General features: G+C 45.9%; 9 non-coding genes across 9 annotated transcripts; 6 read left to right on the top strand and 3 right to left on the bottom strand.

Moving 5' to 3' along the window:
- Nucleotides 1-1,049: 1,049 nt before the first annotated feature.
- TRNAR-ACG (transfer RNA arginine (anticodon ACG)) lies at nt 1,050-1,122 on the top strand. The gene has a single exon. It is a non-coding gene; the product is annotated as a tRNA-Arg (tRNA).
- Nucleotides 1,123-10,681: 9,559 nt separating this feature from the next.
- Nucleotides 10,682-10,754, bottom strand: TRNAR-CCU (transfer RNA arginine (anticodon CCU)). Its single transcript has one exon. It is a non-coding gene; the product is annotated as a tRNA-Arg (tRNA).
- A 3,139-nt stretch (nt 10,755-13,893) lies between these two features.
- Nucleotides 13,894-13,966, top strand: TRNAR-UCG (transfer RNA arginine (anticodon UCG)). Its single transcript has one exon. It is a non-coding gene; the product is annotated as a tRNA-Arg (tRNA).
- Nucleotides 13,967-27,755: 13,789 nt separating this feature from the next.
- TRNAR-UCG (transfer RNA arginine (anticodon UCG)) lies at nt 27,756-27,828 on the top strand. The gene has a single exon. It is a non-coding gene; the product is annotated as a tRNA-Arg (tRNA).
- Nucleotides 27,829-35,199: 7,371 nt separating this feature from the next.
- TRNAR-CCU (transfer RNA arginine (anticodon CCU)) lies at nt 35,200-35,272 on the bottom strand. The gene has a single exon. It is a non-coding gene; the product is annotated as a tRNA-Arg (tRNA).
- A 9,185-nt stretch (nt 35,273-44,457) lies between these two features.
- TRNAR-ACG (transfer RNA arginine (anticodon ACG)) lies at nt 44,458-44,530 on the bottom strand. Its single transcript has one exon. It is a non-coding gene; the product is annotated as a tRNA-Arg (tRNA).
- A 9,597-nt stretch (nt 44,531-54,127) lies between these two features.
- TRNAR-CCU (transfer RNA arginine (anticodon CCU)) lies at nt 54,128-54,200 on the top strand. Its single transcript has one exon. It is a non-coding gene; the product is annotated as a tRNA-Arg (tRNA).
- Nucleotides 54,201-57,692: 3,492 nt separating this feature from the next.
- TRNAR-CCU (transfer RNA arginine (anticodon CCU)) lies at nt 57,693-57,765 on the top strand. The gene has a single exon. It is a non-coding gene; the product is annotated as a tRNA-Arg (tRNA).
- A 10,554-nt stretch (nt 57,766-68,319) lies between these two features.
- TRNAR-CCU (transfer RNA arginine (anticodon CCU)) lies at nt 68,320-68,392 on the top strand. Its single transcript has one exon. It is a non-coding gene; the product is annotated as a tRNA-Arg (tRNA).
- The last annotated feature ends 3,697 nt before the right edge of the window (nt 68,393-72,089 follow it).

Below are 72,089 nucleotides of genomic sequence, written 5' to 3'. Positions count from 1 at the left end.
TCCATTTACCCTCCAGGGTTGGTTTTTCCGTCGGACACAGTGAGGGATCCCACCTCTACCACCTCAAGGACGGTGTCTTGGAGCATGATACAACTAGGGAGGACCAGTACCTCGTGCAGGCGGTCTCACCTGCTATGCTGAACAGGAGCCATGTGAGGAGGATGGGAAAGACAAGGAAGAGGGAAAGAAGCGGCCGTGGCCTTAAGTTAGGTACCATTCCAGCATGTGATGACTGAAGAAGTGGGAAACCATGGAAAACCACTTCCAAGATAGATGAGGAGGGAATCGAACCTCCCTCTACTCAGTCGACCTCCCGAGGCTGAGTGGATCCCGTTCCTGCCCTCGTACCACTTTTCAAATTTTGTGGCAGAGCCGGGAATCGAACCCAGGCCTCCGGGGGTGGCAGCTAATCCCACTAACCACTACACCACAGAGGCGGACATCATTACTCAGTACTATACCTAATTTTGGAGCTTCCATACCGTTACAGCCATAAATAAGATTGAGACTTCAGTGGAACTTATATTTTGATTAGACCTCTTCTGAGAGACAGAATCAAAAATACTGCGCTGGTCTTCTGAACCCAATTTGGCGAGGTCGGTCGTGGCTCAGTTCAATAGTATTTAAAGGTGCTCAAATACGCCAGCCTTGTGTCGATGGTGTAGTGTGCCCTTTTACGACTGGAAAATTCCGAAGTGCATTATAATTGCGGGCGAGGGTTTTAGGAGGAGGGAAAGGATTGCGACGTGAAGGGCAAGGGGAAGGTTAAGAAAGACTGGAACTTCGCGAAGTATAAAAGTGCACTGGTACGCTATCTGAACATCTTGCTACTTAACTACTTGACCGCCCTCTTGGCCGGTGTAGAGAAATACTCCCTCTAATGAGTTGCAACTCTGTGCTCTTTCCTTTCTTTTGTGATCTGGACTGCAAGGCTCGGCATATGATAAACCTAACGTCTTATCCTTCACATTACAATTAATTCTAACCTTACTTATCTACAGATATATGTCGCATCAGTAACTCTTTACCAAACCACACCAATACACCGCGGCCCTGTGGCGCAACGGATAACGCGTCTGACTACGGATCAGAAGATTCCAGGTTCGAATCCTGGCAGGGTCGAGTAATTTTTAAGCCAAGATTAGCTTAATGCATTGTTGTGCTCTGTTGGAGAGGGTATGTTGTCGAATAAATTCCGCAATTCTACCAACCTTCATGTACGAACAAAATAGTTCTCTGGAAGCATGATAAGTTGGGCATAGTTCCCACAAACGAGTGATACTGAACGCAAGTCGCACGAGCGGCATGGGATCTTCCGTTAATTTTTATTTCTCAGGAAGTGATCTACATACAGACCATGACGGCCTTCGGACGGGTGGAAGATAAAACCATCCAATATCCGGAACTTCGGCATTTGATAGGGTAAAGTGACTAGCCCTACGCCTGGCCGCCTTTGCCCCCAGGAAATTTTCAGGAAGCATTTCTGAAAATTGCCTTACTGTAATACGTTTGACATAGCAGGTGAGGCAGCCTGGCCACCTTCCCAGTTGTATCCCCCGACCCAAACTGTCACGGTCCAGGACACTGCCCTTGAGGTGGTAGAGTTGAGATCCCTCGCTCTGTCCGAGGGAATAACCAATCCTGGACATTGAAGAGGTTAAGAAAGAAAGAAAGAATATGAGTTCCGACGCAGTCATATCCAAATATCTTCCTTTTTTTTTTGCAAGTGACTAGACCATTTGCGTTGGAGTATTGTGTTTCACTTTTCTTTTCTCTTTATTTTCCTTTCTTACGCCTTATCCGTTTACCGCCCAAGGTTCGTTTTTCCCTCCGACTCAGCGAGGGATCTCACCTCTACCGCCTCAAGGGCAGTGTCCTGGAGCGTGAGACTTTCGGTCGGTGGATAAAACTGGGAAGGAAGACCAGTACCCTGCCCATGCGGCCTCACCTGCTATGCCGAACAGGGGCCTTGCGGGAGGACGGGAAGATTGGAAGGAATAGACAAGGAAGAGGGAAGGAAGCGGCCGTGGGCTTAAGTTAGGTACCATCCCTGCATTTGCCTGGAGGAGAAGTGGGAAACCACGGAAAACCACTTCGAGGATGGCTGAGGTTAAGAATCGAAACTCCCTCTACTCATTTGACCTCCAGAGGCTGAGTGGACCCCGTTAAAGTCCTCGTACCACTTTCCAACTGTGGTGGCCGAGCCGGGAATCCGACCCGAGCCTCCAGGAGTCACAGATAATCACACTAACCACTACACCAGAGGGACGGACTTGACATTTTTCTCTTGCGCTTATTTAGAAAACCTAGGCGGGACTCAAGGGTACTATCGGTTTTTTCATTATCTTGTTAACGCCCCTAAACTGAGAAGAAGATGACCATAAGTAAGTGTGATTAGCTGCCATCCCTGGAGGCCCGGATTCGATTCCTGGCTCTGGCACCAAATTTGAAATATGGTGCGAGGGCTGGAACGGGGTCCCCTCAGCCTCGGGAGGTCAGCTGGCTAGATAGTTTCGATTCAAACCTCAGCAATCCTTGGCGTGGTTTTCCCCACTTCTCCTCTAGGCAAATGCTAGGATGGTACCTAACTTAAGGCCATGGCTGCTTCCTTCCCTCTTTCTTATCTATCCCTTCCAATCTTCCCATCCCCCAGAAGGAATATCATGTGAGGGCGCCCGAGCGTGGTACTTGTCCTCATCCCCAGTTTCATCCCCGACCAAATGACTCGCGCTCCAATACACTGCCCATGAGGTGGGGTCCCTTGTTGAGTCCGAGGGAAAAACAGCATAGAGGATGGCTGAGGTGGGAATCGAACTCTCCATTACTCAATTGCCCTCCAGAGGCTGAGTGGACCTCGTTTGAGTTTTCGTACAATTTTTCAATTTTCGTGACAGAGCCGGGAATGGAAGCTGGATCCCCGGGGTTGGGAGTTAATCACACTATGCCAGAGAGGCGGACTGATCGGATTCCTAACAGATTTTCTGAATTCGAAGTCGGTTAAGATATAGTCTCTTATGGATCTGGTACCCCTACCCTCCCATGTGTAGAGGTGAATAGCCTTATGGTTAAAGAATGTATTCGTAACTGCTAAACCCATAGTAGCACAGAAGTCCAACAAACGCTTCCTATTCCTATTAGCTTCCATATCTTCCCCACACTTACCAATCACCCTTTCGTATCCTTCAGCTCTATTTCCAACTCTCGCATTGAAATCGCCCATTAACACTATTCTATCCTTGCTGTTGACACTGACTACGATTTCATTCAATGCTTCATAACACTTGTCAACTTCATCCTCACCTGCACTCTCAGATGGTGAATACACTGAGACAATTCTCGTCCTAATTCCTCCAACTGTCAAATCTACCCGCATCATTCGCTCATTTACGTTCCTAACTATTGCGTGCAATAGTATTCCTGATGAACAGCCCTACCTCAGACTCTGTCCTTCCTTTTTTTAACACCCGTCAAGTAAACTGTATAATCTCTTATCTCGTCCTCGTCACCTCCCCTTAAAGAATATAATTTTCTCCTAGCACATCCAGATGCGTCCTCCTTGCTGACTCAGCCGGTTCTACTTTATTTCGTCCATAAGCCCCATTAATACTTATAGCGTCCCATTGAATTCCATTTCGTTCACCACGTTGTTTCCAAGCAGTCACTCTCCTTTCAAATGGGAGTGGGACTCCGTTACACCCATAGGTGCCGGGCTGAGTGGCTCAGACGGTTAAGGCGCTGCCCTTCTGACCCCAGCTTGGCAGGTTCGATCCTGACTCAGTCTGGTGGTATTTGACGGTGCTCAAATACGTCAGCCTCGTGTCGGTAGATTTACTGGCACGTAAAAGAACTCACGAGGGACTAAATTCCGGCACCTCGGCGTCTCCGAAAACCGTAAAAGAGTAGTTAATGGGACGTAAAACAAATAACATTATTATTATTTACTCCCATAGGTCCGATGCTTGTTTAAACTGTTCTGAGCTCGATAAATTCGTGAATCTGGATGCTGCCCTACTTACACGTAGTCCAAGTAAGGATCTATCCTCTAACGGGTTAGGGACCATGATGGATTGTATAGTCCTAGCCGCCTGAGTACAAGGAGGGCCAATCTTCAGAATATGTCCGAGATGCCCACTCCCATTCCGTAGCAGCTGGTATTCCGACTCCCAGGACCACTTACTAGGCCACTCAGCCGTTGTCCATGGTTCACGAACTAGGCCGCGTCTGCAGTAACCAACACCATAAACAATCTAATAATAATGTCTGTCTGTTAGGTCATCAGCCCAGAGGCTGGTTGGATCCTCAAATAGCACCTCCAAAGGTTATGCGGTTATAAGGAAACCCCAAAAACCAATGGCAGCACCAAAATGAGGCGTACTAGACAAGATGAGGAGTGAGGTAGTTTGCCATTGCTTTCCTCACTGGGTCAGAAAGTACTATTGCAGCACAACTGACCCTATGAGTAGCACCTTTCATAACACTCAGATGCACTAGTCATGCTCTGAATGTCATTACTCAGCACTACTCATACACCAGCAACTTCCATATTGTCACAGCCATGGATGTTGACTCTGTTGACTGGGACTTCCGTGGAAGCTACACTTTACTCTGGCCTGTGCCAAGAGAAAGTACTGTATCCATCAAGAAATGACAGCAGGCAGTTAATAATAATAATAATAATAATAATAATAATAATAATAATAATAATAATAATAATAATAATAATAATAATAATAGTCAGCATACTACAATTTGGTTCAGAGAGCACCGGGTTCGATTCCCTGCCGGATCGTGGATTTTAACTGGGTATGGTTAATTCTTCTCGTTCGACTACTGGGCATGTATGTTCTTCTTAGCAGAATTCTCCTCATCTAGGTACAACAGATTACACTACCAACCACCATAGAAATACGCAATAGTTTATATAGCCCTCCATATAGAATAAACTGGGGAAAGGACAGGAAGAAATAATAACAGCAATAACACAATCACTAAACACACGATACGGCAGAATCAGTAGAGCGAATAAATTCAAGTCCCTAGGGGAAACGAAACAGCCAAACCGTCTAGATAAAGAGGCGAACGAAAACAGAGCTCTGACATTGGAATTGACTTACCAGTTAACGAAAGACATTTATTTACAACAACAAAAAAATCACTTACTGTAAAAACAAAAATATAACACCGTCATAAAACCGGAAGTCTTTAGGCAACGTAATATTTAGTTTTAAACAAAAGAAAAACAAACAAACGAGAAACTGAAGAATTAGAGTAAAATCATCCAACCATTTTTCTGTGATGCTGTAAAAGACACAGAGAATTATTAACATGAACTCGACATGACGTCAATATTCTTGTCAGAGTGCAATATTAAGAAAGGTAGGATCAAAATAAGTTGGGGTAGATGGATGAGAAGGAGTAATAGAGAAATACATAGCCAAGGTAAAAATGCATCAGATGACCTCAGGAACAGAGGAACTTCTTTTTATGAATCCGTAAAGACTAACAAAAACAATATGTAACCATGTTAACAAAAAATCCAGAACACAAATAAGTTGGTTCATCGTGGTAAAGAAAGTATTTAGCACAAATGTTAGATATCCATACATTTCACAATAGGATTAGAAAGTTCGTTTTTTTTCTGGATAAAGGAAGAAAGCGTGACACTTTCTGGGCCGAAGAAAGAAGAAGAGAACACAGTGAAAAGATGATGAAATACTGGAGAGACAGAAAATCAAGAAAGGGCAAACTGTTATTTTACGTGGCGGAAATCAAGAAATAAGAAAATGTGGGTTTTACTTGCCACGCAGTACTTATACGGTTCGTGGCTTTACCTCCACCACTACTATTACTATTAATTACATTCACACAATTTCTCTTTAAATTAGTTGAGCGCCAGCCACTGTAATAAGTATACCTCGGATTTTTAGGTGGTAATAGGTTAGAATGCAAAGTAATTTGGTTTGTAGGACGTGTGATGCAACCCGCTGTACCACAATGTAGGAAGAGTAGCATAAATTCAAAGAGTTTTATAGGCTGTACCCCTAATATCTATGCAAATCTCATAGCATAACGGTTGTACAGTGTAGGGTATACTTGTTACTGGCTTAAGTAAGTTTGCATTCTAACCTATCAGTATCTAATAATCCGGACTCTAGTTATAAGCGACAAGTTTGAAGAGCACACCTCTGATATTTATTTTTCTCAAGGCGTGGGGTGATAAACTCACACATCTGGCAATATACAGGAATATGGATCAGGACGGATGTAGATTGTGGTCACATATCCACAATTGAGAATTATACTTGGAAATTGAATAAATTACTACAAGAAAACTGAACTCATGACTATAATTTGCACCACAATTAACGTGTATTACTTTAACTGAATAATATAAAAAATGTTGCATACAAAGAAACCTGATCTAAATTTAAGAAGCTACTGACATTTTACGTGAATTAAATTTGATATCGCCGCTGATTCATTTATTCGTCATGTTATTTATGCATAACATATCTGATGCTGTAATTACCACCGCTGTTGAACTTCGTACTCCTGGAAACACCGTCCGGCTTGTAGTTGGAAGCTTTAGTCGGTTATCTAATCTTCTTGCGTACCTGGAGTTGAACTACTTTCCCTGTCCGAGTGTAATGACCTCCATGTGGTCACGTCCACTCACAGTCATTGTCAGAAATTGGAATACTTTACTGAAGAACTTGCAATATTCAGGCATGCTATCTATTCTAGTTTCATACGTCCTGACAGCTAACATAGAGACTCTTGATATAAATATAACAGTTCTAGGTGATGTTAGATGTATCTACGTATGACTGAATACTCGAACAAAGTTCACCAATTACATAATTGAGTTCAATAAAGAATTCGAGGTACACCGACGACTGTTACCTGCATATATCTATTAAGCTCGATATGTGTTGCCTATACATCTACAGACAACGGCATCAAGCCGCTGGAAAATATACTGAAAAAACATGCATTCAGACTTTCTAACTCCCAATTAGATGTTGCTGCTTCTCAATACGATCAGTAAAAATTACCACTCATATAGGACGACTCTACAATTCATACATCGACTTATATAAACTCGTCATGTCTACCCGTCCCCCTTCCACACCGATACACGGTAGCTAGCGAATACGGAAGCAAGCTCGAAGCCACGTGGCCACGCAAGATACATTTGTCATGTGGTTTACCAGCTTCCCCACGCGCAAGAACGGTTGCAGACTGACCATGTCTTCGGAAATGTTCTTGCCTAAGGCAACATCAGTTAAACATAGCCTTGGTAACACAATGCCAGTTACAATGCCTTCATTTCTTCTTCTTCTTTATTTGTTTACCCTCCAGGGTCGGTTCTTCCCTCAGACTCAGTGAGGGATCCCACCTCTACAGCCTCAAGGGTAGTGGGTAGTGTCCTGGAGCTCCAGACTCTGGGTAAGGGATACAACCGGGGAGGATGACCAGTACCTCGCCCAGGCAGCCTCACCTGCTATGCTGAACAGGGGCCTTGCGTGGGGACGGGAAGATTGGAAGGGATAGACAAGGAAGAGGGAAGAAACCGGTCGTGGCCTTAAGTTAGGAACCATCCCGGCATTTGCCTGGAGGAGAAGTGGGAAACCACGGAAAATCACTTCCAGGATGGCTGAGGTGGGGATTGAACCCACCTCTACTCAATTGACCTCCCGAGGCTAAGTAGACCCCGGTCCAGCTCTCGTACTACTTTTCAAATTTCGTGACAGAACCCCCTCCGGTGGTGGCAGCTATACTGAGAGTCAACTCAAGACCTTAGCGGTCCCTTTGATGTTAGTCAGACTTCTGGTCCGTGAAAAGGCTTCCGCAGCGCCAAATAGTTCTAGGTTTGTTACTTGTTCCTGAAGTCAGGAGCTTTCTTCAATTTGGTTAGATACTCTGGTGAACTGACTTCATCATCATCATCATCATCATCATCTGTTTACCCTCCAGGTTCGGTTTTTCCCTCGGACTCAGCGAGGGATCCCACCTCTACCGCCTCAAGGGCAGTGTCCTGGAGCTTCAGACTCTTGGTCGTGGGATACAACTGGGGAGAATGACCAGTACCTCACCCAGGCGTCCTCACCTGCTATGCTGAACAGGGGCCTTGTGGAGGGATGGGAAGATTGGATGGACAAGGAAGAGGGAAGGAGACGGCCGTGGCCTTAAGTTAGGTACCACCCCGGCATTCGCCTGGAGGAGAAGTGGGAAACCACGGAAAACCACTTCAAGGATGGCTGAGGTGGGAATCGAACCCACCTCTACTCAGTTGACCTCCCGAGGCTGAGTGGACCCCGTTCCAGCCCTCGTACCACTTTTCAAATTTCGTGGCAGAGCCGGGAATCGAACCCGGACCGCCGGGGGTGGCAGCTAATCACGCTAACCACTACACCACAGAGGCGGACTGTGAACTGACTTAACGAATTAATTTTTTTCCCCCCGTATAAATATGGAAAATATATCACAGGTTGTATGTTATTCGGGTTCGTTACCAACTCTTATATTTCATACGTATATGGCTATGAATAGTTATTGTTTTCAGTGGTGTATGTAGCAAAATAATAATTATTTCATAATGATATTGCTATCTTATTACACTGTGTGTACTTAGTAAGCTTTGTTCGAGTTCATTCCACTGCTGATAAGTTCCCATAATATGTGCGACGTTGAAGATGGATCTAAGAAAACTGTTGGCAATACTGGCCGCAATGCAACAGCATGTTCAGTATTCACAATGGCTGCCAGCTGTGAGCAACACGCGTGTGATACTGTTGCGCTCGAGACCCTGTGAAATACTTTAAAGCTAACAAAAGTGGAGAAAAATAAAGTAGGAAATCTAAACCAAATTGTTTTAAACGTTTACAGTAGCCTACGAGATTAGAATCCGCTGTGGAATGTGGAAGGCGTAAAAAAGACCGCGCAGCTGACCGGCGTTTCTGTGTACAGTGTTTACGCCGCTCGCTTGGAATTTAAACTCCACGGAAAATCCAAGTCTCCAGCGAAAGATCGATGTGTCAGCTCAGTTCAAACTATGCACCCGCCGTAAATAAAACAGAAAGGGCCTTAAGACGGTATGGGAATAGGATCATTGGCGTATATAATAATAATAATAATAATAATAATAATAATAATAATAATAATAATAATAATAATTTGTACTTTATATTCGCAACCGCCCTCTACCTGCAGAAATGTTGTCACGAGGGGATCATGAGTTCGTTTTTACCTTCCGAATGACGAGACTACAATATTTACAACATTCCTGGAAACATTGTATTTTGCAATCCCACTCACGGGTGTGGTTTTCAGCTTTTTGAACTGTGAGAAACTGCCACTGACAGTCGTTGCACTAGAGCGGAATCGTATACTTATGTTGTAAGTCCCCATGTGCCTCAAACAAATTGCATTATGAAATAAAAATAAACCTTGCTTCTCTTGCCTCGGTATTTGTCAGTAATCTGTAGGTTTTACATGGTCAATAAAGGAATAAATAGGTATGGTACGTAATCAAAGTACAGCTATGTGAAAGGAAGTGATTTCGTTTGATGCTTCACTATTTCAGTTCAGAATGAAGTACTTGTCAGATAGACTCACGGCGTTAATGATATGCTGGTTGTGGAGGAGATGGAAAACGGAGACGGGAAGGGGGAACAGGGGACTTGCTCACATCCGGAAGGATACTTTTCCTAAGCTCTTGACTTGAATTTCAGTATAACACTAACCGCTACACCACAGAGGTGGCAACAATGCCTCCAGTTACAAGTGAATATATGACTTAGTTTTCAAATCAACAAAACTCACTTATTTACATTCATAATAAATACAAACAGAATTCCCTTATCGAATGATTAGATGACATAAGATGAGTGATACCTAATTAATAATACAATCTAAATGATGAAAATCACAATATAAAATCTAATGAACCGGGCCAATAATGATAATACATATATATATGATGAATTCTGAATGTGTTTGCCTCTGTGGTGTAGTGGTTAGTGTGATTAGCTGCCATCCCCGAAGGCCCGGGTTCGATTCCCGGCTCTGCCACGAAATTTGAAAAGTGGTACGAGGGCTCGGGAGGTCAGCTGAGTAGAGGTGGGTTCGATTCTCACCTCAGCAATCCTGGAAGTGGTTTTCCATGGTTTCCCACTTCTCCTCCAGGCAAATGCCGGAATGGTACTAACTTGAGGCCACGGCCGCTTCCTTCCCTCTTCCTTGTCTATCCTTTCCAATCTTCCCATCTCCTCATCCAACCCTGGAGGGTAAGCAGATTAAGAAAGAAAGAAAGAAAGAAAGAATTCTGAATGTAGTCCCTAACTCCGTTGTACGGTTACAGGTTCTCAGAGACGCTGAAGTGCCTTAATGTTGCCATACAGGAGTGTAGCTATATATACACACCGGCGAACCCAGCTTGGTGAATTTAAGAAACGACTTAGCCTCAAAAGGTGAGTGCGGTACCGTCTGAGCTATTCATCCCTGTGTAAAAGTTGATGAGAAAGACTCGAACTGCGACGCTAATTTCTGTTACCAAAATGTTTCATGCTTGATTGTTATTCAGCGCTATAAAGTACCGTATATATTTCTCAGGTGATGAAAAACGACCTTGAAGAGTGTAATGTAAGAATTTCCAGTATAGCACGAGAGACAAAAGGTGTACCCCTGGTGGGACTCGAACCCACAATCCCCGGTTTAGGAGACCGATGCCTTATCCTTTAGGCCACAGAGGCTCATGCGTGGTAGGTGATGATCTTTCCCCCAACACAACTTCGGTGACGTGTAGTGTTCAAATTGCGCTACGTCCTGTGATATAGGCTACTATATCATGATCTAGACTCCCTGGGATCACCGATTCCTCTCTATGGAGGTCAGGGAAATAATATTCTGGATGGGAAAATTTCTGTCAGCTTCTGTGTTTAGTGTGGTTAGCTGCCACCCTCGGGGGCCCGGGTTCGATTCCCAGGTCTAAAAAGGGACATGAGCGCTGGAAAGGGGGTCCAGTCAGCCACGGTAGGTCTCGATTCCCACACCTTACCAATTCTTGAAGTGGCTTTCCAGTTTCCCACTTCTCCCGCTTCATTGCCTACCCCTTGCAATCTTCTCATCCCCCACAAGGCTGCTATTTAGAATAGCAGGTGAGGCTGCCTGGGCGAGGTACTAGTTCCCTTATCCAGTTGTATCCCCCGAACGCAAACTCTCACGCTCCATGGCACTGCCCTTCTGCGGTAATTGTGGGATCCCTTGCTGAGTCAGAGGGAAAAACCAACCCCGGAGGGTAAACAGATTAAGAAGAAGAAGAAGAGGAATAAGAAGAATAAGAAAAAAACGTATTTGGGAGAATAAACAAGATTGTTGAAATTCCAACTCTAACATCACTAATGCGTCATATAGTCCTCATGATGCATACATTTCTTTAGAACTTTGTTTCCAACCGTTGTACCATTTCTCTACGAGATGGAGATTGACCGCCTCGGCGAGATTTTGACAACCGACTTCCCTTCCTGACATCAAACTCATCAGACGATTTCGCGAGATCAAATGAATGCTGGACAAAGGCTACTGCTGTCAAATAACAGGAGAATATCAGCCGGCGGGATAGGAGAGGTGGTGGTGAACATTTCTTATCACTTGATTGCCAGCTAGTAGCCCTTACTAGTTTTTTATTTGCAAGCGAGAGTGTTGGCCATGTGGCCTAACGAGTAAGGCGTCAGCTTCGGAGATAGCAAGTTCGAATCCTGTCACGGTCGACTGTTTTCATTTCTCTGTTCCATTCCGACCGACGAATCGCCATGAATAGTGTCCTATGTCCACACTCGATAATAACTCTGCGTAGGGTTTTGGAACTGAACCCAGGCTGGTGATGTATACCACCACCACGCCTACCCTGCCGGTAACCGTTCCCATGGTGTTCATTTTTTCGACCAAAGGTGCTCGAACTGGCTAACCACCGTGTCTGACAGTCAGATATCTTCTTCTTCCTCTTAATCTGTTTACCCTCCAGGGTAGGTTCCTCCTTCGGACCCACCTCTACCGCCTCAAGGGCAGTGTCCTGGAGTTTCAGACTTTGGGTCGGGGGATACAACTGGGGAGTATGACCAGTACCTCGCCCAGGCGGCCTCACCTGCTATGCTGAACAGGGGCCTTGTGGAGGGATGGGGCGATTGGTTGGGACAGGCAAGGAAGAGGGAAGGAAGCGGCCGTGGCCTTAAGTTAGGTACCATCCCGACATTTGCCTGGAGGAGAAGTGGGAAACCACGGAAAACCACTTCCAGGATGGCTGAGGCGGGAATCGAACCCACCTCTACTCAGTTGACCTCCCGAGGCTGAATGGACCACGTTCCAGCCCTCGTACCACTTTTCAAATTTCGTGGCAGAGCCGGGAGTGGCAGCTAATCACGCTAACCACTACACCACGGAGGCGGACAGACAGTCAGATTTACTGGCCATTATTCTTCCTTCTTAATCTGTTTACCTTCCAGGGTCGGTTTTCCCCTCGGACCCACCTCTACCGCCTCAAGGGCAGTGTCCTGAAGTTTCAGACTCTGGGTCGGGTATACAACTGGGGAGGATGACCAGTACCTCGCCCAGGCGGCCTCACCTGCTATGTTGAACAGGGGCCTTGGTGGGGGATGGGAAGATTGGAAGGGATAGACAAGAAAGAGGGAAGGAAGCGGCCGTGGCTTTAAGTTAGGTACCATCCCGGCATTTGCCTGGAGAAAAGTGGGACACCACGGAAAACCACTTCCGGGATGGCTGAGGTGGGAATCGAACCCACCTCTACTCAGTTGACCTCCCGAGGCTGAGTGGACCCCGTTCCAGCCCTCGTACCACTTTTCAAATTTTGTGGCAGAGCCGGGAATCGAACCCGGGCCTCCGTGGGTGGCAGCACTATGAAATAATATTTCTGCAGTAAAATTTAAAGACCATATTGACAGTACGTATCAGGTGGTATGTACTTTACAGCAAACCTTGTAGCTAGGATCCCTGCACAGTCCCGTTGCAATTTTTAAAACTATTGTTGCCGTGTAACCAGTGAGTGATAAGCGCTAACTGTTAGTATCACTTACAAAAATTGGATTTTGAAGAAATGAATAGTTTCATATCTGTAACAAGCAGTATCCCGAATACATGAACATGTTTACGATATCAAAAGCACCTACTGTATATTTTCTGACCGTGAATTAGCAGCACGTGTGGCCCTGTAGCGCAACGGATAACGCGTCTGACGACGGGTGAGAAGATTCCAGGTTCGAATCCCGGCAGGGTCGGTATATTTCGTCCGTCTCTCTGGTGTAGTGATCAGCGTGATTATCTGCCACATTCCGGAGGCCCGGGTTTGATTCCCGGTTCTGCAAAAAAAAATGTGAAAATTGGTTCAAGTGCTGGAACGGGATCCACTCAGCCCCGGAACGTCAACTGAGTAGAAGGGTGTTCGATTCCCGCCTCAACCATCCTCGAAGTGGTTTTCCGTCGGTTCCCACTTCTCCAAGAAAATGCCGAGATGTACCTAACTTAAAGCTACGGCTGTTACCTTCCCTCTTCCTTGTCTATCACTTCCATCCCTCTACAAGACCCCTGTTCAGTATAACAGGTAAGCCCATCCGGGCTAGGTACTAGTCTCCTTACCAGTTGTATTCCCCGACTCAAAATCACACGCTGGAGGGCAGACACATTGAGGCGGTATTGATGGGAATCCTCGCTGAATCTGAGGGAAAAATCAGCCCTGGAGGGTAAACGGATTAGGAAAAATGAAGAATGTGAAAATGTCCATATGTATTCACAAGTGAAGTCGTGGTTGCTGGTGGATGTCGCTACTCGTTATGCCCATTCGGTACTAATGTAGCGGGATATAGAGCAAATAGTAGAAGAGACCGTGTGGCCTAACGGATAAGGCGTCGGACTTCGGATCCGAAGATTGCAGGTTCGAGTCCTGTCACGGTCGAATATCTTTAATTTTTCCGTCAGTACATATTTCAGTCCTCTGTTGATAGATGTTTTGTATAAAAGATAGTTGCTCCAGCACGCTAAAAAAGCAGAAAGAGATATATATGTTCGCGGCGTCAACATCTGTGAATCTTCTGCCACTACTTGCACCATATGATATGAATCTGCATGTAATTGTAATTGCGGAAGTGTAGGGTGTTAAATGTGGGGAAAGGAACCTAAAGGACGACGTAAAAACCCAGTCCCCAGGCCAGGGATATTAAACATTTAAAATTAAAACCCCCTAATCCGACCGCGAATCGAACCCGGAACTGCCGGCTGGCAGGCGAATGCGTTGCGGCGCGGTCTGCACCATACTTAAATTAATGTGACCCAACTGTACACAGGGCTTTACATATTATTATTATTATTATTATTATTATTATTATTATTATTATTATTATTATTATTATTATTATTATTATTATTATTATTATTATTATTATTATTAATGTACCGGGCGGTACACCTCCACGCCGCTAGTTCAAATATTGCGCCAATTGAAACTCGTCTGTCCGCCTCTGTGGTGTAGTGGTTAGCGTGATTAGCTGCCACCTCCGGAGGTCCGGGTTCGATTCCCGGCTCTGCCACGACATTTTTGAAACGTGGTACGAGGGCTGGAACTGGGTCCACTCAGCCTCGGCAGGTCAACTGAGTAGAGGTGGGTTCGATTCCCACCTCAGCCATCCTGGAAGTGGTTTTCCGTGGTATCCCACTTCTCCTCCAGGCAAATGCCGAGATGATACCTAACTTAAGGCCACGGCCACTTCCTTCCCACTTCCTTGTCTATCCCTTCCAATCTTCCCCGTCCCCCGCAAGGCCCCTGTTCAGCATAGCAGGTGAGGCCGCCTGGGCGAGGTACTAGTCATTCTCCCCAGTTGTATCCCCGACCAAGAGTCTGAAGCTCCAGGACACTGCCCTTGAGGCGGTAGAGGTGGTATCCCTCGCTGAGTCCGAGGGAAAAACCGAACCTGGAGGGTAAACAGATGATGATGATGATGATGATGAAACTCCTTTACAGGAGAAAGCCTGAACTTTAAAAAACTGTATTAACTCAACAGTTTCTCAGAAGATGGCTCTGTGTGAATTTTGATGTGTTTTTGTTTGTCATTGATAAAGAAGTGTGGACGTTCTCTACCAGATGTCTCTACAAAAAAACTATGATCATGCACTCTGGTGCAAAGGAATGAACCTTCTTGAAGAAATTTTGTATTCAAAAGTTGTTGTCTTTATTAATTTTGTTCTTTTATTTTCGGTTTGGCAATATTAATCCTTCCTTCCACTAGGTTTGAACTTAGCCAATCCCGAATTTCTTTAATTAATTCTCAGCCAATCATGTATGTCTTCTTCGATATGGATATGTAGCTCTAAGCTATCCAATAAAGTTGAGGGGGTGCGTCTACTCATTCTTGAAAGGTCTCGAATTTTCCACGAGGGTATAAAACCTGCTGATTTTCTTGTCTCGGGGCCACTAGTATAACATCTAACTCAGTGTGTGAATATGTAGCAGGGGGCGGGAAGCGCCTCGTTCTTCAGACAGCAGTTCTTCTCCAAGGTAATGGCCTCTTAACATCTTTATTTCTTGCTAGCTCAGCAGTCTAACTCTCGGGGAGGGTTCGAAACCTTTAATATGTAACCTATTAAACATGTAAACCCTTTTCCTGGTAAACTTCAGTTTTCTTGAACTTTAATGCGGGGATAGAGAGTGCTTCACCCTCTCGAGCTCCCCTTTATTTTGAAATTGAGGTGACTACGTTTTCATAACCGTTTCTTCTCTTCCTTAATGTATTAAAGTTTTTTCATACGAGTCACCTCCCTAGCTTGGGATTAGCCCCAGTGTATCGGCCTAGAGCCACTTAGGTTTTAATATTGTGTATTTAGGAGTGCAAGTTCACGCCTCCAGTCCTTTCTGTACTTTGGGCCATTAACTTAACCTGATGTTTTGATTTCTTCATGCGAAGGCCCTGTAGGTTGGGTATTAAATACCCCTGTTTCTTTGTGTGCCTTGAGGGCAGTTAGTGTAAAGTTAGTTTATGGCCTCTTAAATAGGCTTGAAAGATCGAGAGCGGGTCAGCTCTTTATGGTGTTGTGGTAAAAGTGCCTTAGAGAGGCTTGAAATGTAAAGTTGGGAGCTAATGCTCCATGTAATTAAGGGTTTTCTGCCCTTTGGTGTTTTGTGATTGTGAGCTGAGAGCTCAAAGATTGATGAATTTGGGCCCGTAGCCCGGAATTTGTGAAGACCACTTAACTGGTGCTTTCTTGTAAAGCGGTATTGTACCTGATTTTCTTGTTATTTCTCCCTAGTGGAAACTGTTTAAACTTTTCTCTTGGTTATGTACCTGATTTAACTTCTTCCACGGATAACTCCGTAACAATTATTATTATTATTATTATTATTATTATTATTATTATTATTATTATTATTATTATTATTATTATTATTATCATCATCATCATTATCTGTTTACCCTCCAGGTTCGGCTTTTCCCTCGGACACAGCGAGGGATCCCACCTCTACCGCCTCAAGGGCAGTGTCCTGGAGCTTCAGACTCTTGGTCGGGGGATACAACTGGGGAGTATGACCAGTACTTCGCCCAGGCGGCCTCACCTGCTATGCTGAACAGGGGCCTTGTGGAGGGATGGGAAGATTGGAAGGGATAGACAAGGAAGAGGGAAGGAAGCGGCCGTGGCCTTAAGTTAGGTACCATCCCGGCATTCGCCTGGAGGAGAAGTGGGAAACCACGGGAAACCACGGAAAACCACTTCCAGGATGGCTGAGGTGGGAATCGAACCCACCTCTACTCAGTTGACCTCCCGAGGCTGAGTGGACCCCGTTCCAGCCCTCGTACCACTTTTCAAATTTTCGTGGCAGAGCCGGGAATCGAACCCGGACCTCCGGGGGTGGCAGCTAATCACGCTAACCACTACACCACAGAGGCGGACTATTATTATTATTATTATTATTATTATTATTGTTACCGGGTTTTTGTGGTAGTTAAGCATGAAAGAAGGTGCTGGGTGGTGAATAGGTCTCAAGCTACTAAAGAGAAATTAAATTTTAAAATTTAATTAGGTTATATTTTCTTTTCAAAATTAGGTAACAACAAATAGAACAGGTACTTAGTAGCCGAAATACAACTTGAAATGTACAATTACAGGGATTAAAGAATTTGGGCTTCGAGCCCTGAAAACACAATTCTTGAGCAACTAGCTCAACTTTACGATATACCAATTTCAACAAAAGGGGCAGAAGACCCCAATCAAACCCTGGAGCCCTTGCTCCAAATTACACAGCAAAGCCTCCTCGAGGCATACAACTCTCAGTCTTAGAAAAGAGCCACTCGCTCTTAAAGTTAAGCCTCTCCCAGGCCACACCAAACTCAACTTTCAAGTTGTCCTCAAAGGACATATACACAGGGGTAAAATACCCAACCTACTGAGGTCTATTAGGTGAGAAAAGATTAATACATGACCTCAAAATACAACTTGAGAGGAGGCGAACTTGCACTCCTAATACACTTTGCTTAAGACCTACTTGGCACTAGGCCGTTAATACAAGGGCTAATCCCATACTACAGAGGTGACTTAATGGCAATTTACATTACATTACGGGAGAATTGGTTGAGAAAAATAAGTTCACCTCAAGACGATGTGAGTGGGAACTCGAGAGGGTTAGCACTCTCTATCCCATAATGTATCTTTACAAGAGAATAGAAGAAAAGAGTAGTTACATTTTAGGAAAAGGTTACATGATGGAAAACGCTTCGAACCCGCCGCGAGAGTTAAACTGCCGACCTAGCAAGAAAAGAAGATATTAATAGGCCATTACCTGGTAGTAGATCGCTGCCGAGGAAAGAGGCGCTTCCCGCCTCCTGCTATGTACTTAATACACTGAAAGATGGAACAGAAGTGGCCCGGAGACCCCAAAATCAGCAGTTTATAACCTCTCGCGGAAGATTCTAGGCGTTAGGGGAAATAAAACACCCTCCCTCAAAGTTTTTATTGGTTCGGGAAAAGAAACCCCTACATAGAGGAAAAGAAACACATTATTGGCGGAAAATTAATTAAAGAAATTCGGGATTGGCTAGATCCAAAATAAGGGGAAAAGGAGGGGTATACAGCCAACTTAAACCATGACAGAAAGAAATTTAACAAAGAACAAACTCTTGAAATAACAATTTCTCCAACAAAATAGTTCTTTGATTTCGCACTAGGTCGCACTATTGTTGATCTTCAGTAGTGTCCTCTAGAAGAGAAAGTTCGCACTTCTTACTTCAAGCGGAACAAAAACACCTCAAAAGTGACACAGTTCAAAAACTCAAAATTTTCCATGTGGTGACATCTTCTGAGTAAGTAGAGAATTAATAGAATAGATAAAGTTCAACCTTCCTCCAGAAGAGGAGTTTCAACTGGCGCAACTTTTAAATAAACGGTGTAGAGGTGTACCGCCCGGTACAGACCTCCCCCCCCAAAAGTTCCTCCAAGGGGTAACACAGAAGAACATAAGCTTTGTTTCCAAAATAAGGTCCAAGTTTTGATGTGTATATTAAGATTAATTGCGGAAGCATTTATAAGATTTTAGTAATTTGGTTGGTTGCAATTTCAAAATTTTGTTGTTGCAGGTGCAGTAAAGTTTTTCTGTTGTAGTAGTTGAATTTCTGAAGATAAACCTTTAATGCTTAAAAGTGAAGAAAAGTTTTGCAATGTCCACCAAATATTGTTGTTAAATTCCCATATGTAGTTATCGCTTAAGGTGACTGTCCATGTAGTTGATGTAGATTGAGTCGAATGGCCGGACCGGCCATTGCAGCTTGCGTCCAACGGGGGCCGCTCGGACCCCTCAAGTACCCTGAGATACCGCTCGCCCGCACTATGAGGGGAGCAGAGGTGTTGAAGTACGCCGCGCCCGCGGTGAACAGATACAGGCTGCGGGCATGTAGCAGGTCGTGCGCCGCACATCAGCCTTGGCCGGGAGGTGAGCTCCGGCTCGCCGTGCACATGTCGTCCTCGCTGGAGAGGAGGGGGCCCATCCCCCTCCCCAGTCGCTGCACGGCGCTGCGCGGCTGCGGGGGCGCTGAAACATTAAAGCTAGGCGGCAGAATTGTGTTGGACAATCATCTTCTTTGAGGGTACAGGCTTGTGGAGAGGTTGAGGGTCCAGCGGCGTGTAGATATCTATGGCATTTACTATTATGAAGCCACAGTGTAAGGTGGAGCAGGAGACGGGAGCGTGGTAATGGCCGTGGCAAGAACAGGATGGCAGTTTAACGGGTCGGGGCAGGTTTTACATAAGGCTTACATCTAAAACCAAAATATTACAGAAGGGGCAGAATGCCTTAAAAGTGAAACTCAAAAAAAAAATATAACCTTCATATCCTTTCAAAATACTATGAAGCAAGTTAACACAGAAATTACACCGGTTTCACCTGGGACAGGTGAACTCTAAATATCCTCTCGGTGGCTGGATTACTTAACAATAAGGTAACCGGCGTAAGAAAATCGAGAATGATACAAGGCCCATGAAATCTGGGGGCAAGCTTGCCCGCGGGAACAAAATTTTTGACCATAACCTGGTCACCTACCTTCAAAGTGGTGGGTCTCCGTCCACGATCATACCTTTCCCTAACCTTTTCATGAGACACTTTAAGATTGGCTTTAGCCTTCTTCCAAAGATCTTTAATGTTATCCGGATCTATTGTCTCGGGTAGAATGTCATTCAAAGACCAGAGGTTAGAGAGCGGCGAGTTGGGAACAAACTTGAACATCAAGGAAGCTGGAGTAAACTTGTGAGATTCATGAACCGCCGAATTCAAAGCAAAAGCTATCCAATGCAGGGACGTGTCCCACCTGGAAGGATCTTCATGATGATAGGCAATGAGTGCGGACCTGAGATTACGGTTAACTCGTTCAGCCAGAGATGGTTGCGGGTAATAAGCAGAAGTAGTTACATGAGATATTGATAAGTCAAAACAGAATTTACGAAATAAATTAGATGTAAAAGCCTTAGCATTATCAGATACGATATATTGACACGGACCAAAAGAAGCAAAAATAGAATTTAAGCAGGTAATGGTGGACTGAGCGGTAGCCAGCTTAGTCGGAAATAACCAGGAAAATCTAGTAAAACCATCTACACATACAAAGATAAACTTGTTGGCATTACCCTTTGACTGGGGGAAGGGTCCCACATAATCGATATACAGGCGTTCCATGGGGCGCGACGCTTGATGAGAAGACAAAAGGCCTACTTTAGTGGACATGGTGGGTTTACTGATCAAACAAGATTTACAAGCTTTTACAAGTTCCCGAATTTCACCGTCCATACCTTTCCAGATGAACATTTCACGAATCTTTTCACGAGTTTTAAAGATACCCAGATGCCCCCCCAATGGGGTCTCATGATAGTATTTGAAGATCATAGGCACGAGAACAGCTGGAACGACAACTTTCATCATCTTGTCATGCCTCGAAGGGCAACATAAAACACCATTCCTCAGAACATAAGGGATGACATGCTCCCCAGAAGAAAGGGTTTCCATTATCGGAGCCAGCGTCGGATCTTCACGTTGGTATTTCTCGATATCCCTAAAGAGCATGGGGGCATCAGTTAAAATGGCATTAACATCAAATAGTGTGGACTCGGGAGGAGATGAACGGTCGACCGGTTCATGGTTCTCAACGTCGTTTGAAAACATACGGCTGAGTCCATCAGCAACCACATTTTCAGTACCTCTGATATGCCGTACATCGAATTGGAAGGCAGAAATACGGATGGCCCAACGGGCTATACGACCTGTACGACGCGGCCTACCTAAGACCCAGCTTAAGGCTTGATTATCTGTCTCCAGATCGAATTTGACGTGTTCCAGATAGAGACGGAACTTTTCTAAGGCGAATAAGACTGCCAAACCTTCAAGCTCATATATGGAGTACTTTGCTTCTTGAACCGATAGAGTCCTAGATGCATAGGCGATGGGACGCCTCCCTAGTTCAGTCTCTTGAAGAAGGACTGCAGCTACAGCTGACGACGACGCGTCCGTTTGGACGATGAATTTCTTCGAGAAATCAGGCATAGCAAGTACAGGGGCATTACAGAGAGCTAATTTAAGATCTTCGAAAGCGGCTTGTTGAGAAGGTCCCCACTCGAATTTGATGCCTTTCCTACGAAGAAGGTTTAAGGGCGCCGCTCTATTAGCAAAATTAGGAATGAACTTCCTGAAGAAATTCACCATGCCAATGAACCTGGCGATACCTTTAATGTCCTTGGGAGGTTTAAAATCACGGATGGCCTGTGTTCTAGAATGATCGACTGCTACACCATCAGGTGACACAATATGCCCTAGGAATGACATAGAGGGCTTAGCAAAGGCAACCTTGGACAACTTAACAGTTAACCCAGCCTTACGAAGGCGATTGAGAACTTCTCGCAAATGATCTAGATGTTCTTCAAAGGTTTCGGAAAATACGACGACATCATCCAAGTAGTGATATAAGTACTCAAATTTGATGTCGGAGAAGACCCTATCTAGTAGCCTAGTGAGCACAGCTGCCCCCGTGGGGAGCCCGAAAGGCACGCGGTTGTATTCATATAAATTCCAGTCCGTGGCAAACGCTGTGAGATGTTTAGACTCTTCGGCAAGGGGAATTTGATTATAGGCCTGATTCAAGTCCAAGATGGTGAAGAACTTGGCCTTACGAAACCATGAAAAGCAAGAATGAAGGTCGGGAAGGGGCACAGATTGCAACACCACCTTCCGATTGAGAGCCCTGTAATCAATGACAGGCCTGAAGCCTCCTTGAGGTTTCGGTACTAGAAAAATAGGCGAAGAATACGCTGACTTAGAGGGCCTAATAATACCATCCTTCAACATCTGATCGATGATTTCTTTCAGAGCCTTCATTTTAGGTGGAGATAGCCTATACGGTGGAAAACGGACAGGAATAGAATCCGTGACCTCAATTTTGTATTCAATAAGGTCAGTAACACCAAGAGTATCAGAGAACACCTCGGGAAACGACTGACACAGTTTGCGAATACTATCAGCCTGCTCCTCAGGTAGATGTCTAAGGTCTAACAACATCTCATCCTGGGTAGGCGAAATAGATGAACATGACACAGAATTACACTTTAATAGTGGGATTTTACAACTAGAAGCAAATTTGAATGTGCACGACCTAGACTGCAGATCGAGCACAAGACCAGTGTGAGAAATAAAGTCAGCTCCCAATATAATGGGGCAAGACAATTGCTTAGCCACAAACAATTTAACTTTCCATGTAAACTTAAAAACACGAATTTTGACCAGTAAGGAACCTAGAATTTCTAATGGAGATGAATTAGCCGAAACGTATTGAACAGGAGAAGAGACATAGTCAGGGAGTTTACAAACAGATTTCAATTTAGAATACCAATCAGCCGAAATAATGGAACAAACACTGCCTGAATCTAAGAGAGCTGTTATAGGCTCGTTATTTAACTCAATCTTAAGAAAAGGAACAGGTGCGGGGGTATCCGCCGCAATCCTAAGACACTCTTTAGGGCATTCAAACGATGAATTTGAAGGCTGGTCGTTCTCTGCATTTACAACCTGTTTACTAGGGGCTGAGTCTCGGGAAGATGGATTAGTCGGCTCAGCCGACGCCACTAGTCACTTTTTATTATTGGCATAGCTGGAATTTGCACCAGAAGTTGAGCAGGAGGGGGTGCTATTTGAGTTTGGGCAATTCTTGGCGATATGTGAGAAGGCCCCACACTTAAAACAGCCTTGTGATGACCCTGCTCCATTCCTTGTCCCACTTGACTTGATCAGAGGACACTTATTCCGCAGATGGTCAGGCGACCCGCAAGCATAACATTTACGGGGATTGACTGGTCGGCGAGGTGGAGGCCGAGTGTTACTAAAGGAAGGCGGGGGTTCTTTCGCGACACGCAAAGAATCGGCGTATCTAACTCCTTCCGCTGAGACTGCCAATGCTTCAAGTTCCGAGAACGTTTGCGGGCACGCCGCGAAACACAAATATGACCTATAGGATGGTGAAATACCTTCCACAATAGCTTGTACAATTTGATCCTCAGGGAAGTGAAGAGCAAACACCCTAGTATAAAACTTAATGTCTTGGATGAAGTCAGCCAAGTTTTCATCCAAGCGCTGTACACGGTAATAGTACTTCTGAATCAGGGAGGACCTGGCCCTAGCCGGGATGAAGTTAGCTAGCAAATGGGCATGGAAATCCTCAATAGATGATTGCTCGGCAATGGCTCTTACGATTTTATCAGAGAGAATACCAATAGCATACGGATAGATAATTTGCAAAATTTGACATGGCGAAAGAGAAAAAACAAGAGCATGATCCTGAAATTCCACTAGAAATCTTAAAAATAAAATTACGTCACTGGTGGTATTAACGGAAAACTTGGATATACCTCTGAGCAACATTGCCAATGGATGAGGTAAGCTGCTAAACCCGGGCGACATAGTAGGTAAAGGTTTCAATGGCAAGGAAGTTAATTCAGCACGTACATTGTTCAACGATGTGCGACGTTCAGACTCGTTGTCCAATGGGGCAGAGATAGTTTGAGCAGCAACGGTTATCCTATTGCCTTCTCCCTTAGCAGGATCTTCCTCACTACTTACATTCACAACGGTGGGCTGATCAGATTTGGGAGGAACTTCCCCAGTTAACAATTGAGTGACTTTACTAGACAATTCAGAGATAGTTTCAAGGAGCGTATTAGCTTGCTTCCTCTGAACGTCATTCACCTTCAGAGACAACAGATCATTAACTCTATTTGAAAAGTGATATAGCCTGCCTTGCACACGCTTAATTTGATTAGGAGACGGATCGTTTTCATCAAAAAAGCTGACTACAGATGCTAGCCCAGTAATATTCTCGACGATCGTGGAAAGAGAATCATCAATTTCTTTCTCTCCCAAATTGGGGATGGAAATGGGCAAATCAAGGGACTCTCTAAGCTTGTTGGTGTCGATTGCAACCGTGCCTCCAGATTGCACGTTTCTGATAGTTAACTCATATATCAACTCCTCTTTGCGCAAGTAGTTAAGGAGGAGAACATCGCGAGGGCCGGGCATGATGACAGAACAATTTTGAAAAACTCAAAAAATTTCCAGCAACTGAGAAAATTATTAGAGTTCGAATCAAAGCAATGTTTAGCCGTCAAAAAGGGGCTAAATTGAGACCCATTCAACCACGCTCTGCTACCACTTGTTACCGGGTTTTTGTGGTAGTTAAGCATGAAAGAAGGTGCTGGGTGGTGAATAGGTCTCAAGCTACTAAAGAGAAATTAAATTTTAAAATTTAATTAGGTTATATTTTCTTTTCAAAATTAGGTAACAACAAATAGAACAGGTACTTAGTAGCCGAAATACAACTTGAAATGTACAATTACAGGGATTAAAGAATTTGGGCTTCGAGCCCTGAAAACACAATTCTTGAGCAACTAGCTCAACTTTACGATATACCAATTTCAACAAAAGGGGCAGAAGACCCCAATCAAACCCTGGAGCCCTTGCTCCAAATTACACAGCAAAGCCTCCTCGAGGCATACAACTCTCAGTCTTAGAAAAGAGCCACTCGCTCTTAAAGTTAAGCCTCTCCCAGGCCACACCAAACTCAACTTTCAAGTTGTCCTCAAAGGACATATACACAGGGGTAAAATACCCAACCTACTGAGGTCTATTAGGTGAGAAAAGATTAATACATGACCTCAAAATACAACTTGAGAGGAGGCGAACTTGCACTCCTAATACACTTTGCTTAAGACCTACTTGGCACTAGGCCGTTAATACAAGGGCTAATCCCATACTACAGAGGTGACTTAATGGCAATTTACATTACATTACGGGAGAATTGGTTGAGAAAAATAAGTTCACCTCAAGACGATGTGAGTGGGAACTCGAGAGGGTTAGCACTCTCTATCCCATAATGTATCTTTACAAGAGAATAGAAGAAAAGAGTAGTTACATTTTAGGAAAAGGTTACATGATGGAAAACGCTTCGAACCCGCCGCGAGAGTTAAACTGCCGACCTAGCAAGAAAAGAAGATATTAATAGGCCATTACCTGGTAGTAGATCGCTGCCGAGGAAAGAGGCGCTTCCCGCCTCCTGCTATGTACTTAATACACTGAAAGATGGAACAGAAGTGGCCCGGAGACCCCAAAATCAGCAGTTTATAACCTCTCGCGGAAGATTCTAGGCGTTAGGGGAAATAAAACACCCTCCCTCAAAGTTTTTATTGGTTCGGGAAAAGAAACCCCTACATAGAGGAAAAGAAACACATTATTGGCGGAAAATTAATTAAAGAAATTCGGGATTGGCTAGATCCAAAATAAGGGGAAAAGGAGGGGTATACAGCCAACTTAAACCATGACAGAAAGAAATTTAACAAAGAACAAACTCTTGAAATAAAAATTTCTCCAACAAAATAGTTCTTTGATTTCGCACTAGGTCGCACTATTGTTGATCTTCAGTAGTGTCCTCTAGAAGAGAAAGTTCGCACTTCTTACTTCAAGCGGAACAAAAACACCTCAAAAGTGACACAGTTCAAAAACTCAAAATTTTCCATGTGGTGACATCTTCTGAGTAAGTAGAGAATTAATAGAATAGATAAAGTTCAACCTTCCTCCAGAAGAGGAGTTTCAACTGGCGCAACTTTTAAATAAACGGTGTAGAGGTGTACCGCCCGGTACAATTATTATTATTATTATTATTATTATTATCATCATCTGTTTACCCTCCAGGTTCGGTTTTTCCCTCGGACTTAGCGAGGTATCCCACCTCTACCGCCTCAAGGGCAGTGTCCTGGAGCTTCAGACTCTTGGTCGGGGGATACAACTGGGGAGTATGACCAGTACCTCGCCCAGGCGGCCTCACCTGCTATGCTGAACAGGGGCCTTGTGGAGGGATGGGAAGATTGGAATGGATAGGCAAGGAAGAGGGAAGGAAGCGGCCGTGGCCTTAAGTTAGGTACCATCCCGGCATTCGCCTGGAGGAGAAGTGGGAAACCACGGAAAACCACTTCCAGGATGGCTGAGGTGGGAATCGAACCCACCTCTACTCAGTTGACCTCCCGTTCCAGACCTCGTACCACTTTTCAAATTTCGTGGCAGAGCCGGGAATCGAACCCGGACCTCCGGGGGTGGCAGCTAATCACGCTAACCACTACACCACAGAGGCGGCTATTATTATTATTATTATTATTATTATTATTATTTTGGAGAACCCTGGAAAACGTTTTGCACGAGTGTTTAAATAATTTGTCAGCCTCTGTCGTGTAGTGGTTAGTGTGATCAGCTGCAACCCCCGTGGGCCGGGATAGATTCCCAGCTCTGCCGCGAAATTTATAAAGTGGTACGAGTGCTGGAACGGGGTCCACTGAGTATAGGTGGGTTCGATTCCCACCTCAGCCATCCGGGAAGTGGTTTTCCGTGGTTTCCCACTTCTCCCCCAGGCAAATGCCGCGATGGTACCTAACTTAAGGCCACGGTCGCTTCCTTCCCTCTTCCTTGCCTGTCCCATCCAATCTTTCCATCCCTCCACAATGCCCCTGTTCAGCATAGCAGGTGAGACCGCTATGAGTAGGGAATGCACCCCCAACCCCCGTCATTATTCAGTTGACCACCAGAGGGCTGAGTGGACCCCGTTCCAGCCTCCGTATATTTTGTGACAGAGACGGAAATCGAACCCGGTGCTCCGGGGTTGGCAATTAATCACGCTAACCGCTGCATCGCAGAGGCGGAATGTTTAGCATTAAGAAATAATATTTCAGCAGAAAAATTCCAAGCCCATATTGACAGTTCGTATCAGGTGGTATGTACTTTACGTCAAAACTAGTAGGCGGGACCCCAGCACAGTCCCGTTGGAACTTTTAAAACTATTGTTGCCCTGTAACCAGTGAGTGATAAGCGCTAACAGTTAGTATCTCTTATAAAAATTTGATTTTGAGGAAATGAATAGTTTCATATTTGTAACAAGCAGTATTCCTAGTACATAAACATGATTACGATATCAAAAGCACCTACTGTATATTATCTGACCGTGAATGAGTAAAGTGCGTGGCCCTGTGGCGCAACGGATAACGCGTCTGACTACGGATCAGAAGATTCCAGGTTCGGATCCTAATCCTTGCAGGGTCGGTACATTTTGTCCGCTTCTGTGGTGTAGCGATCAGCCTGATTAGCTGCCGCATCGATTCCCAATTCCGCCACGAAATTTAAAAATTGGTATGAGTGCTGGAACCGGTTCCACTCAGCCCTGGAACGGCAACTGAATAGAGGAGGGTTCGATTTCCGCCTCAGCCACCTGGAAGTGGATTTTGGTGGTTTCTCACTTCTCTAACAAGAAAATGCCGAGATGTTCCTAACTTAAAACCACGGCCGTTTCCTTCCCTCTTCCTTGTCTATCCCTTCCATCCCCTTACAAAGCCCCGGTTCAATATAACAGGTGAGGCCCTTGGTTTAGGTACTGGTCTCCTTACCAGCTGTATCCCCCAAACCAAAATCTCAAGCTGGAGGACATAGCCATTGAGGCGGTATTGAGGAAAGGTATTGATGGGATACCTTGCTGAATTTGAGGGAAAAATCAACCTGGAGGGTAAACGGATTAAGAAAGGAGAAGAGTGTGTAAACGTCCATGTGCATTTACAAGTAAGGTAGCGGTTGCTAGTGGATATCGGTTCGCGTTTTGTCCAATTGTGCTTATCTAGAGTGTTATAGAGCGACGGCATGACGAGACCGTGTGGCCTAACGGATAAGGCGTCGGACTTCGGATCCGAAGATTGCAGGTTCGAGTCCTGTCACGGTCGAATTTTTTCATTTTTCTGTCAGAACATATTTCCGTCCTTTGTCAGTTTTATATAAAATATACTTGCTTATCAAAGCTCCAGCACACTCATATTTGCTAGTGGCTTTACGTCGCACCGACACAGATAGGTCTTATGGCGATGATGGGATAGGAAAGGGCTAAGAGTAGGAAAGAAGCGGCCGTGGCCTTATTAAGGTACAGCCACAGCATTTGCCTGGTGTGAACATGGGAAACCACGGAAAACCATCTTTAGGGCTGCTGACAGTGGGATTCGAACCCACTATCTCCCGCATGAGAACTCACAGCTGCGCGCCTCTAACCGCATGGCCAACTCACTCGGTCACTCTCATATTAATGTGGCTCAACTGCACACGGGGCTGTAGAAAAAAATACATTTCTTTTTTGTGAGGGGACATTTGCTGATTAGTGTTCAAGGACCTTGGAGGACCTTGGCAAACGTTTTGCAGGAGTGTTTAATAACTAGTCCGCCTCTGTGGTGTAGTAGTTAGTGTGATTAGCTGCCAGCCCGGAGGCCCGGGTTCGATTCCCGGCTCTGCCACGAAATTTGAAAAGTGGTACGAGGGCTTGAATGGGGTTCACTCAGCCTCGGGAGGTGGAATGAGTACAGGGGGGTTCGATTCCCTCCTCAGCCATCCTCGAAGTGGCTTTCCGTGGTTTCCCACATCTCCTAAACTGCATGGCACCTAACTCAATTCCACGGCCGCTTCCTTCCCATTTCCTTGTCTATCCCTTCCAATCTTCCCACCCCCCACAAGCACCCTGTTCAGCAGAGCAGGTGAGGCCGCCTGGGCGAGGTACTGGTCATCCTCCCCAGTTATATCCCCCGACCCAGAGTCTGAAGCTCCAGGAAACTGCCCTTGAGCGGTAGAGGCGTGATCCCTCGCTGAGTCCGAGGGAAAAACCGACCCTGGAGTGTAAACAGATTACGACGGCGACGACGACACCTAATTAATACTACAACCTAAATGATGTAATTAAGAATATACTTTCTAATGTGTCGGGTCAATAATGATAATAATTATAACGAATGCTGAATGAAGTCAGTTACTTAGTTTTACGGTTACAGATTCTCAGAGACACTCATTTGCCGGAATGTTGCCTTACAGGAGTGTATCTATACCTACACGCCGGTGAACATACCTATATTAACTTGGTGAATTTAAGGATCTTGAAGTATTACCGAAGAAAGCTGAGTTCGAAACACCGACTTAGCCTCAGTACTCGAGTGCGGTACCGTCTGAGCTACTCAGCCCCGTGAAAAAGTTGATGTGCATGACTCCAACTGCGACGCTAATTTCTCGTACCAAAATGTTTCGTGCTTTTTTTTCCAGCAAGGATGCGGGTTTTCTACTTAGCTAAGCGCTCTTTTGTGGGGGAGACGTACGATAATTATCTTGAAGAATGTACAGCAAGAATTTCCAGTAAAACTACTTCGGAAAGACGGGAGGTAAGATGTGTACCCCGGGTGGGACTCGAATTCTCAATCTCCGGTTAAGGAGACTGATGCCTTATCTACACTGACTGACAGAGCAAATGCAACACCATGAAGGAGTGGTTCGAAAAGGATGAAAGTTGGGGAAAAAACAGAGACGGCACGGACGAATAATTGATGTTTATTTCAAACCGATATGCAGGTTACACAATGCGCACGGCATCGACTCAGTAGGATGTAGGACCACCGCGAGCGGCGATGCACGCAGAAACACGTCGAGGTACAGAGTCAATAAGAGTGCGGATGGTGTCCTGAGGGATGGTTCTCCATTCTACGTCAACCATTTGCCACAGTTGGTCGTCCGTACGAGGCTGGGGCAGAGTTTGCAAACGGCGTCCAATGAGATCCCACACGTGTTCGATTGGTGAGAGATCCGGAGAGTACGCTGGCCACGGAAGCATCTGTACACCTCGTAGAGCCTGTTGGGAGATGCGAGCAGTGTGTGGGCGGGCATTATCCTGCTGAAACAGAGCATTGGGCAGCCCCTGAAGGTACGGGAGTGCCACCGGCCGCAGCACATGCTGCACGTAGCGGTGGGCATTTAACGTGCCTTGAATACGCACTAGAGGTGACGTGGAATCATACGCAATAGCGCCCCAAACCATGATGCCGCGTTGTCTAGCGGTAGGGCGCTCCACATTTACTGCCGGATTTGACCTTTCTCCACGCCGACGCCACACTCATCTGCGGTGACTATCACTGACAGAACAGAAGCGTGACTCATCGGAGAACACGACGTTCCGCCATTCCCTCATCCAAGTCGCTCTAGCCCGGCACCATAGCGTGCACGTCTATGCTGTGGAGTCAATGGTAGTCTTCTGAGCGGACGCCGGGAGTGCAGGCCTCCTTCAACCAATCGACGGGAAATTGTTCTGGTCGATATTGGAACAGCCAGGGTGTCTTGCACATGCTGAAGAATGGCGGTTGATGTGGCGTGCGGGGCTGCCACCGCTTGGCGGCGGATGCGCCGATCCTCGCGTACTGACGTCACTCGGGCTGCGCCTGGACCCCTCGCACGTGCCACATGTCCCTGCGCCAACCATCTTCGCCACAGGCGCTGCACCGTGGACACATCCCTATGGGTATCGGCTGCGATTTGACGAAGCGACCAACCTGCCCTTCTCAGCCCGATCACCATACCCCTCGTAAAGTCGTCTGTCTGCTGGAAATGCCTCCGTTGACGGCGGCCTGGCATTCTTAGCTATACACGTGTCCTGTGGCACACGACAACACGTTCTACAATGACTGTCGGCTGAGAAATCACGGTACAAAGTGGGCCCTTCGCCAACGCCGTGTCCCATTTATCGTTCGCTACGTGCGCAGCACAGCGGCGCATTTCACATCATGAGCATACCTCAGTGACGTCAGTCTACCCTGCAATTGGCATAAAGTTCTGACCACTCCTTCTTGGTGTTGCATTTGCTCTGTCAGTCAGTGTATTACGCCATAGGAACTGATGTATGTATGGTATATGATGAACTTTTCCTCAACACAACCTCGGTGATGTGTAGTGTCCAAATTGTGCTACGTCCTCTACTGTAATTATGATGTAGATTCCCGGGGGCCACTGATCCTCTCTATGGAGGTCCGGGAAAGAATATTACGGATGGGAAAATTGATTAGGAAAATGTCATAGTCTTTAGGATGTATCATTTCTTCATAACTGTGTTTCCAACCCGTTTCTCTACGAGTTGGAGATTGACCTTAAGAGCAAGATTTCTTTCTCTATTTCTCAATACGTTTACACTCCAAGGTTGGTTTTTCCTTCGGACTCAGCGAGGGATCCCACCTCCACCGCCTCAGGACAGTGTCCTGGAGCGTGAGACATTGGGCCGGGTGATATAACATGGAAGGAGGACCAGTACCTCGCCCAGGCGGCCTTACCTGCTATGCTGAACAGGGGTCTTTTGTAGGGATGGGAAGATTTGAAGGGATAGACAAGGAATTAAGTTAGGTGCCATGCCGTTTAGGAGATGTGGGAAACCACGGAAAGCCACTTCGAGGATGGCCCCCCCTGTACTCATTCCACCTCCCGAGGCTGAGTGAACCCCATTCCAGCCCTCATATCACTTTTTCAAATTTCGTGGCAGAGGCGGGAATCGAACAATGACCTGCGAGGTAGGCAGCTAATCACACAAACAATTACACCAGAGAGGCGGACCAGTCCATGTACCACTTCCATGATTTCGTGTCAGGGGCGAGAATCAAACCCGGACCTCCGACGGTTGCAGCTAATTAGACTAACCACTACACTACAGAGGCGGACCTGTTTATAATTAAGAAATAAAATTTCAGCAGTAAACTTTCAAGCCCATATTGACCGTACGTATCACGTGGTGTGTACTTTGCGTGGTAACTTGTAGGCGGGAACCCAACACACTCAGGTTGGAATTTTAAAAACTATTGTTGCCATGTAACCAGTGAGTGATAAGTCCTAACAGTACCACTCACAAGAAATATGATTGTGAAGAAATGAATAGTTTCATATTTCAAATAACATTATTATGATACCGAAAGCACATGACGTAAATTTTTTGAAGGTTACTGCGTAAACCGCGTGGCCCTGTGGCGCAACGGATAACGCGTCTGACTACGGGTCAGAAGATTACAGGTTTGAATCCTGGCAGGGACGGTGTATTTTGTCCCCTTCTGTGCTGTAGTAGACATCGTGTTTGGCTGCCACTTCCAGACGGCCCAGGTCAGATTCCCGATTCTGCCATGAAATTCGAAATGTGGTCCGAATGCTGGAACGGGCTCCACTCAGCCTCGGAAGGTCAACTGAGTAGAGGTGGGTTAGATTCCCGCATCAGTCATCCTCAAAGTGGTGTTCCGTAGTTTCCCACTTCTCTACCAGGACAATGCCGAAATGTACCTAACTTAAGGGAACGGCCTCTTCCTTTCCGCTTACTTGTCTATCACTTAAAATCTTCCCATCCGCCACCAAGGCCTCTGTTCAGCATAGCAGGTGAGGCCGCCTGGCTGAGGTACTTGTCATCCTCCCCTGTTGTATCCACGACCCAATGTCTCACTCTCCAGGATACTGCGCTTGTGGACGCAGAGGTGGAATCCCTCCCTGAGTCCGAGGGAAAAACCAACCCTGGAGGGTAAGCAGATTAAGAAAGAGGAAATATATTTTTTTTTTTTGCTACTTGCTTTTGCGTCGCACCGACACAGTTAGGTCATATGGCGACGATGGGACAGGGAGGGGCTAGGAGTTGTAAGGAAGTGGCCGTGGTCTTAGTTAAGGTACAGCCCCAGCATTTGCCTCGTGTGAAAATGGGAAACCACGGAAAATCATTTTCAGGGCTGCCGACAGTGGGGCTCGAACCCACTATCTCCCGAATACTGGATACTGGCCGCACTTAAGCGACTGCAGCTATCGAGCTCGGTAGGAAAGAAATAAGAATATCTAATGAGTCGGGTCAATAATGATAATAATTGTACCGGGCGGTACACCTCCACGCCGCTAATTTAAAATGTGCGCCAGTTGAAACTCTTCTGCTGGAGGAAGTCTGAACTTTATTGACGGTATTAATTTTCAAGTTTCTCAGAAGATGTCACTACGTGGAAAGTTTGGAGTTTTTGAACTGTGCCACTTTTGATGTATTTTTGTTTTACCGGTAGTAAGAAGTGTGAACTTTCTCTTCTAGAGGACACTACTGAAAAACTACAATGGTGCACCCTAGTGCGATGTGAAAGAACTATTTTTTGGAGAAATTTTGATTTCAAAAGTTTGTTTCTTGTTAAATTTTTTTTCTGTTATTGTTTAAGTTGGCTGTATACCCCTCTCTTTCCCCTTGTTTTGTATTTAGCCAATCCCGAATTTCTTTAATTAATTTCTGACCAATCTGATGTATCTTCCCCCAACTTGAATATGCTGCTTATCCCTAACCAATAAAGTGATTGTGGGCGGGTGTTTTCTTCCCTGAAATGCCTCGAACTTTCCGCGAGAGTATATAAACTGCTGATTTTTGGGTCTCTGCGCCACTTCTGTACCATCTTCCCGTGTGTAAAGTACATAGCAGGGGGCGGGAAGCGCCTCTTTCTTCGGCAGCGGTCAACAACAGGTAATGGCCGATTAATAACTTCTTTCTTTGCTAGCTCAGCAGTTTAACTCTCGGGGCGGGTCCGAAGTTTTTCCATAATGTAACCTTCCTTAAAATGTAAAGACCCTTGGTATCTATTCTATCTTTAAACTGCATATCGGGATAGAGAGTGCTTAACCCTCTCGAGCTCCCACTCATATTGTTTTGAGGTGAACTTATTTTTCTCAACCTATTCTTCTTTAACGTAATGTAAATTGTTTCTTTCTTAAGTCACCTCTTTAGTATGGGATTAGCCCTTGTATTAACGGCCTAGTGCCAAGTAGGTTTTAAACAAAGTGTATTAGGAGCGCAAGTTCGCCTCCTCTCAAATTGTTATTTTAGAGGTCATGTAATTAATCTTTTCTCACTTAATAGACCTCAGTAGGTTGGGTATTTTACCCCTGTGTCTATGTCCTGAGAGGACAACTTGAAGGTGGAGTTTGGTGTGGCCTTTGAGAGGCTTAAAGTTTGAGAGCGAGTGGCTCTTTCTTGAAAATTGAGTGTTGTATGCCTCGAGGAGGCTTTTCTTTGTAATTTGGAGCAAGTGCTCCTGAGCATGAATGGGGTTTTCTGCCCCTCTGTTAAAACTTATTTTGGAGTAAGGTTGGGCTGATTGCCCAAGAATTGTGAAGCCGGGGCGCGAAGCCCAAATCCGGTAAATATTGTAACTACATTTTGTTGACTTGCTACTCTGTACCTGCCATGCTTGTTATTTCTTTATTTTGAAAAGAAAATATAACCTTGTTAATTTTACATGAACTCTAATTTCGTAGCTTGAGACCCGTTCACACCCGCACCTTCTTTCACCTCTAACTACCGCAAAAACACGGTAACAATAATTATAACGATTGCTGAATGAAGTCTGTAACTCTGTTGTAGCGTTACAGATTCCCAGAGACGCTGAGGTGACGGAATGTTGCCTTACGGTAGTATATCTACCTACACCTACCTACCCACCTACCTACCTACCTACACGAGCTTGGTGAATTTAAGGATTTTCAAATACCACCAAAGAAAGGCGAGTTCGGAACACCGACTTAGCCTCAGAAGTCGAGTGCGGTACCGTCTGAGCTACTCAGCTCTGTGTGAAAGTTGATGTGAAAGACTCCCAATGGCGACGCTAATTCATCATCATCATCATCATCTGTTTACCCTCCAGGTTCGGTTTTTCCCTCGGACTCCGCGAGGGATCCCACCTCTACCACCCCAAGGGCAGTGTCCTGGAGCTTCAGACTCTTGGTCGTGGGATATAACTGGGGAGAATGACCAGTACCTCGCCCAGGCGGCCTCACCTGCTATGATGAACAGGGGCCTTGTGGAGGGACGGGAAGATCGGATGGGATAGGCAAGGGAGAGGGAAAGAAGCGGCCGTGGCCTTAACTTAGGTACCATTCCGACATTCGCCTGGAGGAGAAGTGGGAAACAACGGAAAACCACTTCGAGGAGGGCTGAGGTGGGAATCGAACCCACCTCTACTCAGTTGACCTCCCGAGGCTGAGTGGAACCCGTTCCAGCCCTCGTACCACTTTTCAATTTTCGTGACAGAGCCGGGAATCGAACCCGGACCTCCGGGGATGGCAGCTAATCACGCTAACCACTACACCACAGAGGCGGACGCGACGCTAATTTCTGGCACCAAAATGTTTCGGCTTGTTACTTTTTCAGCAGGAATGGGGGTTTCCTACTTAATTAGCGCTAGTTTGTGGGTGGTACAAAACTTATCTTGAGGAGTGTACGGTTAGATTTTCCAGTAAAACTCCTTGGGAAAAACGATTACCCCTGGTGGGACTCGAACCCACAATCCCCGGTTTAGGAGACCGATGCCTTATCCATTAGGCCACAGGGGCTGATGTGTTCTGGATGATGTTCTCTCCCCCAACACAACTTCGGTGACCTGTAGTCTTCAAATTGCGCTACGTCCTCTGATATAGGCTACTGTAATTATGATCTAGGCTCCCTGGGGTCACGGATCATCCCTATGAAGGCCCCGGAAATAATACCCTGGATGGGAACTTTTCTGTCCGCTTCTGTGGTGTAGTGGTTAGTGTGATTAACTGCAACCCCCGCAGGCCCGGGTTTGATTCCCAGCTCTAAAGAGAGATACGAGGACCATAACGGGGTCCACTAAGCATCGGGAAGTGAAATGAGTAGAGGCGGGCTCGATCCCCACCTCAGCCGTCCATGAAGTTGTTTTCCATGGTTTCCCACTTCTCATCCAAGCAAATGAGGTACCATCCCGCCAATTGCCTAGAGCAGAAGTGGGAAACCACGGAAAAAAACACTTCCAGGATAGCTGAGGTGGAAATCGAACCCACTTCTACGAGGTTGACGTCCCGAGGCTGAGTGGACCCCGTTCCAGCCCTCTTACCACTTTTCAAATTTCTTTGCAGAGTCGGGAGTAGACCCCGGGCCTCCAGGGTTTGTAGCTAATCACACTAACCACTACACCACAGAGGCGGACACCAAACGATTTCATGACATCAAATGAATGACGTAATATGCTGTCAAATAATACCAGAATGTCGGCCGGCAAGTTAGTGGAAGTGGTGGCATAGATTCCTTATCTCTAGATTGCACGTCTGTAAGCTATAGTAGTTTTAATGAGTAACTAGAGTCGTGGCCGTGAAGCCTAAGGGAGAAGGCATCGGACTTCGGATCCGAAGATTGCAGGTTCGAATCCTATCATGGTCGAATACGTTCGTTATTTTGTTCCAATCCGACGGACGAATCGCCATATGCCGACGCTCCAAATTAACATTGCGGCGGGGTTTGGAATTGAACCCAGGCTAGTGACTAGGAATGTATACCACCACTCCTATCCTGCGAGCCAACGTTCTCGTGGTGAATATTTTTTTTTTTCCAACGGCGCTCGAAGCGGCTAACCACGCTGCCAGACGGTCAGATTTATTGATCATGTCCTCCAGGTGGGTTATGAATTTGTTCTTTTTTTACTATTGTACCGGGAGGTACACCTCTACGCCGCTCATTTAAATCTTGCGCCATTAAAAACTCCTCTACAGGAGAGACACCGAACCTGGAACTAGACCTACTTAAACTTTTCCTCAGAAATTGTCACTACAGTAATTTTGTTATTGTGAAGTTTCCAGAATTGTGTGTATTTCTACTTGTTTTTTTTTTTTTCCATTCATCAAGAAGTTTGGATATTCTCTCATAGATGTCACCGCTAAAACACTATGATTCGTTCAATCATTTTTGGGTTGGCAATATTGATCTTTTCTTTCCGCCAGTTTTGAATTCAGCCTATCCCTAATTTCTGTAATTAATTTTCAGCCTATCACAGGTTTCTTTTTTGATTTTATGTGTAACTTTTGTATCCACCAATAAAATTCTGTGGGTGTGTCTTGATTATTCATGAAACATCTCCAACCTTCCACGAGCTGACTGCCGTAGTGAAAGGACATACGTGCCTCTCGCTGCGCTCTCTCTCTCCTTGCCAGGCGCTCTGTACTTTTCAAGTATCAGCCAGGCACTTGTACTTATTAGTACATTTTCGAAGGAGCATTGTCTGAGCTGTAGCACTTCTCAGTGCTCGCTCTTTCTTCTGTTTCAGGTTATCTTACAGGAGGACCAAGATGGAGAAGCCGACCCTACCAGTGAGACTGGTCGACTACGACTACCAGGGAGCCGTCGAGAAGCTGCTGGACGCGCTCGACACGGCGGATGTCCCCAGCTATGAACGCCCGGGACTGGTGGTGTTCAACCGGCCGGGGGAAAGCGACTACCAGGGGACGCTGCGCGTCTTCGACCACCTGAATGCGACTGCGGAGTTCATCGGAGAGCCACTCCTGCCGATCATCGGCATTATGGTTGCTTCCTGGGCGATCATCATCTGCCCTAACGACGCAGCCAGCTTCAGGGTCTACGAGGAGCGCGCGTCCCAGCAGTTCCAGGTTGCCCGGCTACCAGGACTCAGGGAGCACCTGGACGTCTCGGGCTACCAGGAGGCAGCCTCGCAGACGGAGCCAACGACCGAGGACGACGGCGGCGCTCCCGAGCGCCGCGACGGCGCGACTCCAGTTGGAAAGCTGTACTCTACGAAGTACACGCAGACCAACAAGGCGACAACCAGGGCGAAGTGGTCGCAGACGCAGGCCTACCAGGAAGGGCCTGTTACCCGGGCGCAAACCAGGAACGCGCCCGTGATGGTGGAAAGCAGCACAGCGGTGAAGAAGGACGCCCCCTGGCGTACTGAGACTGCTGCCCAGGTCCAGCCTGCCTGCACGTCTGTCGAGTTGCAGACCTCGATGTGCGCCCCCCAGGACTGGGAACGCAGTCGAGTGTTATCACCGACCGACGCCACCGCCGCCGCCAGCCAGGAGAAAGAAGAAGATGGCGACGCAGAGGAGCCGCCAGCTACCCCGGGGTCACCAGGCCGGAAGGAGGGCCACCAGGGCGAGGCCTCTTCCCCAGCCGAGAAGCAACCCTTGGGACCGACCGACGCCACCGCCGCCGCCAGCCAGGGGAAAGAAGAAGATGGCGACGCAGCGGAGCCATCAGCCACCCTGGGGTCAACAGGCCGGGAGGAGGGTCACCAGGACGAGGCCTCTTCCCCCGCCGAGAAGCAACCCCCGGGAAGAAGAAGAAGACGACGCCGCACCAGGAAACAGAAGGCGACGCTGGCTCACCAGGAGAGGACCGCCAAGCCGCAACCCAGGACTGCTCCCAGGGTAGCAGTCAACCGAGGAGCCAATCAGGAGAGGACCTCAGCGGGTAGCGGCAGTCAGGTGAGAGTGAAACGTCCCCCTCAGCAGCTCTTGCAGTGTTTCCGCTGTCTGAGGTGGGGCCACCGTCAGGTCAGCTGTGGGCTCGAGGTGAGGTGCAACCGCTGTGGTGGTGATCACTACTACACGGCCTGCGCAACACTTAGAAACGCGCCGGTGTGCGCCAACTGCTCGGGGGGCCACCCGGCCTCCCATCGCAGTTGCCCTGTCTACCGGGCCATGGCGCGGGCAGAGAGGAAGGAGGCCCGGCGCCATGACCCACCCCCTTCCAGGAGGCCCCCGCCTCGGCGGGCTTGGCCTCATTCTCCGGGATCGGAGACTGGGTACGAGGTACCCCAAGGAGGTGGAGTCGTGCGACAGGCCCTAGTGGTACTCGACGCATGGCTCCGCAGCCGGCAAGGACCGTGCTAGTCACAGCAGTGCCCAGACGGACTGATCCCCAGGTGATGGAATGGCAAGGAATTGGTTTATGTATTGTGCATGTTACCTGTTCCTAACTAACACAACCTCTGGTCTTTTTCCAGCCCACATCCTTGCATGTGCTATCACAAGATGTCAGGTTTTACATGTAGGCTCTTTCTTCTTTCTGCCTATGTGGTTTTTCCCTGACCCTTCAATACCATACTTCAACACCATATACCTAATACAATCTCGCCTGGTAGCGTGTCTGACATGGAAACAGGCAGATACTCCTTGTATCACTTCCCACTCTTCCCTGCTATCTCTTTCTTCTTCTTAGAAATAATAGCATGTCGGAGGCCATGTAGATTGAGTCGTTGGTCACGCGGGGGGAGCGGGCTTCGGGGGCCCCCCCGAATTAAAAAAAAAAAACTCCAGGACTGCCCTTGAGGCGGTAGAGGTGGGATCCCTCGCTGAGTCCGAAGGAAAAACCGACCCTGGAGGGTAAACAGATTAAGAAGAAGAAGAATTAAAACATCACGACACACTTAATTGTTCTTTAAACGTCAAATACACTAACTTTCACGAGATTTGGCTATATTTCACATTTATCGCGATTGCGAAAAACTACCATCCGAGTCATGTGTATACTTCACCACGTGGATTTGACTGTATGTGTAAGTTACATACCCCTGTCTATTGCCTAGGTTCGTTCGTTCGTAATCTGTTTACCCTCCAGTGTCGGTTTTTCCCTCGGACTCAGCGAGGGATCCCAGCTCTACCGCCTCAAGGGTAGTGTCCTGGAGACTCAGACTTTGGGTCAGGGATACAACTGGGGAGAATAACCAGTACCTCGCCCAGAAGGCCTCACCTGCTATGCTGAACAGGGGCCTTGTGGAGGGGTGGGAAGATTGGAAAGGACATGCAAGGAAGAGGGAAGGAAGCGGCCGTGGCCTTAAGTTAGGTACCATCCCGGCATTTGCCTGGAGGAGAAGTGGGAAACCACGGAAAACCACTTCCAGGATGGCTGAGGTGGGAATCCAACCCACCTCTACTCAGTTGACCTCCCGAGGCTGAGTGGACCCCGTTCTAGCCCTCGTACCACTTTTCAAATTTCGTGGCAGAGCCGGGAATCGAACCCGGACCTCCGGGGGTGGCAGCTAATCACGCTAACCAGTACACCACAGGGGTGGACCTATTCCCATACGGGAAATATGACCGGAAAAGTGCGTGTTGTTTTATTCTATATTATCATGTACCCGCGACTGCACCTGCTTTTATTCATTCAGCAACCGAGTTTGATAGCTGCAGTCGCTTAAGTGCGGCCAGTATCCAGTATTCGGGAGATAGCAGATTGGAACCCCACTGTCGGCAGCCCTGAGGATGGTTTTCCGTGGTTTCCCATTTTCACACCAGGCAAATGCTGGGGCTGTACTTTAATTAAGGCTACGGCCGCTTCCTTCCCACTCCTAGCCCTTTCCTGTCCCATCGTCGCCATAAGACCTGTCTGTGTCGGTGCGACGTAAGGCAACTTGCAAAAAAAAAAAAAAAAAAAAAAAAATTCAGCCATTAGTTGCTTTTCAACCATTTATTTAAAAGCAAAGACAATATGAAAGAGCATATTATATCAAAGAAACAAAGTTATTTTTACACATAGAGCTTCCGGATAAACTATGAGGGCCATTCACAAAGAAACGAGCCGGAGGCTATAAAATGAAAAACACCGAAAGGATCGTAATGCAATTGACTGTGGAAGAAGTCGTAGTCCCTATAAGAGCACTGAGGGTCTAAACTCTCCGCTGGAGGGACATGGGTTCTCACCACGTGACAACAGAGCGAACACGCGCGTCCGTTGATCGTCCACTGCACCCAGTCGTGCTGACAACAGTGAAATGGAAGCTTCAAAAGAAAATCAAAGGGGTGTAGAGCGTTTCCTAACAGCGGAAGGTACCGAGCTCGATAGCTGCAGTCGCTTAAATGCGGCCAGTATCCAGTATTCCGGAGATAGTAGGTTCGAACCCCACTGTCGGCAACCCTGAAGGTGGTTTTCCGTGGTTTCCCATTTTCACACCAGGCAAATGCTGGGGCTGTACCTTAATTAAGGCCACGGCCGCTTCCTTCCCACTCCTAGCCCTTTCCTGTCCCATCGTCGCAATAAGACTTATCTGTGTCAGTGCGACGTAAAGCAACTAGCCAAAAAAATAAAATAAAAAAATAACAGCGGAAGGAGTGAAGGGAACGAAAATTCACCGAAGAATGGCACAACTGTACGGAGAGCACTGCATGTCCGTTGCAAGTACCAAGGCGTGGCACAAACGATTCAGGGAAGGACGGACGTCGTTGGCCGGTGATGCACGCTCTGGAATGCCACACCGTATTACCGATGCCATTGTCCAGCAGGTGGATGCCCTCGTTATGCAAGACCGGCGAGTTATGGTAGCAGGCATTGCCGCAGAGGACCGAGTGAGTCGGGCGGACGTCGGAACTTTTCACGCCATCATTAAGGACAGATTGAAATTTCGCTCACAGTAGTCAACCAGCACAGGAAGCATGTCGAATGGATCTCTCTCTTGAACATCTGCTGCGTTATACCAAGGAAGGGGATGAATTCCTATCACGAGTGGAGACGAGACGAGGCATGGTGTAATCACTTCGAACCCGAGTCAAAATGACGAAGTCTCCAGTGGAATCATTCAGGGTCGCCGCGACCCCCCTCCCAAAAAAAGACCAAGATGAGTTAAAGAATGCTCTGAGAGGCAAACGATTTACCTCGGACGACGGCGTCAAGCAGTACGTTCGGAAGTGGTTCACAACGCAGCCCCTGGAATTTTACGAGACGGCCTTTCACCACCTTGTGTCGCACTGGGACAAGTGCCTCAACAGCGCTGTGCAGTACTTTTGAAATAACAGTATAGGTTCTCATTTTATAGCCTCCGGCTTGTTTCTTTTTGAATGGCTTTTATATATGATGTGTACTTCCATTTAGAGCTAACAGTAATATGGAACTCTTGAACAAGCAACGTACAGTTGACAGTGGGAGAAGCACGGTTTCAAAAGATCGAGTCCTACAACTTTAAACGATTGTCCTTGTGCCTTCTTCTTCTTCTTCTTCTTCTTCTTCTTAATCTGTTTACCCTCCAGGTTCGGTTTTTCCCTCGGGCTCAGAGAGGGATCCCACCTCTACCGCCACAAGGGCAGTGTCCTGGAGCTTCAGACTATGGGTCGGGGGATACAACTGGGGAGAATGACCAGTTATTCGCCCAGGCGGCCTCACCTGCTATGCTGAACAGGGGCCTTGTGGAGGGATGGGAAGATTGGATAGGACAGGCAAGGAAGCGGGAAGAAAGCAGCCGTGGCCTTAAATTAGGTACCATCCCGGCATTTGCCTGGAGGAGAAGTGGGAAACCACGGAAAACCACTTCCAGGATGGCTGAGGTGGGAATCGAACCCATCTCTACTCAGTTGACCTCCCGAGGCTGAGTGGACCCCGTTCCAGCCCTCGTACCACTTTTCAAATTTCGTGGCAGAGCCGGGAATCGAACCCAGACCTCCGGGGGTGGCAGCTAATCACGCTAACCACTACACCATAGAGGCGGACTTGTGCATTGTTGATGCACAAAATGAAGCTCAAACGAACAGGGAACTGCAGACGTCTAAATTGAAATGGTATATCTGAAGGGATGATTTGAATCCCTGTTATCGCCCGCGGCAAGTCCAGTCACGATAGCGGCTTCAATAAAAATATCCGGACCGAGCTCGATAGCTGCAGTCGCTTAAGTGAGGCCAGTATCCAGTATTTGGGAGATAATAGGTTCGAACCTCACTGTCGGCAGCCCTGAAAATGGTTTTCCGTGGTTTCCCATTTTCACACCAGGCAAATGCTGGGGCTGTACCTTAATGAAGGCCACGGCCGCTTCCTTCCCACTCCTAGCCCTTTCCTGTCCCATCGTCGCCATAAGACCTATCTGTGTCGATGCGACGTAAAGCAACTAGCAAAAAAAAAAAAAAAAAAAAGAAAATCGGCATCTGTTTCTTGACTGTTCCATTGCAGAGGGAAGGGGGATTCATATTCCTGAAAAGGTTAATCGATGCCACGATCTTCCTCTCCAAGACGTTCGAGGGTACTCCAGGTGACTCCAAGTTGTTCAAAATCTGTGCAGTTGACAGCCTCATCTGTATTACATGTCGTGTCAAAAGACTTATAAATTTGTAGGGCACCGGGTAATTCTTATGAAAATTACTTTTTGACGACGTTGACAGCTTCATTTCTTGGAGCAAGAATTGCTCTTTGACACAGCCACGCGTGATCGGTGGAATGCTGCGCTCAAGTATGTTGAAAATTTCAGATCTCTGCATGCCGTAGGTTTCGCTGGGTATCGCGCACATACACAAACATATATTTCCAGATATCACTGACTGAACGAAAATGGCACCTTGAATGATATACGTATTACTATTTCTTGTATATTAACGTCTATCTTATGTACTAGTCTATATGTTTCCTCTAAATAAAATAATAAAATATACTCGTAAGATTGAGTTAGTTGAAAGAAAATATAGTTCACATTTTATTGGGGTTATAGCGAAATCCTTGTATTCCCTGAAACTTTAAGTGAATGAAACGAATATCGGCTAAATAAATAAAAAGAACGACTAAAATATATATAATAATTACGAGTAATTAATCGAAGCAGGTCTTTGTCTCTATAAATATCCATGTAAGAATACGCCTATGCTATTCGTAAAAATTTCAGATCTGTGCATTCCGTAGATTTGCCTGGGCGTCACTTGAAAACGTCGTACGAGGGCTGGAACGGGGTCCACTCAGCCTCGGGAGATCAACTGTGTAGAGGGGATAGGGGTTTGATTCCCACCTACGCCATTCTGGAAGTGGTTTTATATGATTTCTCACCTCTCCTGCAGGCAAATGCCGGGATGGTCCCTCTTCCTTGTCTATCCCTTCAAATCTTCCCAACCCCCAGAAGGCCCCTGTTCAGCATAGCAGGTGAGGTCAGCATGGCAAGGTGCTGGTCCTCCTTCCCAGTTTCATCTTCCGACCTAAAGCCTCCCGCTCCAGGAGACGAAGAAACTAAGAAGATAAACTGACGTAATAATGTCTTTCTGTCTTTCTTTCTTTCTTTCTTTCTTTCTTTCTTTCTTGGTTTCTCCCTCGGTCTCAGTGAGGGAGGGATCCTACCTTCACCACCTCAAAGGCAGTGTCAGAATTCTGGCAAAGAAATAATATTGTCCGCCTCTGTGGTGTAGTGGTTAGCGTGATTAGCTACCATTCCCGGAGGTCCGGGTTCGATTCCCGGCTCTGCCACGAAATTTGAAAAGTGGTACGAGGGCTGGAACGGGGTCCACTCAGCCTCGGGAGGTCAACTGAGTAGAGGTGGGTTAGATTCCCTCCTCAGCCATCCTGGAAGTGGTTTTCCGTGGTTTCCCACTTCTTCTCCAGGCAAATGCCGGGATGGTACCTAACTTAAGGCCACGGTCGCTTCCTTCTATCTTCCTTGCCTATCCCATCCAATCTTCCCATCCCTGCACAAGGCCCCTGTTCAGCATAGCAGGTGAGGCCGCCTGGGCGAGGTACTGGTCATTCTCCCCAGTTGTATCCCCCTACCCAAAGTCTGAAGCTCCAGGACACTGCCCTTGAGGCGGTAGAGGTGGGATCCCTCGCTGAGTGCGAGGGAAAAACCGAACCTGGAGGATAAACATATTAAGAAGAAGAAATAATACTAATATAGACTTCATTCAGCAACATGGATGCAGTCTGCAACAGGCCTCACACGTCCCGTAGCACTGAGTAAGTTACTCCTTTTCTATTGAGGTCACTGGTCAACTCAAAGTACACGAAGCACAGAAGCAGTCTTCTAGTAGTAAAACGTTACCGACCCTGCCAGGATTCGAACCTGGAATCTTCTGATCCGTAGTCAGACGCGTTATCCGTTGCGCCACAGGGCCATATGTTGCTGCGATGTTGTGATCTTTCCTTTACGAAGAAATGCTAGGATGTATTATGATCACTGTCGGGATATTTCTTTGCTATAAGCTTTACGTCGCACTACCACAGGCCGGTCTCATGCTGACGATGGGATAGGAAGAGGCTAGAATTAGGAGGAACTGACTGTGCAATCCCAATATTTCTGGTGTGAAAATGGGAAACTACTGAAAACCACCTTCAGGGCGATTTAGTCTGCGTTGATCGCCACGTGGGGGTCCGATGTTAAAATAAAAAAAGTCTGGAAGTGAGAATGGATGTTCGCCTCTGTGGTGTAATGGACATATTGTGCAATGTCCAGAAAAGGCCCATTCTTCGTATGCAAGCTTTGTTGTAAACAACTCTCACAAACAAGAGCAAGTCCAAGGCCGTATGCTTATTTCGTATCGTTGAGACGAATGCGGTACGTAGCGCTGTGGCGCAGCGGATAACGCGTCCGACTACGGATTAGAAGATTTCAGGTTCGAATTCTGGCAGGGTCGTCATATTTTAGTGGACCTTCGGACGGTGAAGTATGTTATGACTAGTGAAAGGTTTTTAAGTTACTGCACCTTTTTAAAATTATAGTTATTTTCTACAGATAAGTCAATATATGTATGTGGAGATATGACATTTGCGAAACAAACATACCTGCGTTTGCCTGGAGGAGAAGTGGGAAACCACGGAAAATTACTTCGAGGTTGGTTGAGGTGGGAATCGAACCCCTCTCTACTCAGTTGACCTCCCGAGGCTGAGTGGACCTCGTTCCAGTCCGCGGGATAGTAATTTTTTCTTCTTCTTCTTCTTCTTCTTCTTAATCTGTTTTCCCTCCAGGGTCGGTTTTTTCCCTCGGACTCAGCGAGGGATCCCACCTTTACCGTCTCAAGGGCAGTGTCCTGGAGCTTCAGACTCTGGATCGGGGGATACAACTGGGGAGGATGATCAGTACCTCGCCCAGGCGGCCTCACCTGCTATGCTGAACAGGGCCCTTATGGAGGGATTGGATGGGACAGCCAAGGAAGAGGGAAGGAAGCGGCCGTGGCCTTAAGTTAGGTACCATCCCGGCATTTGCCTGGAGGAGAAGTGGGAAACCACGGAAAACCACTTCCAGGATGGCTGAGGTGGGAATCGAACCTACCTCTACTCAGTTGACCTCCCAAGGCCGAGTGGACCCCGTTCCAGCCCCCGTACCACTTTTTAAATTTCGTGGCAGAGCCGGGAATCGAACTCGGACCTCCGGGGGTGGTAGCTAATCACGCTAACCAATACACCACAGAGGCGGACATAGTAATTTCTACCGATTTAAAAAAATGCTATTTGTTCGGGGCGTCGACCCACGTGGACCTTTTGCCCCTACTGGCACCATATTATATGAACCTGCATGTAATTGGAATGGCGGTAGTGTGGAATGTTGTGTGTGAGGAAAGGAAGTTTAAGAACGTCACAAACACCCAGTCCCCAAGCCAGGGATATTAATCATTACAATGAGAAACCCCTGACCCGGCCGGGAATCGAACCCGGGGCCGCCGGGTGACTAACCACTACACCACAGGTGCGGACTTTAAAGTTACTGTGAGTTGTTAAGTCCGTACGCACTAACGGCGAGGTTTCTCCCTGGGAGAGGAAAACGCTTGACTCGAGTATCTCGGGGCTAGAAATCAGGATCGTCCACATCAGGCAGATGTCTATAGGGAACTCCTATTTTAAACGCTTCAGTGTTTCCTTTTGTATGTAGTTGCTCGCAGTCTTCTCACGAAAAACCACGCCATTTTGATAGCTGCCTGTAGATCTTCTACTCTATCCTGTCATCGCTATATCTTGCTGATTTGAGAACAGCGTCTCCTTGTTCTGCGTGATACGACTTCAACATATGTGCATATTTTACTAATCCTCTCCTTCATCACATTGGGTGTCTCAGTTTGATGGTTGCTGCTGTTGCTGCTGCCGACATGATCCAGGGTTTCTAGTCTTCTTTCGGGTCTATTTGAAACATGTTCATTTATTCTACTGTAATCTTCCTTCCCGTCTCTTTTAGAGCAGCTGATCGACGGTAACTTTATTTGTTGTTTGATTTGACTGTATAATGATTGAATGATGTTCAATTATTTTCAATATTTTTTCTGTGATGGTTCTTTCTCATTTTCTCTTCTAACTTCCACGTTTGATAATGGATCATTTCGTTTCTTGAAGTTTTAAAGTCCGCCTCTGTGGTGTAGTGGCTAGTGTGATTAGCTCCCAACCCCAGAGGTCCGGGTTCGATTCCCGGCTCTGCCACGAAATTTGAAAAGTGGTACGAGGGCTGGAACGGGGTCCACTCAGTCTCGGGAGGTCAAATGTCTAGAGGTGGGTTCGATCCCCACCTCAGCCATCCTGGAAGTGGTTCTCCATGATATTCCAATTCTCCTCCAGGCAAATGCCGGGATGGTACCCTTGAGTCCGAGGGCAAAACCAACCGTGGAGGGTGACTGTTCCGGTATGAACTTCTTCCGACAGCAAGCAAGCTTTCTTTATCGTTTGGGGATGTCATGATGCAAATTCGTTTTCAGCTTACCTCACTTTCGATTTTGTTATACTTCTTGCCCTTTTTCTGCTGTAGTACTTCTTTGTGGTCTAATTTTCTTCGGTGTCTGTTTAACCTCCATGGTTGGTTTTTCCCTCGGACTCGGCGAGGGATCCCACCTCTAACTAACGCCTCAAGGGCAGTGTCCTGGAGCGTGAGACATTGGGTCGGGGATACAACTGGGGGGCTGACCACTACCTCGCCCGGGCGGTCTCACCTGCTATGCTGAACAAGGGTCTTGGTTGGGGATGGGAAGATTGGAAGCGGCCGTAGCCTTATGTTAGGTACAATCCCGGCATTTGCCTGGAGGAGAAGTGGGAAACTACGGAAAACCACTTCCAGGATGGGAATCGAACCCACCTCTACTCACTTGACCTCCCGAGGCTGAGTGGCCCCGTTCCAGCAGGAGTTTCGGACTCAAGCCTGGACGTTAGGAGTACGTTTGAATTCACATATACTAGTTGGTCGCCTTCCGTCCTGCCCACCAGGTAGCCATGATCGTTAAAGTGTCAAGTCTTTATGAGCAGCTCGTTCGAGTTTTGTTGGCGGAAAAGGGTGGCTGGAAGGGTACGAGAGGTTGTGGTAGACAATTTCTAATCACTAGAGTACGGGCCAAAAGCCTGGATTAAATTACAAACCTCTCCGCTGTGTCATATAGAGAGGGGGCATATGAAGCAGATGAAGATGATTCGTACGTCAGATGGTGATGTTAAGCTTCGAGCAGATTTCTATGTGTTTTTAACAGCAGCTGGTTATTCGCCGACGCCGGGTTGCTTGTTTTCTCTACTTCATTATCATCCCCACATATACAAGCGCGCAGTTCACCCAGAGTTGATATTTCCCTCGGACTCAGCGAGGGATCCCACCTCTACCGACTCGAGGGCAGTGTCCTGGAGCATGAAACCATGGGTCGGTAGCTGATACCAAGGCCCCACACTGCAGGCTGCGCAGAAGCCTGTGACTGGGGAAGACATGTCCATGCGCGTACCGCCATGTTGCGGGCGCTCCTCAACTTGATGCAGAGATCGTATGGAATTCATGCTTTAACTTACATTTCGCACACATGAAAACATCCGCCTTATAAAATTAATGACAGCCTACACCGATTTACACAAATCCTTTGGATAGCCTATAGGTGGCGCACCTAAAAGATTAGCAGACTGAATAAGAAGACTGAAAAATACACTACTGCAAACATACACTAGCGGTACCTCGAAAATGATCATGTAGCTCACTTTAATATAAGGGTCATGTTTGTAACTGATGTGTTTGAACATTGTACGTATGGCAAGAAGGCCAGACTCAAAGGGAGAGAATCACGTGGCAATCTGTCTCTTGAGAAACCTAGGATCAACAATTATTTAGCTTTATTGTAAATATGAAGACATGTTCAAAAAGCGGTCTATAACTTAAGTATGATTACATATCGTGAGATAAAAATTACCTGTCTCTCAGCAGGCTGGAGAACACATAATATCTACAAACTCCTGTACCGATAACAATAATCTTCAATATCAACAAAAAAGGAAACCTGTGAAATAAAATCTTTCTATGAAAGGTAAATAGCTTATGATTCCTCTCAGATAAGTCATTACAGCAATACTATTTTTGCTAGTGGCTTTACTTCGCACCGACACAGATAGGTCTTACGGCGACAATGGGAGAGGAAAGGCCTAGGATTTGGAAGGAACTGGCCGTGGCCTTAATTAAGGTACAGCTCCAGCATTTGCCTGGTGTGAAAATGGGAATCCACAGAAAACCATCATCAGGGCTGGTGACACTGGGATTCGAACCCACTATCTCCCGGATGCAAGCTCACAGCCGCACGCCCCTTACCGCTCGGTCAAACAGCAAATTTTACTCAATTATCTGAACAGATTGTTTAAAAAGTACATGACTGCAGAAATCTTTCTAAAACAATCAGATTCATGTTTTATCATTTTCTGAATACGAAATGCCGGCTCTGCGGTCTAGGAGTAGCATGTCTACTTCTTACCCGGAGGCTCCGGGTTCAATCCCCGCCAGGTAAGAGATTTATACGTGGATCTGAGTGCTGGTTCGACGTCCACTCAGCGTACGTGATTACAATTGCGGAGTTATCTGACGGTGACATAACGGCCGAAAGGATTCGCCTTGCTGACCACATGACACCTCGTAATCTGCAGACCTTCAAGCTGAGCAGCGATCGCTTGGTAGGCCATGGCCTTTCGGGCCTGTTGTGCAATGGGGTTTAGTTTGGTTTGGATACGAAATAACCTAATTGGATGAGTAGACGTTAAATCATTATGTTTGTGTGATTTGGATTTAGGTAAATGCTGCCTGACATTCGTTACACTGGTGCTAGTCTTCTATTTTATTATTTTTTATTATTATTATTGATATATACAGTCGTATCAGCACATACTTTATTAAAACATAACCGGTTCGAATCCCAGTGTCATCAGCACTGTCAAAATGGCTTTGATATTTTATAATGATTATAACTAGTCTTCTATTGTGTATTTCTTAAAATGAAATTATTGTATAGGGTTATTTTGAGTTTCTCTGCGAGGTTTAGGCTTAAGTTTTATTTTTTACAATTTGCTTTATGTCGCTCCATCACAGATAAGTCTTATGGCGACGATGGGATAGTAAAGGCCTAGGAATGGGAAGGAAGAGCCTGTGGCCTTAATTAAAAGTACATCCCAAGCATTTGCTTTGTATGAAAATGGAAAACCTTGGAAAACCATCTTCAGGGCTGCCGACAGTGGTGTTCGAACCCACTATATCCCGGATGTAAGCTCAAAGCTGCGCGGTCCTTACCGCACGGCCAAGTCGCCCGGTTAGGCTTAAGTAAGAATATTATCATTTAAAGATGTAAAACCCTCCTCATAATATCTTCTTAAATATTATTGCTTTTACAAACTCTTTCTGAATTAACGTTATCTAAGTACATAAAAATTGAAAGTGCGTTATAATTTTTCTCTAATATGAGCACCATGATTTACATCAGAAAGAAGATAATATGAAATTGAAAGTAAAGCACTTGCAAACAAAAAAATTAATATCATAGTGAAAAGTTAATTTGATCAGCGTTTTCTAATGCAGACTAGGATTGACAAGATTGTAATGAGCTTTGTTTATACTTTATATTTTCAGATTTTTCTGGAATAGCGTATTAACAATTTTATTGTATCCTTTTATTATAAAGCAAGTGGGAAAAATTGGAGAAAATAATACACACGATACTATTAAATAATTTTTCAAATAATTGATAATTTGAAGTAATACCTAACCCTAATATTAGAAGGTTTTATCAAGTTGTATCAATCATATCTGACGGATTCTATGCCCAGGTTTATCAAATTTGTAATACCGCTGCACAGTTTGTATGAAAAATACGTAGTCTTTTTCAGATCAGTTTTTTAGTTCTAAACAATTATCTCCGATGAATTGGAAAAATGAAAACAAGAAAAAGAAGCCTAAAGATTCTAAATTTAATGTCCATTCATTCTCTGAATCAACCACCCTATAATCTGTTTAGTTCTCGATTATGGTAAATGAAAGTTATTTTTTAACAGTTCAATTTCTACTCACATGTGAAAAGAAAAACCAGATCCCTTCATATAGCAGCCTGTACAAATGAAGGCTGCACACGAATTCTCCCTCGTGAATATATTTCCATTCCAGGGGTAATGCCTAACTTTAGGCCTAATATAGCCGGTCAATTTAACTAGCGTAATGTATCAGTTCTCACATTCATTGAAAATATTTGACAATATATTATCACTCCGTCACATATAATACCAAACCAGATCTACTAACAGGCATGATTCAAATCGAAAACATGCAAGGGTCTGTAAACATTATTACATGCTAGCCATGCATTCGAAGCTGAAGCGCCCGCAACATGGCGATGCGCGAAAGTGTTCAATATTCCGCTTAGCATCAGCGCGCTCTGTGAGTCTAGATAAGTAATATTAAAGTCTTTGGCTGATACTGCGGAGGAAGTCCAGTACCTCGCCCAGGCAGTCTCACCTGCTGTACTGCACAGGGGCCTTGCGAGGGGATGAGAAGATTGGGTAAAAGATGGAAGAAAGCGGCCGTGGCCTTAAAATAGGTACCATCCCGGTGTTTGCCTGGAAGAGAAGTGAGAAACCACGGAAAAACACTTTCATAATGGCTGGGGTGGGAATCGAAACCACCTCTACTCAGTTCACATACCGAAGCTGTATAGACCCGGTTCCAACCCTCCCACCACTTTTCAAATTCTGTGGCAGAGCCGGGAATCGAACAACGCCCTACGGGGGTTGCAGCTAATTACACTAACCTCTAGACCACAGGGGCTGGCAAAATAGTAATAAATAAATAAATAAATAAATAAATAAATAAATAAACGTCCACCTCTGTGGTGTAGTGGTTAGCATGATTAGCTGCCACCCCCGGAAGCCAGGGTTCGATTCCCGGCTTTGCTACGGAATTTGAGAAGTGGTACGGGGGCTGGAACGGGGTCCACTCAGCCTCGGGAGGTCAACTGAGTAGAGGTGGGTCGATTCCCTCCTCAGCCATCCTCGAAGTGGTTTTCCGTGGTTCCCCACTTCTCCTGGCAAATGCCGGGATGGTACCTAACCTAAGGCCACGGCCGTTTCCTTCCCTCTTCTTTGTCTATCCCTTCCAGTATTCCCATCCCCTCACAAGGCCCCTGTTCAGCAGAGCAGACTAGGTCCTCCTCTGCAGTTGTATCCCACGACCCAAAGTCACAAGCTCCAGGACACTGCCCTTGAGGCGGTAGAGGTGGTATCCCTCGTTGAGTCCGAGGGAAAAACAAACCCTGGGGGGTAAGCAGATTAATAAGAATAAATAAATAAATAAATAAATAAATAAATAAATAAATAAATAAATAAATAAATAAATAAATAAATAAATAAATAAATAAATAAAGAAATAAATAAATCAACCTTCGTCTTTCTGGTGTAGTGCTTAGTGTGATTGGCTGCCACCCCCGGAGGCCGGGTTAAATTCCAGGCTCTGCCACGAAATTTGTATCCTGGCATGAGGGCTGGAACGGGGTCCACTCAACCTCGGAAGGCCAACTGTGTAGAGGGGTTTCGGTTCCCACCTTAGCTATTATCGAAGTGTTTTAACGTGATTTGCCCACTTTTCCTCCATGCAAATGCTGTGATGGTACCTAACTTAAGGCCAAAGCTGCTTCCTTCCCTCTTCCTTGTCTATCACCTCCGATCTTCCCATCCCACTACAAGGCCCCTGTTCAGCATAGCAGGTGAGGCCGCCGGGGCGAGGTTTTGGTCCTCCTTCCCAGTTGTATCTTCCTGACTCATAGTCTCCCGCTCCAGGGCACTGCAATTGAGGCGGTAGAGTTGGTATCCCTAGCTGAGTACGAGGGAAAAACAAAGGCGGGAGGGTAAATAGATTAAGAAAGAAAGTAAATGACCTTAGCTGCAACCTTCGGGAGCCCTGGCTCGATTCCCGGCTCTGTCACGTAATTTGAAAAGTGGTCGCATTGCTGGAACTGGGTCAACTCAGCTTCGGGAGTCGAGTCAGTAGAGGGGGATTCGATTCCCATCTCGGCCATCCTTGAAGTGGTTTTCCATAGTCTCCGACTTCTTCAGGCAAATGCCGGAATGGCGCCTAACAAAGTAGACGGCTCTTCCTTCCCTCTTCATTGTCCATCCCTTGCGGTCTTCCCATCCACCCACAAGGCACCCGTTCAGCATAGCAGGTGAGGCCACGTGGTCGAGGTACTGGTCCTTCTCCACAATTGTGTCCCCCTAGCCGAAATCGCACTCTCCAGGATCAGCCACGAATTTTGCTGAGTTCGAGGGAAGAACCAACCCAGAGGGTAAACGGATTAAGAAAAGAAAGAAAGAAAGAAAGAAAGAAAAACGATTGAAAAAAAGTTATTTAAAAGAAATGTCATTAGTGTTACCCGTTGCGCCAGAGGGCCTATGTATTATTGATAATGTGTTGAAAGTCTTTTTTTTCTTCAGTGATATACCGGCGTATAGTGTTGTACTGGGCTCATCGGGTGGGTTGCAAAACCTTTCCAGGGCGCCGGCGTCTAGAGCGACGTTGATACACTACTACTACTACTACTACTACTACTACTTGGTCTACTAATGCTAAAAGTACCGGGCGAGTTGGCCGTGAACGAAGAGGCGCGCGGCTGTGAGCTTGCATCCGGGAGATAGTAGGTTCGAAACCCACTATCGACAACCCTGAAGATGGTTTTCCGTGGTTTCCCATTTTCACACCAGGCAAATGCTGGGGCTGTACCTTAATTAAGGCCACGGACGCTTCCTTCCAACTCCTAGGCCTTTCCTATCCCATCGTCGCCATAAGACCTATCTGTGTTGGTGCGACGTAAAGCCCCTAGCAAAAAAAAAAAAATGCTAAAAGTTGCCATACGTCACTGAAGGGGACGGCGGGCCTGCTAGTCGGTACCGCTGTCTCGCAGGCAAGAGAGATTAGACACAAGGAAGATGTTCGGAGAAGGTCAGACGGTTGGTGGCCGGAGCTTATATTGGGAACGTTCCCGGTATTCGTCTTGGTGCAGGAGAATGGAAGACCACGGAAAACCATTCTCAGGACAGCCGACGGTGGGTACCAGCCCCTCTCCGTGTCCCAGATACAGAGGCACTGAACTACGGAAGAGCACTGACCACCCCTCATCTGCTCAGTTGGTCGGACGGAATGAAGAACTGTCGGAATACGGAGCATCCGTGGTCACCTGCAGGCCGAAACGTACTCTTCAACCCCCGACGATTGAGACAACAATGTAAGACTCATCTGTAGAACAAAAGGAGGTATGTACCTTCACCTGTATAAATGCCTAAATGTATACAATATACGTCACAGTTGACTTCAAAAGGGTTATTCTAATAAAATATTTAAATTTTGTGCGGAGTAGACTTCTTTTTTTCTCCCCCCTAGATACACCTATGATCTGTGCAAACGAATGAGTGTCGTTTCGCTCACAGCCAACGTGTATTGAGGTTCCCCGTTCTGAGACACTGTGCACGAAGCCCCTGTGGCCTAATGGATAAGGCATCGGTCTCCTAAACCGGGGATTGTGGGTTCGAGTCCCACCAGGGGTACTTTATTAATTTAGTGAAATTTCATCAATGGAAGTTCATATTACGTGCAAACAGCCTATACATCAGGAGGAGTACGTTTGAATTCCCCATGTACTAGTTGGTCGCCTTCCGTTCTGCCCATCAGGTGGCCAAGATCGTTAAAACGGCAGGTCTTTATGATCAGCTCGTCCGAGTTCTGGTGGCGGAAAGAAGGTTCACTATCACAAGGGTGCGCGGAAGGGTACGAGAGGTTGTGGTAGACAATTTCTAATGACTACAGTGCTGGCCAAAAGCCTGGATTCAATTACAAAACTCTCCGCAGTGTCCATATGGAGAGAGGGAATATGACACTGAAGATGAGCCATCCGTCAGACGGAGATGTTCGGCTTAGAGCAGATTCCTTTGTGTTATGCTACAGCAGGTGGTTATGCGCCGACGCAGGGTTTCACATTCTCCCTCCTTCATTACCATCATCCCCACACATACAAGCGCGCCGGTCGCCCATGGGAATCATATACAAGTTCTGCACTTGATTTCTCCGGAGGCTAATCGCAATAAATAAATAAATAAATAAATAAATAAATAAATAAATAAATAAATAAATAAATAAATAAATAAATAAATAAATGTCCGATTCTGCGCTGTACTGGAGGGCTGGAACGGTGTCCACTTAGCCTCGGGAGGTCAACTGAGTAGAGGTGGATTCGATTCCCTCCTCAGCCATCCTCGAAGTGGTTTTCCGTGGTTCCCAACTTCTTCTGGCAAATGCCGCGATGCTACCTAACTAAAGGCCACGGCCGCTTCTTTCACTCTTCCTCGTCTATCCCTTCCAGTATTCCCTTCGCCTCTCAAGGCTCCTGTTCAGCATAGCAGGTGATGTCCTCCTCCGCAGTTGTATCCCACGACGCAAAGTCACAAGCTCCAGGACACTGCCCTTGAGGCGGTAGAAGTGGGATCCCTCGCTGAGTCCGAGGGAAGAACAAACCCTGGAGGGTAAGCAGATTAAGAGGAACAAATAAATAAATAAATAAATAAATAAATAAATAAATAAATAAATAAATAAATAAATAAATAAATAAATAAATAAATAAATAAATAAATAAATAAATTAACCTTCGTCTTTCTGGTGTAGTGGTTAGTGTGATTGGCTGTCACCCCCGGAGGCCGGGTTAAATTCCAGGCTCTGCCACGAAATTTGTATATTGGCAAGAGGGCTGGAACGGAGTCTACTCAACCTCGGTAGGCCAACTGTGTAGAGGGTTCTAGGTTCCCACCTTAGCTATTATCGAAGTGTTTTTCCGTGCTTTCCCACGTTTCCTCCATGCAAATGCTGTGATGGTACCTAACTTAAGGCCAAAGCCGCTTCCTTCCCTCTTCCTTGTCTATCACCTCCGAACTTCCCATCCCACTACTAGGCCCCTTTTCAGCATAGCAGGTGAGGCCGCCGGGGCATGGTTTTGGTCCTTCTTCCCAGTTGTATCTTTCTGATTCAAGGTCTCACGCTCCAGGGCACTGCAATTGAGGCGGTAGAGTTGGTATCCCTCATTGAGTACGTGGGAAAAACCAAGCCGGGACCTTAGCTGCAAACCTCGGAGGCCCTGGCACGATTCCCGGCTCTGTCACGAAACTTGAAATGTGGTCGGATCGCTGGAACTCAGCTTCGGGAGGTGGAGTCAATAGAGGGGGATTCGATTCCCATCTCAGCCATCCTTGAAGTGGTATTCCGTAGTTTCCGACTTCTTCAGGCAACTGCCGGAATGGCGCCTAACAAAGTAGACGGCTCTTCCTTCCCTCTTCATTGTCTATCCCTTGCGGCCTTCCCATCCACCCACAAGGCACCCGTTCAGCATAGCAGGTGAGGCCACGTGGTCGAGGTACTGCTCCTTCTCCACAGTTGTGTTCCCCTAACCAAAATCTCACGCTCCAGGATCAGCCACGAATTTTGATAAGTGGTCGCCTTAATGTGGGTCCCTTCCTGAGTTCGAGGGAAGAACCAACCCAGAGGGTAAACGGATTAAGAAGAAAGAAAGAAAGAAAGAAAGAAAGAAAGAAAGAAAGAAAGAAAGAAAGAAAGAAAGAAAGAAAGAAAGAAAGAAAGGAAGTGATTAAAACTAATGTACCGGGCGAGTTGGCCGTGCAGTCAGGGCCACGCGGCTGTGAGCTTGCATCCAGAAGATAGTGGATTCGGCTTCCCTGAAGATGGTTTTCCGTGGTTCCCCATTTTCACACTAGGCAAATGCTGGGGCTGCAACTCCTAGGCCTTTAATATCCCATCGTCGCCGTAAGACCTATCTGTGCCAGTGCGACGTATAGCACAAAAAAAAAAATATATCGAATGTCATTAATGTTACCCGTTGCGCCACAGGGCCTATGCATTACTGATAATGTGTTGAAACTTGTTTTCTTCAGTAATGAACTAACTTCATCATCATCATTTTCCCTCGGACTCAGCGAGGGATCCCACCTCTACCGCCTCAAGGGCAGTGTCCTAGAGCTTCAGACTCTTGGTCTGGGATACAACTGGGGAGAATGACCAGTACCTCGTCCAGGCGGCCTCACCTGCTATGCTGAACAGGGGCCTTGTGGAGGGATGGGAAGATTGGAAGGGATAGGTAAGGAAGAGGGAAGGAAGCGGCCGTAGCCTTAAGTTAGGTACCATCCCGGCATTCGCCTGGAGGAGAAGTGGGAACCACGGAAAATCACATCCAGGATGGCTGAGGTGGGAATCGAACCCACCTCTACTCAGTTGACCTCCCGAGGCTGAGTGGACCCCGTTCCAGCCCTCGTACCGCTTTTCAAATTTCGTGAACTAACTTACCGGCGTATAGTGTTGTACTGGGCTCTTCAGGTGGGTTACAAAACCTTTCCAGGGCGCCGGCGTCTAGTGCAACGTTGATACACTACTACTACTACTACTACTACTACTACTACTACTACTACTACTACTACTACTAGGCCTACTGCTGCTAAAAGTTGCCATACGTCCCCGAAGGTTGGTGGCCGGAGCTTATACTAGGAAAGTTCCTGGTAGTGGCTTTGGTGCAGGAGAATGGAAGACCACGGAAAACCATTCCCGGGACAGCCGACGGTGGGTACCAGCCCCTCTCCGTGTCCCAAATACAGAGGCATTGAACTACGGCAGAGCACTGACCACCCCTCATCTGCTCAGTTGGTCGGACGGAATGCAGAACTGTCGGACCACGGAACATTAGTGGTCACTTGCAGGCCGAAACGTACTCTTCAACCCCCGACGGTTGAGGCAACAATGTAAGACTTCTCTTTAGTACGAAGGGAGGTATGTACCTTCACCAGTATAAATGCCTAAATGTATACAATATACGTCACAGTTGACTTCAAAAGGGTTATTCTAATAAAATCTTTAAATTTTGTGCGGAGTGGACTTCTTTTTCTGCCCCCCCTAGATACACCTCTGCTCTGTGCAAACGAATGAGTGTCGTTTCGCTCACAGCCAACGTGTATTGAGGTTCTCCGTTCTGAGACAATGTGCACGAAGCCCCTGTGGCCTAATGGATAAGGCATCGGTCTCCTAAACCGGGGATTGTGGGTTCGAATCCCACCAGGGGTACTTGAAATCTCATCAATGGAAGTTCATATTACGTGCAAACAGCCTAGTACGTTTGAATTCCCCATGTACTAGTTGGTCGCTTTCCGTCCTGCCCACCAGGTGTCCAAGATCGTCAAATCGTCAAGACTTTATGATCAGCTCGTTCGAGTTCTGGTGGCGGAAAAAATGTTCACTATCAGATGGGTGCGCGGAAGGGTACGAGATGTGTTGGTAGACAATTTCTAATGACTACAGTGCTGGCCAAAAGCCTGGATACAATTTCAAAACTCTCCGCAGTGTCCATATGGAGAGAGGGCATATGACGCTGATGACGATACATCCGTCAGATGGAGATGTTCAGCTTAGAACAAATTCCTTTGTGTTATGCTACAGCAGGTGGTTAGGCGCCGACAAAGGGTTTTCACGTTTTCCCTCCTTCATTACCATTATTCTCACACAAGCAAGCGCGCCGGTCGCCCATGGGAATCATATACAAGTTCTGCACTTTACTTCTCCGGAGGCTAATCGCAATAAATAAATAAATAAATAAATAAATAAATAAATAAATAAATAAATAAATAAATAAATAAATAAATAAATAAATAAATAAATAAATAAATAAATAAATAAATAAATAAATAAATAATTGTTCGATTCTGTGGTGTAGTGGTTAGTGTGATTAGCTGCCACCCGTGGAGGCCCGGGTTCGATTCCCGGCTCTGCTACGAAATTTGAGAAGTGGTAAGAGGGTTGGAACGGTGTCCACTTAGACTCCGGAGGTCAACTGAGTAGAGGTGGATTCGATTCCCTCCTCAGCCATCCTCGAAGTGGTTTTCCGTGGTTCCCCACTTCTCCAGGCAAATGCTGGGATGGTACCTAACTTAAGGCCACGGCCGCTTCTTTCACTCTTCCTCGTCTATCCTTTCCAGTATTCCCATTCCCTCACTAGGCCCCTGTTCAGCATAGCAGGTGAGGTCCTCCTCCGCAGTTGTATCCCACGACCCAAAGTCACAAGCTCCAGGACACTGCCCTTGAGGCGGTAGAGGTGGGAACCCTCGCTGAGTCCGAGGGAAAAACAAACCTTGGTGGGTAAGCAGATTAAGAAGAATAAATAAATAAATAAATAAATAAATAAATAAATAAATAAATAAATAAATAAATAAATAAATAAATAAATAAATAAATAAATCAACCTTCGTCTTTCTGGTGTAGTGGTTAGTGTGATTGGCTGCCACCCCCGGAGGCTGGGTTAAATTCCAGGCTCTGCCACGAAATTTGTATCCTGGCATGAGGGCTGGAACGGGGTCCACTCAACCTCGGGAGGCCAACTGTGTAGAGGGGTTTCGGTTCCCACCTTAGCTATTATCGAAGTGTTTTTACGTGATTTGCCCACTTTTCCTCCATGCAAATGCTGCGATGGTACCTAACTTAAGGCCAAAGCCGCTTCCTTCCCTCTTCCTTGTCTATCACCTCCGATCTTCCCATCCCACTACAAGGCTCCTGTTCAGCATATTAGGTGAGGCCCCCAGGGCATGGTTTTGGTCCTCCTTCCCAGCTGTATCTTCCTGACTCATAGTCTCACGCTCCAGGGCACTGCAATTTAGGCGGTAGAGTTCGTGTTCCTCCCTGAGTACGAGGGAAAAACCAAGCCGGGAGGGTAAATGAGATTAAGAAAGAAAGTAAATGACCTTAGCTGCAACCCTCGGAGGCCCTGGCTCGATTCCCGGCTCTGTCACGAATATTGAAAAGTGGTCTGAATGCTGGAACTGGGTCAACTCAGTTTCGGGAGGTCGAGTCAGTAGAGGGGGTTTCGATTCCCATCTCAGCCATCCTTGAAGTGGTTTTTCGTAGCCTCCGACTTCTTCAGGCAAATGCCGGAATGGAGCCTAACAAATTAGACGGCTCTTCCTTCCCTCTTCATTGTCTATCCCTTCCGGTCTTCCCATCCACCCACAAGGCACCTGTTCAGCATAGCAGGTGAGGCCACGAGGTCGAGGTACTGGTCCTTCTCCACAGTTTTGTCCCCCTAACCAAAGTCTCAAGCTCCAGGGTCAGCCACGAATTTTGAAAAAAATCGCCTTGAGGTGGTAGAGGTGGGATCCCTTGCCGAGTTCGAGGGAAGAACCAACCCGGAGGGTAAACGGATTAAGAAGAAAGAAAGACAGAAAGAAAGAAAGAAAGAAAGAAAGAAAGAAAGAAAGAAAGTGGTAAAAAACAAATGGCATTATTGTTACCCGTTGGGCCACAGAGCCTATGCATTATTGTTAATGTGTTGAAACTCTTTTTTTTTTCTTCAGTAATGAACTAACTTCTCGGCGTATAGTGTTGTAGTGGGCTCATCAGGTGGGTTGCAAAACCTTTCCAGGGCGCCGACGTCTAGTGTGACGTTGATACACTACCTCTACTACTACTACTACCAAATCAATTACACTACCTCCCTGCGCTGTAATATATGTTAGCTTTCCCGTTTCATCTCCCCGCCACCATCCATTTAGAATATATAAATTCTCTGCGGTACATAGTTCTAGTAGTTTATCCCCATATACATTACGTTCCTTATCCCGACTGTTTCTGCTACCTCTCATTGGCTCTATTCCTTCTTTACTGTATGCGGGAATTGACTCTCCAATTCGTGCGTTCCAATCCCCCAACATAATGATTCCTGCTTCTTCATATTTACCTCTCATTAGGTTGATCTCCTCTATTAAATCCTCAAAAAAGTTCACATTGGTATATGGTGACCCCATCGGATGGTTGTATATAAAGGCTAAGCATATGTCTCTCTGTTTACTCCCTTCCAGTTTAAGTTTGATCCAAATTACATCTTGCATATCGTTAGGCAATTCTTCTATCTGACTACTAAACTCTTCCTTTATCAGAAGTGTTATTCCTCCCGGAATTCTCCCTCGAGTCCCTCGTTTTCTTTTTATTACACTTCTCGTAACATAGCCCTTCCATGTTAAAATCTTTCCTTCCGGCATCCATGTTTCTAAAAAAGCAAATATCTCAAAATTTTCCACAAGCTCAGACACTCCATCATTCCCCAGTTTACTTAATATGCCTTCTATATTTACAAAACCAATTTTCAATGCTAGTTATTTCACTTTCCTATTATCTGAGACACTACCTGTTTTACTACGTGTGTTTATTGTTTTATCAATTTGTACTATACTTCCATGAGGGGAACTATAAATTTCCCCTAACTTCTTTCCTTCCCGTTTATTACCTTTTCCATCTGAGAACACTCCCTTCTTAGCCCATAAGTCCTTCAAGCTCTGTCCCTGCTTCTTTTTCTTATCGTCCTCTGTCCTGCAGCTGCTTTTTTCAGCTACCGGAGTAGTACATGAGCTATTACCCGGTTCCTCATCAGGTGTTAAACATTTACTTACAGGTCGTCTCTCCGTAGTAGTGGCAACGCCCTCACTGTCAGTAGGTGTCAGCAACCTTGGCGACACGAGCTCTGCTCCTGTTTCCTGCACGTCATCATTCTTTCTTCCGTGTTGCGCCGGTACCGCACTTCCTCCTCGCGCCAGGGCTTCCAGCTGGGATGGCGTGTAGCTCTTTCTCCAACCGTCGCCTGTGATGAATAGTCTCTTGCCTCTAATAAACGCTGTAAGGCCCTCTGATCTTGCTCTCCCCAAGTGGAATCTTAGGATTTTCATCTCTTTCCTTTCTTCAATTCCCAGGTCTCTCTGGATCCAGACTTCCGTCCCTTTTAAATTCCTGGCATTCCGGAGAATTTGGTGAGTTTTCATTCCAGATACCAATTGTACTTTAATCGGTCTGTTCCCTTGGATCCTTCCTATTCTCTGCACGTCGTCCACATCGGATTCCGTGCAATTTACTTTCACTCCTTGTGTGAACACTTCCAACACAACATCTAGTAACGCCAGTTTGTCCTCGCTTCTATTGTCCTTAATCCCATGTATGACCAGACATCTGCTACGTTGGGCAAGCACTGATCTCCGGACCTGCATCTCCAGCTCCCGTGTGCGCTGCTCCAATACCAGTCGGTGTTCCTTAGCAATTTTCGTTTCTTCCTGGTATTTATCTAGAGATTCTTTTATACCTGCCATATCACCCCGAAGGCTGTCTTTCATATCCTGAATATCTTTGTTCTGTGCCATAATGAGCTCCCTCGTTGTGTCTGTTTGGCTGCCCTCTTTTATCACCTCCTTGATCTTAGCTATATCTTCCCAATTCAGTGGCCCAGGGTTGCTTTCCACTCCTCCAATTACTAATAATGCAGCAATCACTAACGCTGCCAGCATGATTTCAGAGTATTTTATATCACATTTTAAACCACATACCTGATATTTTATTCGATTGTTCCATCGGCCGATGACCGCTCGGTAGAGTTCTATGCTTATTCCCATTATGCTTACGCCACAACACTCAGCACTCCGCACACACGTCTGCTTCGTTTGCAGGGCTCCAATCGACTGACTACTACTACTACTACTACTACTACTACTAGGCCAGTTGTAATCGTGCAAGCGAAGGGGAAGGTTGGTGAGTGAGTGAGTGCTGACATGGGGATTTCAATAGAATTGTACCGGGCGACGATAGGTCGTTGGCACGGTAGAGGCAGGTATACGAGGCGCAATATGGGTGGCAGAGCCGGACAGCAGGTGAGTCTGATTTCAATTTTGATGGCTGTATCATTGATGGCAGTGTTGTTGGTCATTGGAGGGGTCGAGATGAACCCCGGACCTGATCATGATAATGCAGTTGGTTGGGAAGACATGGGGAAGATAAGGGAAATTGGTAAGGCTCAAGCTCAAGCTCAAGCTGAACAAATGAGAGAGCTATTACGAGAGCAATCTAGTGAACTACGAGAAATGGTGAAAGAGGAGATCGGAAAGGTGACAGAAAGGATGGACCAAAATAATAAAGAAATGTCAAGTTTGAGGGATAAGGTGAGAAAAATGGAGGAAGAGATAAAAGAGTTGATATGGCAGGAGAAGAAGCGACAAGAGGAAACCCGAAAGAAAAATATCTTTATATATGGGCTACCCGAGAACACTAAAGAAGACCTGGTTTTCAAAGTGTTGGAGCTAATTAACGAGAGGTTGAAGATTAGTTGCAGAGAGGCCGATATAGACGAGATACAGAGAATGGGGAAAGTCAAAGGCAAGAGACCAGTGAGAGTGTGGTTCGTATCAACCCTATTAGTGAGGAAGATTCTGCGGAATACAAGCCGGCTGAAAGGTGAAAACGTATGGGTCAAACAGGAGATGGAAAAAGAAGCCTTCAGGAACCAGAAAATGCTACAGTTCCACCTAGGAGAAGCTAGACGTGAATGATTAAGGGCATACATAAGGCGCAATAAATTAGTGGTGGGCAACGACAAGTGGACCAATACGTGGGGGGTAGAGCAGTTAAAGAATATGCACAACACAGCGAGTACATTGGTCGAGGAGGAAGGTGAATGCACGAGGCAGCTGAGACCAGCAGAATGCGAAGCAGCGAGTGAAGACCAGGTAGTGACGCAAAAAGGACAGAGAGAGGAAGAAGGAGATGCTGAGACAACGAATAGCGAGGGCAGTCCAGGTGACCTTCAACGACAGCTGAGTGCAGACTCTATGAAAGATGCAACACCGAAACGCAGACGTGTGAGTCTCAAGGACTTCTGTCTCAGAAAAGGTGATGGAAACGAGAGTGGCCTCGATAGAGAATGTGTTAATACTCTAGAGGTGAACTCTGACGATCTGGGTGTTACAAGGATTACGAGGTCCAAGAAGAACAGCCAGAGTGAGAGACAGGGGAGTAAGAAATAACTAGAGATAATAGTAGGGTGTATCAATATTGAAGGCCTTAGAAGTAAGTTACAAAATGAAGCTTTTAAAGAGTTGTTACATAGTTTGCATATTCTCGCATGTGTAGAAACATGGATTCCACCGAGAAGTATTATAGAAATAGGAGGGTTCACGGCCTACTATAAGTCAAAAGATAGACGAACCGACAGGGGCAGATACCCGGGTGGGATAATGGTGATGGTTAGGGAGGATTTGCAAGCTAGAATAGCCCAAATAGAATCAAAAATGGAGGAAATGATGTGGGTCAAAATAAAGATGTACGATGAGAATGAACCAGATTTATGTATTGGCTTTGTCTACAACCCTCCTGAAACCTCGCCATTTGCGAAAAGAGATTTCTCTGATGAGTTGGCACTAGAAATTAATAGAATGCAAAATATTTTTGAGGATGCAGGCATTCTAATAATGGGGGATTTCAATGCGAGGGTTGCAGACCAGAAGCCGGTGTACGATAAGGAGACAGAAGCAGTTTATGTACAAAAGAGAGTGAGCCAGGATAAGGGTTGTAATAAGAATGGAGAAAAGTTGCTAGAGCTATGTGGTGCGATAGAACTATATATTTTGAATGGATGGTGGCATGGCGACGAATTAGGGAACCTGACATTCATAATGGAAACAGGGGGTAGTAGCATAGACTTGGCGCTATGCTCCAGGAATGCGTTGCCTGTGATTAAATGCATGGAGGTTAAAGAATGGGGTGAGTCACATCATCTTCCAATCATTGTCAGTGTAAAGGATATAGAGGGTAAGGCATCAACAACCAATATGATAAAATTCAAAGAAACGCTAGTTACTAAATACAGATGGAAAGACGAGCTAAAAAATGAGTTTATGAAGTATTTTGAGGGAGAAATAGGGCAGATAGTGGAAGCTGGAATAGATTCAATGATCGAGATTAACCAACGAGTACAGCAGTTAAAATAATAGACAATTCTGTAAAGATGGCAGGAGAGAAGATGAGGATAAAGGAGGGGCAGAATATAATAGGAAAAGGCTGGTACAATGACGAATGCAGGCACAAAAAGTATGAAGTGCTGAAAGCATTGAAGGAGTTTAGAAAACATGGGGGAGAAAACCATAGGATGAGATTCTGTAATTTGAGAAGAGAATATAGGGAATTACTGTATGCAACTAAGTCCGAATGGCAGGGGGAGAGAGTTGTTGAATTAAATAGCAATGCAAAACAGAATGATAGTAGGAAAGTATGGAGTACAATCCAGAGGATTTGTGGAATGCGAAAGCTGTCGCGGCAGACGGAAATAAGTCAGGCTATCTGGGTGGAGCACTATAAGAAACTTTTAGAGGCTGAAGACAGGTGGAGACCGAGAATAAACGAAATCGGAATATCGGTAGGACTAGGGTGTACTATGCCTGCATTAGACAAGGAAATTTCGAATGAAGAAATAAGGGAGGTAATAGGGAAAGCCATGGAAGGCAAATCAGGAGCGATTTCGGGCATCACTAACGAATTTTGGAAGCAGCTAGTAGAGAATAAGGATATCCTAGAAAGTATGGTGAAACTATTTAACAGAATATTTGAAGGAGGTGAGTTCCCAAAATCTTGGCAAGAGGGAGTGATCTGCCCAATCTATAAGAAGAAAGGAGATAAAAATAACCCTAACAACTACAGGGGTATAACGTTGCTAGATACATTAAGTAAAATATATACAGGTGTGTTGGCCAAAAGGTTAATGAAGTGGGCGGAGGGGGAACTGATTCTGGAGAGGCTGCAAGCAGGCTTTAGAGAAAAGATGAGGACAACAGATAATATTTTTGTAGTGAAAACAATAATAGATAAGTATGTAAAAAAAGAAAGGCGGAAAAATGTACATTACTGCTATTGACTTGGAGAAAGCATTTGATTCTGTGAGCAGAGGGGCGGTCGTGGTCAAGATGAGAAGGATAGGGATGTCCCAGAAGATGATAAGAGCGGTTGAAAACATATATTCAGAAGTAAGAGGTTCAATTAAAACCAAGGAGGGAGCAGTATTTGGGGAAATATTCTCGAATGTAGGGTTGAAACAGGGTTGTCACCAGCACTGTTTCTACTCTTTATAAATGATATCTTTCAGTCGAAAGGTTTTGAGGCAGGGGTATACCCAAGCCTTGAGAACCAGGATATTCCGGGCCTCATTTTTGCTGACGACATCCTTCTGCTCACTTTGACACCCAATAGTATGCAGAGTAGTATAAATGTGGTAGTAAATTACTGTCAAGAGTGGAACTTAAAAATTAATGCACAGAAAACCAAGGTAATGGTGTGTAAAAAAGGATACAAAATGTCAAAGAATGAAAAATGGTGGATGGGTGAGACGAGGTTAGAAGTTTTCAAGAAAGTGGAATACTTGGGTTTGATATTAAGTGGAAATGGGAAATGGACGGAGCAAATAAAAAGATCAAAACTAAAAGGCATGAGTGCACTGTCAGCCATTAGCATACTGGAGAAGAAGATGCCCAACACAGACTACAGAGTGTATAAAAATGTTTTTAATGCAGTAGTTAAATCTAGAGTGTTGTATGGAGCAGAAATTTGGGGAGTCGAAGGGAGGGTTGATTCACTTGATACAATTACGAGTAGATTTGGGAAAATAATTATGGGCCTACCCAGTTGTTCAGCTAATTGTGGAGTGAGAATGATGTGCAAAGATATAAGTCTGCGAGTGGATATTATTAAAAGGATAATAAAGTATTGGTTGAGAATGAAATGAAATGTCGTATGGCTTTTAGTGCCGGGATATCCCAGGATGGGTTCGGCTCGCCAGGTGCTGGTCTTTCTGTCTGACTCCCGTAGGCGACCTGCGCGTCGTGATGATGATGAAATGATGATGAAGACAACACATACACCCAGCCCCCGTGCCATTGGAATTAACCAGTTAAGGTTAAGATCCTCGACCCGGCCGGGAATCGAACCCGGGACCCTCTGAACCGAAGGCCAGTACGCTGACCGTTCAGCCAACGAGTCGGACATTGGTTGAGAATGAAGTTACGAGAAGGGGGAGAAATTTTACAGATAGCATATCAACACCAAATGAAACATCAGAACCAAGGATACTGGGTGGATGGGGTTCGGAACATTTTGGAAACGATAGGAATGGGATATTACTGGTAAAGTGTAAAGAGAAGTTGAGAATATGTAAAAAAATAGTGCTAAGAATTAAGGAAATTAAAAATCAAAGCATTGATGCACAATGTAGAAGTAAGAGGTCATTAGAAGAATTTTGTAATGTAAGTGGGAGAATGAGAATAAATATAGAGATTATAACAAAAAGGGAATGAGAGGTATAATATGGTGGTTAATGGGGATACATAAAAATAAAGCATATAGACGAAACAGGGATGAAAATAAATGTTTACTATGTTCTGAAGAGTTAGGATGGGCTCACCTTATAAAAGATTGTCCAATGACTAAGAAAATACGAGAAAAATTCATAGATGAGGAGGATGTAAAGAAAATTGAGAACGAAAATCAGTTGTATACAATTGTAAAGTTATTGAACAGAGAATGGATGCACCCGGATACAATCGCAAAATTATTTAACATTATTAGGGGAATGTGCAGCAGGAAAATAAGAGAAGGAAAGGATGTGGTACATGTCAGCCAGGAACTGAACTCTGCCAAAGGCAACCTAGACAATATAACTCCGTTGAAGTCTAGAACCATTAGTCACATAGACTTAAGGTATAGTATGGAACTACCTTGTTACAGTAGTTCTATTAGTTTCCTGTATTACTGTTTTACCTCTTTTCTTAACAGCCTGTAAAGGTAATGTTGAGATTTTTTGACAATCTGTAAAGATATCACTATTCATAGATGTTTCGGTTTTTCTGTCAAAATACCATTTATGAACGCAACTCCACCATTCAGCTTATATTATTCTTTCTCTGTTCAATCTCTAATCATCTGCTTTATATAAATATTTATTGTATGTACCAAGTATTAACACAATTCACAATAGCTATATAAAGTTAATCTTTCTAATTTTGTATGCTGCGCGTATCACAAATTTTGGAACGGTTACAATAAATAATACCCTCTCCCTAATCTATGGTTTTCGAGATTAAGGGAGACGGGTATCTTTGACTTTGACTTTACTACTACTAGGCCTACTGCTGCTAAAACTTTACATACGTCCCTGAAGGGGACGGCGGTCCTCCAAGACGGTACCGCTGTCTCTCAGACAAGAGAGATTAGACACAAGGAAGATGTTCGGAGAAGGTCAGACGGTTGGTGGCTGTAGCTTATACTAGGAACGTTACCGGTATTGGCCTTGGTGCAGGAGAATGGAAGACCACGGAAAAAGATTCTCAGGACAGTCGACGGTGGGTACCAGCCCCTCTCCGTGTCCCAGATACAGAGGCACTGAACTACGGAAGAGCACTGACCACCCCTCATCTGCTCAGTTGGTCGGACGGAATGAAGAACTGTCGGATCACGGAGCATCCGTGGTCACCTGCAGACCGAAACGTACTCTTCAACCCCCGACGATTGAGACAACAATGTAAGACTCCTCTGTAGAACAAAAGGAGGTATGTACCTTCACTTGTATAAATGCCTAAATGTATACAATATACGTCACAGTTTACTTCAAAAGGGTTAATCTAATAAAATATTTAAATTTTGTGCGGAGTAGACTTCTTTTTTTCTCCCCCCTAGATACACCTATGATCTGTGCAAACGAATGAGTGTCGAGTACACACAGTTTGGCTCACAACCAACATGTATTGAAGTCCTCCGTTCTGAGACACTATGCACGAAGCCCCTGTGGCCTAATGGATAAGGCATCGGTCTCCTAAACCGGGGATTGTGGGTTCGAGTCCCACCAGGGGTACTTTATTAATTTATTTGAAATCTCATCAATGGAAGTTCATATTACGTGCAAACAGCCTAGACATCAGGAGGAGTACGTTTGAATTCCCCATATACTAGTTGGTCGCCTTCCGTCCTGCCCACCAGGTGGCCAAAATCGTTAAAGCGGCAGGTCTTTATGATCAGCTCGTTCGAGTCCTGTTGGCGGAAAAAAACGAGAGGTTGTGGTAGACAATTTCTAATGACTACAGTGCTGGCCAAAAGCCTGGATTCAATTACAAACCTCTCCGCAGTGTCCATGTGGAGAGAGGGCATATGACGCTGATGATGATGAGTCATCCGTCAGATGGAGATGTTCAGCTTAGAGCAGATTCTTTGGTGTTATACTACAGCAGCTCGTTAAGGGCCGACACACGGTTTCACTTCCTCCCCACTTCATTACCATTATCCCCACACATGCAGGCGCGCAGGTCACCCCTGGAATCATATACAAGTTCTGCACTTGACTTCTCCGGAGGCTAATCGCAATAAATAAATAAATAAATAAATAAATAAATAAATAAATAAATAAATAAATAAATGTCCACCTCTGTGGTGTAGTGGTTAGTGTGATTAGTTGCCATCCCCGGAGGCCGGGGTTCGATTCCGGGCTCTGCCACGAAATTTGAAAAGTGGTACGAGGGCTGGAACGGTGTCCACTCAGCCTTCGGAGGTCAACTGAGTAGAGGTGGGTTCGATTCCCACCTCAGGCATCCTGAAAGTGGCTTTCCGTGGCTTCCCACTTCTCCTCCAGGCAAATGCCGGGATGGTACCTAACTTAAGGCTACGGCCGCTTCCTTCCCTTTTCGTTGTCTATCCCTTCCAAACTTCCCATCCCCCACATGGCCGCTGTTCAGCATAGCAAGTGAGGCCACCTGGGCGAGGTACTGGTCATACTCCCCAGTTCCATCCCCTCTCCAATTTCCCACCCACCAGGACACTGCCCTTGAGGTGGTAGAGGTGGGATCCCTCGCTGAGTCCGAGGGAAAATCCTACCCTTGAGGGTAAACAGATTAAGAAAGAAAGAATAAATAAATACAGTAAATATAGTATTTAGCGTGATTAGCTCCCACCCCCGGAGGTCTCGGTTCGATTCCCGGCTCTGAGATGAAATTTGAAAAGTGGTACGAGGACTGGAACGGGGTCCACTGAGCCTCGAGAGGTCAACTGAGTAGAGGTGGGTTTGATTCCCTTCTCAGCCATCCTAGAAGTGATTTTCCGTGGTTTCCCACTTCTCCTCCAGGCAAATGCTGGGTTAGTAACTCACTTAATACCACGGCCACTTCATTGTACATCCCTTCCAATTTTCTTATCCCCCAACAAGGCCCCTGTTCAGCATAGCAAGTGAGGATGCCCGGGCGAGGTACTGGTCATTCTCCCGAGTTGTATCCCCCAAAGTAAGCGGATTATAGGAAAGCAATGAAGCGGCATAAACATGAATGTGAACATTTCTTGGAATATTTTATAATCCGAATTGTCTCACTCCTTCCTCGAATAACTTTCATTGTTCCCAAGTATCGGCATTACCAAGGGATTGTTTTATCAATACTACGTAACAATTTGCAATGTGTTTAGCTGTGCTGAGTGTCTCAGACAGTTTAGGCGCTGGCCTTCTATCCCATTTTCGCAGGTTCGATCCTGACTCAGTTGGTATTTGAAGGTGCTCAAATACATCAGCCTCGTCTACCTAGATTTTTTGGCACGTATAACAACCCCTGCGGGACTAAATTCCCTCTCCTTGGCGTCTCAGAAAGCCATAAAAATAGTAGTAGTTAGTGGGACGTAAAGCCAAGTACATTATTGTCACAGTGTGTTTATAAAATTATTTTCTCTGTCAGTTTTTAAAATATAAAAACAGATAAAAGGAAACATGCAGTATATCCTCTTCCTCTTCTTCCACTTTATCTGTTTACCCTCCTGGGTCAGTTTTACCTCGGACTCAGCGAGGGATCCCACCTCTGCCGCCTCAAGGGCAGTGTCCTTGACACTCTGGATCGGGGATACAACTGGTTAGGATGACCAGTACCCCGCCCAGGCTGAACAGCGGTCTTGAGGGGGTATGGAAAGATTGGAAGGGATAGGCAAGGAAGAGGGAAGGAAGCGGCCGTGGCCTCATGTTAGGTACCATACCGGTATATGCCCGGAGGAGAACTGGGAAACCACGGAAAACCACTTCCAGGGTGGCTAAGGTGCGGGTCGAACTCACCTACTCAGTTGACCTCCCGAGGCTGAGTTGTCCCCGTTCCAGCCCTCGTACCACTTTTCAAATTTCGTGGTTGGTTTGTCCCTCGGACTCAGCGAGGGATCCCACCTCTACCGCCTCAAGGGAAGTGTCCTGGAGCGGGAGATTTTGGGTAGGGCTATAAAACTGTGGAGTAGGACCAGTACCTCGTCAAGGCGGCCGCATCTGCTATCCTGAACAGGAGCCTTGTGAAAGGAACGGAAAAATCGGAAGGGATAGAAAAGGAAGAGGGAAGAAGTGACCGATGCCTTAAGTTACTGTAGGAACCATCCAGGCAATTGCCTGGAGGAGGAGTGGGAAACCACGGAAGACCACTTCCAGGATGGCCGAGGTGGGAATCGAATCCCCCTCTACTCAGTTGACCTCCCGAGGCTGAGTGAATTCCGTCCCAGGCTTCTTACCACTTTTCAAATTTAGTGTCAAAGCTGGGAATCGGGCACGGGCCTCCGGGGATGGCAGTTAACCACACTAACCACTACACCAAAGAGGCGTAAGGTTACCGTAAAATTACTTTTAATTAACAATGTACGAGTCATTAGTTAGTGTTTGCATTTATTTTTATTTTTTTATTTTACAGTTCCTTTACGTCTCACCTCCACAGATAGGTCTTATGACAACCATGGGATAGGAAGGGATTAGGACTAGGAAGGAAGTGACCGTGCCATTAATTAAGGTACAGCCCCAGCATATGAGACTGGCGTGAAAATCGTTAACCACGGAAAACCATTTCAAGTCTGCCGGCAGTGGGGTTCGAACCCACTATATCCCGAATGCAAGGTGATAGGTGCGTGACACAAACCGCACAGCCATTCGCTTGGTGGTGTAGTGGTTAGTGTGATTAGCTGCCACCTCCGGAGGCCCGGGTTCGATTCCTGGCTCTGCCACAGTATTTGAAAAGTGGTACGAGGGTTGAAACGGGGCCCACTCAGCCTCGGGTGGTCAACTGAGCAGAGGCGGGTTCGATTCGCACCTCAGCCATCCTGAAAGTGGTTTTCCGTGGCTTCCGACTTCTCCTCCAGGCAAATGCCGGGATGGTACCTAACTTAAGACCACGACCACTTCCTTCCCTCTTCCTTGTCTATCCCTTCCAATCTTCCCATACCCCCGCAAGACCCCTGTTTAGCATAGCAGGTGAGGCTTCCTGGGCGAGGTACTGGTCATCCTCCCCCGTTGTATCCCCAGATCCAGAGTCTGAAGCTCCAGGACACTGCTACGGTGACTCTGTATGTACAGTGTGGCCAACGAGTGCTTCATTCTGATTGGCTCCGCCATGTTTTAGCCAAATGTCCCGACAGCTGATTTAAACGTATGCATTCAGCACAGGGTAAGATCACTCTTTAAGCAATTTCAGCGAAGTACAGGCTACCTGTTCTAACCTTAGTACACCGAAAATATGTTCTTATTAAACACGAAGATTATTTAGTATTAATAGTTAAGA

Source organism: Anabrus simplex, chromosome 8 (assembly GCF_040414725.1).
Source record: "Anabrus simplex isolate iqAnaSimp1 chromosome 8, ASM4041472v1, whole genome shotgun sequence".
NCBI lineage: Eukaryota > Metazoa > Arthropoda > Insecta > Orthoptera > Tettigoniidae > Anabrus > Anabrus simplex.
The sequence above is the reverse complement of the archived record's forward strand: the minus strand, read 5'-3'. Positions and strand labels throughout refer to the sequence as shown.